At 38.6% G+C, this 59,100-nt stretch overlaps 3 protein-coding genes and 1 pseudogene across 5 annotated transcripts; all 4 read right to left on the reverse strand.

The window, feature by feature from the left end:
• Positions 1-10,519: 10,519 nt before the first annotated feature.
• Positions 10,520-23,507, reverse strand: LOC131298989 (receptor like protein 21-like). 2 transcript variants are annotated; one of them, XR_009190585.1, is made up of 2 exons: positions 10,829-11,970; positions 10,520-10,640 (listed from the first exon to the last, which is right to left on the reverse strand). XR_009190585.1 is itself a non-coding variant. In XM_058324518.1 (2 exons), exons 1-2 carry the CDS (start codon positions 23,470-23,472, stop codon positions 10,633-10,635), a joined length of 384 nt encoding a protein of 127 aa, XP_058180501.1. In that variant the 5' UTR covers positions 23,473-23,507; the 3' UTR covers positions 10,559-10,632. The 2 variants fall into 2 exon arrangements, 1 of the variants encoding a protein (XP_058180501.1); XM_058324518.1 differs by lacking the exon at positions 10,829-11,970 and adding an exon at positions 23,097-23,507 and having other exon boundaries at positions 10,559-10,640.
• On the reverse strand, positions 18,896-22,045 carry LOC131298938 (cuscuta receptor 1-like). Of its 2 annotated transcripts, XR_009190576.1 has the most exons (4): positions 21,729-22,045; positions 21,486-21,629; positions 19,033-21,356; positions 18,896-18,965 (listed from the first exon to the last, which is right to left on the reverse strand). XR_009190576.1 is itself a non-coding variant. In XM_058324446.1 (3 exons), the coding sequence occupies exons 1-3, from the start codon at positions 21,949-21,951 to the stop codon at positions 19,123-19,125; spliced, it is 2,601 nt and encodes an 866-aa protein (XP_058180429.1). In that variant the 5' UTR covers positions 21,952-22,045; the 3' UTR covers positions 19,004-19,122. The 2 variants fall into 2 exon arrangements, 1 of the variants encoding a protein (XP_058180429.1); XM_058324446.1 differs by lacking the exon at positions 18,896-18,965 and having other exon boundaries at positions 19,004-21,356.
• A 4,490-nt stretch (positions 23,508-27,997) lies between the features above and the next one.
• On the reverse strand, positions 27,998-47,277 carry LOC131298981 (calcium uptake protein, mitochondrial-like; annotated as a pseudogene).
• A 5-nt stretch (positions 47,278-47,282) lies between these two features.
• On the reverse strand, positions 47,283-58,641 carry LOC131326750 (ankyrin repeat-containing protein ITN1-like). Its single transcript, XM_058359620.1, has 6 exons — positions 58,539-58,641; positions 58,284-58,450; positions 53,418-53,459; positions 53,167-53,262; positions 48,951-49,105; positions 47,283-47,565 (listed from the first exon to the last, which is right to left on the reverse strand). Exons 1-6 carry the CDS (start codon positions 58,639-58,641, stop codon positions 47,283-47,285), a joined length of 846 nt encoding a protein of 281 aa, XP_058215603.1.
• Positions 58,642-59,100: the final 459 nt, after the last annotated feature.

Here is a 59,100-nt window from a genome sequence, read left to right on the forward strand (position 1 = left end):
TGGCAAAACAACAATGAGCTCTAAGATTGTTGTCAAAGATGGAAGAAATCCTATCGTGTTGAAATACCTTAAGTATGGGTACGCTTTGGGGCGGATTGGTATAAGCAATTATGCCTTTCTCGACTTTGTGTTTTGGTGAACAGTCAACCCAAACACCACCTGAAGGTTGACCCCGACTTGGAATTCCATACCCATGCATAAAGTCAATTTGTTAAATTCACGACACAATTGTATCTTAAATTTGTAGCATAACCACACAGTACAAACATAACGAGGACACGCAAAAAGAAAATGTCCTATAGCACTTTCCTAGCTGGCATACAAAAACTTAGGGCATGGCATGATTGAAGAACAATTGCTGGGTGCTCTCGAAGCACCGACACATGATGACTTTAAACCGTTTAATATACATATTTCTACCCAGGATGAAATGTATGGATCCCACATGAATGTGTGGTGATGAAGGGTGTTGAGTCACGAATGTGACACTGCCAAAGACCATTGAATAATTACTCCTCGATTGAAACACTCGTCGAGTCGTTCTGGCCAACTGCTGTTGGATTTGGTGGTGAGGTCGTATCTCCAGTCGACTGGACAGTACTTTCAATGGGCTTAGTTTCACATTGTGCCTTTCGAACCTAAATTCTTAAACCTGCAATTAAACACAGAAGCAAAATTGCAAAAGGTAGTAGCCTCAAAGCTGTCACTTGTAGTAGTGGAAATACATCAAGCCAAGTAGTATCAATTGAACCCGGTATGGTAGCACCCGGCCGGAGAAATGATATCACAATGGCCCACACTATAACAGTAACCAAAATGACATGGTTTACAGACTTATACAACGCGGTGGGGGAAGATGACGATGACGGAAAATGTATAAGCGAACGCCATGATCATGATCGCCAACCACAACATCCCAGCTCGAATAAACCCGAAAGCCCTTTTTCGCATTGGCAAAACAACAATGACTCTAAGATTGTAGTCAAAGACGAAAGACATCCTACCATGTTGAAATACATGAAGTACAGATCGCTTTGGGATTGGTATAAGCAAGTATAGCTTTCCCGGCCTGGTGTTTTGGTGATGTGTCTTGCCAAACACCGCCGGGAGGGTTGATCCCGACTTGGAATGACATCATCGCCATCAGCGATGATACTATCATTAATGTATCCTTTTTCTTCTTCTGCCAATAAGGATCAAATGGGAAAAAAAGTTTGCCAGATCTTTTAACCACAAATTCACATAGGACGTCTTTGATATACTCATCACTATTCTTATCTTCACTCTCTGTAACTCAGGAATGGAATGAATATCCAATGTCGTCCACCCACTCCCATTTCTTGCATTCACATGAATCACATCTATTAATTGAACAAGCTCACCGTCATCTTTTCTTTCTTTTATCCGCTCAAGTAGCAGGTGTTTGATAATCTGATAGTGTTGTTCTTCTTCCCTTCATCCAAGGGTTTTGTCTTTTTACCAAAAAAAAAATGCCAAAAATTTAACAATAAAAAGTTTGAATATGGACATACCTCACATCGTTTACCAAAAACAGCGTGATGCAATATGTTGTTGCCATTGATATCAGTACGATTTGGTTGATTTCCTTGTCGATCAACCACATTTGATTGGACATTGATAAAAACGAATGCATCATACTATGTCATAGCAATAGCAAGCCATATAGTAGTATCAATAAACCCCGCCATTGAAGATGGATATGTAGCATTTTGAAGACAGCATTTTGAAAAAATTTGGTTGCTGTGGGGAACAAGTTTGGGAATATTGGATTTTGGAATGTTGATGCGGAAAAGGAGGATGGAGATGGGATTTACTTGTCCCAAACCCGATTCGGGGCCAGTCTCGGGGATTCTCTTTCAACCATGTTCATTGTCAAAGGTATTGCTTTTGTAATTTACTTAATTGAAGTTCACGTTTCTAGTCCTCTAATTAAATAACTAAATGACTCTTCGATCGATTCAATGACTCTTTAATTGACGAAATGACTCGAAGACTTTGACCAAAAATAACGTAGACAGACTAAAACTGAAATCGATTTGGACTTGAATAGAATCGATACGTGTTAAAATGTTAGGCCGCGCCACCATAATTTTCCCCACTCAAACCGGTCCCAAGTACCTGTTGGCTATGATGTCTGCGTCATTATGCTCATGCGATAACTGATGGTGCATAGACTCTTCTGAACTTGTGTCGCTAATACTTAGGTGGGTGTTGTTGTAACGAACGCTATGAATGTAAGTTAAGAATGAGAAATTGAAAAATTAAACAAGAAATCACAAAGACACAAGATATACGTGGTTCCTTAAGTTGGGTACGTCCACGAGCAAGGAGAGAGAGGATTCACTAACCAACGTGAAGAAGAGATACAAAGAGCTGGCTATAATCCGTAACTCTATAAAGGTCACAATGTGAGAGCCCAAAAAATACTTTGGAAGTTCCCCAAAAGCCCTATTTATAATAGCCTACAAAAACGGGAACAACATAATTAATCAATGTGGGACTAAAGAGAATACAAGGCATTTCCAACAATTCTTCACCTTGACTTGAATTCCACTGAACTAAATCACCAAATATAGTTCTCCCCTTTTAACCTCTCACTCGCTAATGCCCCCAAGGGGCGATCAACTGCAAATACCAAGCAAGCCCAAGCAATACTTAAACTTGGCAACCAGAATTGGTTTAGTCAACATATCTGTTGGGTTATCTGCCGTACGCACTTTCTTCACCTCAACTTGCTTCTGTGAGATGATATCCTGATTGAAGTGATACCTGACATGGATATGCTTAGTCCTCTCATGATGCATTAGATTTTTAGTCAAATGTATAGCACTCTGTGTATCACAAAAATACTAAACTCACATTCTGTGCAAGACCAAGCTCACAAAACAAACCTCTCATCCACACTGTCTCCTTCACAGCTTCAGCAATAGTCATATACTCCGCTTCTGTTGTAGACAGCACGACTATAGCCTATAAAGTAGCTTTCCAACTAATGACACTTTCGGACAGAGTAAAGACATAATCTGTCAGAGACCTCCTCTTATCGTGGTCACCGAAGAAATCCGAATCAACATAACCAACAGCATGATCACCAGAATTGGCAACCCCAAATAATAGACCAACACCTGCAGTTCCACAGAAATACCGTAGTATCCATTTCACAGCCTCCCAATGTGCCTTTTCTGGATGCCCCATATAATGACTAATGACACTGACTCCATGTGAAATATCAGGACAAGTACATACCATGGCGTATATAAGGCTCCCAAATGCGCACGAATATGAAACCTGAGACGTATACTTCTCCTCATCCTCCGACTGTGGCGACAACTCAGCTGAAAGTCATAAGTGTGCTGCCAAAGGAGTACTGACTGGCTTCAAGTTCTGCATGGCAAAGCACTCAAGTACTTTAAGAACATAAGACTTCTAATTCAAAAATAATTTGCCAACTACTTGATCTCTACAAATCTCTATACCCAAAATACGTTTTACCACACCCAAATCTTTCATCTCAAATTCACCACCTAACAGTTGTTTCAACCTGTTGATTTCTGATACACCTTTGGCAGCAATAAGCATATCATCAACATACAACAGTAGATAAACAAATGAACCGTCTTGAAGTTTTCGAAAATACACACAACTGTCATAGTCACTTCTTGAATATGATTGGTTTATCATAAAAGTATTAAACCACTTATACCACTGCTTAGGGGATTGTTTGAGGCCATACAAAGACTTACGAAGTAAACAAACATGATCCTCTTTACCAGAAACAACAAATCCCTCAGGCTGACGCATATAAATTTGTTCCTCAAGCTCGCCATGCAAAAACGCAGTTTTGACATCAAGTTGTTATAACTGATCAAGATCATAACATGTAACAATAGCAAGTAAAGTGCGAATGGAACTATATTTTACAACTGGTGAAAATACCTCATTGTAGTCAATACCCTCCTTCTGGCTGTATCCTTTCACCACTAGCCAAGTTTTGAACAAAGCATCTTCTACCCTTGGAATACCTGGTTTGCGCTTGAAGACCCACTTGCATCCAACAATCATCTTCTCTTTTAGCGGTTCTACTAATTCTCATGTCTGATTCTTCTGAAAAAACTCAATCTCCTCATTTATAGCAACAAACCACTGTGTAGACTCAGCGCTCAAAACAGCTTTGTATAGCTTGAAGGCTCCTCATACTCAACTGTCTCAGCAACTGATAAAGCATAGGCCACAATCTCAAAATAAGCCGAATATTTTTCAGGAGGCCGAATCTCGCTCCTTGGCCTATCTTTAGCAATAGTGCGTGGTTGCTCAACTAACTCATTAACCCCTGTGTCTGAACTCTTGAACTCTTCTTCAATTGGCTTATCAATGTGCTTCTTCCCAGAGTTGGAAGATTCACTCAAAAACTCCACCTGCTTTGGAACACTTTGTTCCTGAACTGTATCATCAATCTGCTTAGACCCCTTAATCAGATAATTTTCATCAAAAGTCACATCCCTATTGATCAAAAACTTCAAATCATCAGAGCACCATAACCTATACCCTTTAACACTTGCTGCATAACCCAAGAAAATATACTTCTTGGCCCGTGGCTCCAATTTACCCTCATTCACATGAGCGTAAGCTGGACACTCAAAAACACGCAACACAAAATAATCAGCTGAATGATCTGACCATACCTCAAATGGAGTCTTACACTCAATAGCAGTCGACGGAGACCTGTTTACCAAATAGCATGTTATGAAAATGGCTTCAGCCCAAAATTCTTTGCCCAATCCGGAATTGGACAACATACAATGTATCTTTTCCAAAAGAGTCATGTTCATACGTTCAGCCGCACCATTCTGCTGAGGATTTTTTCTCACTGTGTGATGCCTCACAATGCCCTCATCACTGTAGAATCTATCAAACTCACCAAGACAAAACTTCATACCATTGTCAGTTCTCAAACGTTTTATTTTCTTACCAATCTGATTCTCAATCAAAGTTTTAAACTGTTTGAATGTATTAAAGGCGTCACTCTTATGTTTCAACATATACACCCAAACCTTATGAGAGAAATCATCGATAATACTCATAAAATAGCGAAAATCACATTTAGAAGTTACCTCTGCGGGACCCCAAAGACCCGAGTGAAAATAATCCACTGTGCCTTTGGTGCGATGAGCAGCTGTACTGAATTTTACCCTATACTGTTTGCCGTAGACACAATGCTCACAGAAATTCAGCTTCTCAGTTTTCTGGCCACAGAGCAAACCCTGTTTGCTCAAAACTGTCATCCCCCTCTCGCTTATATACCCAAGGCGCATATGCCACAAACGAGTCAAGTCTGAATCTGAAATCTTGGATGAAGCAACTGTTGCTGCAGCACCTATAACTGTACTGTCCTGGAGTGTATAGAGGTTACCACACTTCTGACCCTTCATTAGTACTAATACACCCCTTGAGACTTTCAAAACTTCACCTTCACTCAAAACTTCACCTTCACCGAGGAATTTGCAACCATGAGAATCAAGAGCACCACGGGAGATAAGATTTTTCTTCAAATCCAGAACATGTCGAACCTCAGATAAAGTAGTAGCAATACAGTCATGCATTCTAAGCTGAATCATTCCTGAACTAACAGTCTTACATGCCATGTTGTTGTCCATCAAAACTGTACCACCATTGACTGCCTCATAAGTAGAAAACCACTCTCTATGCGGACACATGTGATATGAACATCCAAAATCTAGAACTCACTCGGTCTTAGAGCGAGAATCGCACTCTGTAACTGATAACACATTATCTGACTCATCTGAACTTTCAGCAATTCCAGTAATTATTTTACCCCATTTTTGGTTTTCTTTTTCCTTCTCTTTGAGTTTTAAATAGTCACTTTTCCAGTGCCTGGGTTTCTTGCAATAATTGTACTTTCCCTTCTTTTTACCTGATGACCTGGATCTTCTCCTATTACTCGACTCCTCCCTTTCTATTGTTCTTCCCCTAACAAACAAATCCTCCACATGTGCATCACCCTCACCTGACACTTTTTTTCTCAATTCTTTCGAATATAGGCTGGCCTTAACATCCTCCATGGATATCATGTCTTTGCCATACAATAGGGTTGTAACAAAGTGCTCATACGAAAGTGGTAAAGAACATAGCAAAATTAGGGTTTGGTCCTCATCCTCAATTTTACTATCAATATTTTTCAGATCCATAATAATACGATTGAACTCATCTAAATGATCCTCAACAGGTATACATTCTCGCATACGAAACGTATAAAGACGTTGTTTGAGATATAATTTGTTGGTGAGCGACTTCGTCATATATATGCCTTCCAACTTCCGCCAAATTCCTGCTGCTGAAGTTTCTTCTTTCACCTTGCGAAGAACGTCATCTGTCAAACTCAACTGAATAGAACTCAGCGCTTTGGCATCCGTATCATCCCAATCTTCTTCTTTGATTCTAGAACTAGTCTTGCCTAACAAAGCCTTGTGTAATCTTTGTTGGGTTAACAGAGCTTTCATTTTTACTTTCCAAAGACTGAAACTGCTACTCTGTCCATCAAACTTCGCAATCTCGAATTTAGTCGCCATAGTCACAATCGGAAACGAAACCCTAGTTTTTTACAACCTAAGGCTCTGATATCAGTTTGTTGTAACGAATGCTATGAATGCAAACAAAAAACGAGAAATTAAAAACTAAACAAGAAATCACAAAGACATAAGATATACGTGGTTAGATAGGTACGTTCACGGGAGAGGAGAGAGAGGATTCACCAACCAACATGAAGAAAAGATACAAAAAGCCGACTATAATCCTTAACTCTAGAAAGGCTACAATGTGATAGCCCAAAAGATACTTTAGAAGTTCCCCAAAAGCCCTATTTATAATAGGCTACAAAAACGGGAACAACATGATTAGCCAATGTGGAACTAGGGAATATAAGGCATTCCCAACAGGTATGATATATGTGTTGGGCCGCTCGGCAATAAAAAGAATGTTCTTTTTTCTCAGTCGCATTTGAATTTTGAGTACATCTCTGAATAATATTTTGGATTTCATGTACGTAAACAAGATAAATAGACGAGCGCGCACACAATGCATGTGCAAATAGTATATCATGTATCATCCAGAATAGCGAAAGAGGAAAATATTGATTTAAGATTAATCTCTAATCAAATCTGAAATATGAAAGTGGGAAAGAAGGAAGAAAATATTACGGTGACAACATTTTTTTTCCTTCTTAGAAGTTTCTTTAGGATGTTAAAAAGCAGTAGTTTAAGAAATTGATATGTGAGCTAGCCTCAAAATTGACGTTCACTCTTAAAGGAATATTCCCTTTATAACAGTAATAGATATACAACAACAACAATAACAGAATCCATCTCTTCCCCAATCATTAAGGGTATGAACAGTAATAGATATACAATAAGAACAATCTTCTAGACGTGTCCCTGTACACAAACTTGAGCACCCAAGTCTACAATATTCTAACACATTTGTGCGAAGTGACATGACTCAACTTGGCTTTTGCTTTCTTCAACTTAATTTATTCCTTTTGCGCTATGGCTTAGGACATGGAGTTATTGCTCACCACTAATCTGTAAAGGCTGGTTTTCCTATTTTGTCTGCGCATATGCAGGTATATAGCAGCTGCTTTGATGGATTTCTTTGGTTGCATGGGTATCGAGGAGTAGTAGTTCGACTTGTTATATTCCAGCGATGATGCCATATTTTCCATTTCTCAGCGACCAGATGATGTCAAGTCCTTATATTTTGCTGCGGGTCAAGGTATTGTCAATATGTGGGCTTCTGATGAATCTGGTTCACTCCTTTCTGGACCATGGTTCCATTGTGAGTGGCTCCTGGTTTCCGCCTAGCTTGCACAAGGAAGCACAACTAAAAGACCACACCGGAGGATCTCCGGGATGGATGGTCCTCTGGTGCGAGAATGAGTACAATGTTCAGAGATGAAAGTCAAGAACTAGGGTTTGAGTATGGAAGAGCATGTACCTCTTTAGGGTTGGCATAATGGAAAATTTATAGGGCACACCTTAGCTTGGCCTCCAAGACTGCGCATGCGCTTGTCACGAGTCAGTTGACGTCACCTTATTGTCACGTTAGGGTTTTGTAACCGCTCACGGGGTGAGCTGGCACCTTCACGTGCCCTCGTCCTTATCCAAGTGTGTAACCGTTCGGATGATGTGAGAGTTGTCGTCGTGGCTGAGGCGGTTGTTCCCATGTGGGTGAGCTGAAGGCATGGTCCCCACGTCCGTTCAAGGCCGAATGTGGAGTCCGACCGTCAGAGGGTCGGCATGCTCAGCTGATGGTTCCTTCAAACTTCGGGAGAGATCCGGCCGAACATCGGAACAAGCCGAGCCAAACCATCGACAAGGTTAGGACCGGCATGGATCTTTCACTACAAGAAAAATGAAAATTAGTGACGAAAAAGTGGCGACGAAATTTAATTTTGTCACTAAATGAGTATATTTGGCGACGAAAAAATAAATTCGTCACTATTTTGATAACTTTCGTGACGAAATAATTTCGTCACCAATTATGCCTATTTAGTGACGAAAAAAATATTTTCGTCACTAAAGGTACCCCATTTGGCGACAAAATACATTTTTCGTCGCCGAAAGCTTAAAAAAGGTGACAAAATTATTTTTCGTCGCCAAAGATAATCATTTGGTGACAAAAAATATATTTCGTCGCCAAATGTGAGCAATTTAGTAACAAAATATTTTTTTCATCACCAAATGCTTAACTTTGGTGACGAAAAATAATTTCGTCACCATTTTAACGCTTTCAGCGACAAAAAAAATATTTCGTTGTCAAATGGGTACTTTTCGTGACGAAATTTATGAATTGCGCTTTGTCACTAAATGTATTTCGGACATAACTCTTTACTAAAATCTCCGATTGAGATAATTCAAATTGGGTTTGAACAATAACTCAATTGCCTACAACTTTCATGTTTATCAAAATTGCTAATTCTAATGTTTAAAGGTCCAAGATTACATTCGAAATATATTTTCTTGTTAAACATATGTGTTATATATTAGATATTTCAAATATTTACTGAAAAGTATGTGTAGTGCAGTTGGTTGGAGCTTGCGCGAAAAACTCAAGGGACTCGGGTTCGAAACCTAGCAGGAGCAAGAAAGATGGATTTCTTTTCCCATATGAAAACATCTTTCGCAACGAAAAATTTCGTCACCGATTTCTTATATTAGTGACAAAAAATTTCGTCACCAATGTGACCCATCGGTGACGAATTTTTTCGTCGTCAAAAAACACAATAAGTGAGGAAAAAAATTTCGTCACCAATTATTCACTTTTTGGTGACGAAATATATCGTCATCAAAAGGCACTATAGGTGACGAAAAATAAATTTCGTCACCAGGTAGGAATCCTCGACAACCTTTAGTCGACAAATTTTTTTTCGTCACCTATATTATTTGTGACGAAAAACATGCAATTTGTGACGATTTTCATTCGTCACCCAATTGAATTTTTCTTGTAGTGTTTCACGGAGGGTTCGATATTCGCTCGGAATGGACACGAGCCATTATTTCGGCCTGCTACACAATACATGGGATGAGAGGACTGAAAAATCTTTAACCCCATGGATTTTGCATAAACATAGAGAATCAACTTAATAGATTTCAGCTCGGAAAACACTAAAATCATGGTAACAAGTTCCACAGATGGGAGTTGGGACTGCTTGCATCTGGGATGAGAGATATGTTGATACAGTTAAATAAAGCCAAAGTGGTGGAAGATAGTATAAGATATGGATAGCCATGAACCAAACTGAGAACAGATCAATTGTAAACTGGTCACATGTACTCTCGAAAGCTGCTTATTATTAGAAAATGGAATTGGACCTGTAGATAGTTCTCCTAGAATGTAACTTGACACGAAGTGTTGAGAGAGATTGAAGTTATTGAACGTTATTCAACAGTCAATTCAAATAATTTTCAGAAGTTAAAAGTAATTAATTTGGTGTCTTTTCTAGAATTTAATTAGGAACATTTTTCCTGGTATATGGGCCATTAGTTTCAATTTGTAGCATTTTCCTTTAAAAGTGGGCTAATATATGTATGTGTTAAATAATGATGTCTTCTTGAAATCTCCTTATTTTTCATACATGGAGATTGATTTTTACAGACATTTTTTGAAGTAAAGTACACTCAATTTCATGCCTATGAGACATATAACACATCGTTATACATTACATTCCTTTTCCTACTACATGTGCTACAGTACACTTATGCAACATGAGGGGTGTGTATTGTAACATCTTCCGGGGAAAACTCACAGCACGAGCATGATCAAAAGATCAAATGTTGGGCGTGTTCCCGCTAACTGAGTATGGAAGTGATGTCGGGCTACCTTTGACGACCTTGAAAAGCTTATCCCTGCACTTCATTAGACACCTTTGTTGCTCTTTCAGAATCCCAATTTTCAATGCTGCTGCGTGAAAACCATAATTATATATCACTCAAATCCAGTGTCTTGATTGATGAAAGCTCTCCCAGACCAAATAGTGTCATCAAATAAATTATAACTTAGATAAAGGACCTCTAACTTGTTCAATATTCCTGATTCTTCTTATGAACCTATAGAATAGTAGAGAAAAGTAGATAATAGATAGGAGTAGTATGGATTGTGCCAAATTGCTCAACTACGTCGACGGGTCACTCTACATTCTATTTCATGCACAAACATTAAGATCATACTGTTATTCGTGATGGCTATCAAAATAAAGATAGAGAAAAGTAGTCTTGTTAACATTTCTGTTCAATACCGTCGATCGTTGTGATACTGACAACCCGGTTTGAGCTCAAGTCCAGCTCCTTCAAGTTGTTCAAGCTACCAAATTCTGTGGTAAAGAAATGTGAAACAAACCACGGAACACGTGAAAATGGACAACATGCAAAAAATTACTATGAATGAAGAAAAAAAGAGCCGTGGTACAACGGACAAATTAATATGTTTGGATGCATATCCAGATACATGTGTGTTTTGAGCAATTTGATGCATGGGAGACAAGTATCGGACAGCTGCAATTACATTTGTGTCTGAATTTCTGTGCCAAGCATTTTTCAGGGAAAAAAAGAAAAAAGAGATTATGTTCTGACTTATGGTTTTCCGTTTGACAAAATTGATATATATATTTCAAACTTGCCTTTAGCAGAAATTGACCCATTCAATACGTTCGAGGCCAAATTTAGAATCTTCAGGTTTGAAAGCTTATTCAAAGACGGTAGAATGCTATTTATGAAGATAATTATCACCAAGCTCAAGCTCTTCCAAATTACCCAAATTCACCAATATTCCAATACCTGCAAGAGAAACAAATTGGTATAGGGAAATTTATTTCTGAATTGAGATTCCACTTATTTTTCTTGTTTTGGCCTCCGCATGGGAGGTCATTTATTGGTTTAACTCTAACAGCTAGTTTGTTAGTGGTCAAAAAATTTGGAGGGAATATTGGTGAGGGGATAAGGTAAAACGACGGATTATTCTAACAATGACGGATAATCTTTTGTTCATTCATGTTCTAACAACTTAAAATAAGTACATAAAAAAAGCTTCAAATTGGAGTTTGAAATAATCAATTTTTATTTATTTTTGGATCAAATAAGCTAGTAAAGCCAAATAAGTGATTATTCATAATTGGATAAAACACCCTTAAATAACTTTTTTTAGGTAAATAAGCAAAATAAGTTAGATTGTAAGTGCAAGCAAATATGGCCATAGTAGGACATCATAAGGTCTGGTTTCTTGGAATTCGTGAACCGAATCGTTACTCGTGGTTCTTAAAATGTCGGAACCGTGTCGAAAACCCAAAATCCTACCGAGCGAACCGAATTAATTATACTTGTGTTTAGAATGAAAAATGTTACACAACGCAACTTGATTTTACTTCTCTACTAGACAAACACAAACACAAGCACATATTTTATTCCATAGCTTCAATTCTGTGAATTTGCGCTGGATAGAATTTTATTGTGAAAATTATCACAAACTTCACAACCGATTATTGATGTGTAGAATATATGCTAATCCATTTTGGCATTGACTGAAGAAAAAATGAAAAATATGAATTTTGAGGTTAGGTTTCATTTCATGATTTCATCATGTAAATTAAAGACGTCAGAAGCCATACCTTCGTTTCCAATGAAACCAAGCCATCCGCTTCCGGACAAGCCTAGGCTTCGGAGTAATTCAAAGGGGAGAAGAATAGAGGCATTTAGATGCCAATAAACATCTGTCTAATATTCTCTTAATGTATTATAGAGTGAGAGTTTGATAACTCGACGTGTAGTGGAATTACGCTCAACACCTTCCCATTGGCAACAGTCCATGTTATCGTCTTCCTCTCAAGATGGCAACAAAAAAATGTTGATTGGCAAATTGATGGAATCTTTGAGTTGCAAAAGAGCAACTCTTTCTTTTTCCAAACACCTATTGCTTCCATTTTCTAGTACAGCAAACATGATCACCAATGCCCATAGTGACCTCATCAATATATGTTGAAAGTACTCCATCGATCCCACCTACACTTCAAAAATACTACTCCTATGACATGGCCTTAACTTGCTTTGTTTAAATAAGCTAGCTATAGCTAGGTTAGTTACACAGCTTACCGCAAGATCATAATACTGACATATTTTTCTTTCCCAAGAACTGCAAACGACAAGGAAAACCAAATTGCGACTCGTCACGCCATCTTTTTACAATCATTTTTCAAAACTAGGCTTCATATTATTAAAAACTTCACTATTGCCACCGCCATAGACGGAACTAAGCTTCCGCGTATGGGAGCCGCGTAGGCGCGTAGTTTCAGAGTGTTCTTTTTTATTCAAATTTTAATATTAATGTTAGTTATTTTTTTTTTTTTTTAGTTTGTTAAGAACACCAAGAACGTGTCCGTTTCTATCTTTCTGCACTCATTACTCAAAAAATCTCACTCAAAACCCAAACCAAACAAACGATTACATTAATCCTGAACTTTCAAAATCTTATTATTCATAGTTCGGCCATCGCGTTACGAAATCCGGGTTCCGTCTCTGGCCACCGCATTTGTTTGGCTTTTAAAACTTGGATTACACCTATCTTATGTAGATAGATAGGGGTTCTTTCCAGCTGGTCCTACATGAGAGGATTGTGTCCCATTAGGTCCATGTCCTTGAGCACAAATGTGCACAATCAATTTCCCATAAGGTCTTGTCCCCCATGAGCGCATCCCCCCGCGCCTAAGTTACAATTAGTAGCTTACATGGTTCCTAATATATTCAAGATCATCCATGTAGACTTCTGATGTATGACGTGTTCTCCACCATCTTTGTGGCCTCACGTGAGGTTGGGCACTAGAGTTCTAAGGTATTTCATAAGTCGTTTTCCTAGAGGTCATAGTCACCATGATATTTCATGGGTCTTTTTTCTGGTAAACACATGCTCCCCACGCCTAGAGTTACCATAGTATTCCACATGTTTTTCAATAGCCCGAGCCCACAAGGTTATGTACATGGGTTGCTCTACAGAGGCGGAGCTGTGTTGGGGCCCGGGGGGCCCTGGGCTCCCCTGCTCCGGCTCCCTGAGCATCCGAGTTTTAAAATTTTTATTTTGTATATACCTGATTTTGAATATTATTGATAATTATTTATGTATAACTACTTATAATCTTAATAATTTTTGTTTAATTTGATAAAAAAAATCAGTTATTTTACCATCTCATTACTCAATTTCTTTCATAAATAATAAAAAATACGCACATGAGAGTTGAATTAGCCTAAAGAATCATTTTAATGTACAAATGTAATGAATTGGAAAGCAAAAATCTTATAATATACTCCCTCCGTCCCGAATTGCTCGTCCCTTTTGGGAATCCAACTTATTAAGGGATGCGAAAACTTTGTATTGTCTTTTTTGTATTGCCCCTGAGTCCTAGTCGATATTACCGAGGTCAATTTTATGGGTCTAACTTTTTATATGTAACTCAAAATATATGTAATATGGATCTTGTTTGATAAATATTAATTAGTTTTATTAAACAAAATTTTCAAATCATGAAAACCATTATAAAATAAAAGATAATGGACATGCCAATTGAGATGGAAAAATATTTTTCAAGGGTAAAACTGGAAAGTGACCCTGTTTTGATGGATGTTTTTAGAAAGTGGACAATTCTTTTGGACATCCAAAAATGGAAAGAGGAACGAGCAATTTGGGATGGAGAGAGTAATAAGTATACGTTCTAATAAAATATATGTCTTCCAAACTGGCCTCCCTGGAGTCAAAATCCTAGCTCTGCCACTGTTGCTCTGATACCACTTGAAACTCGTCACTTAGACCACTAGCCGAGTAACTTGTTGGAACCCAACCAGATAATATATCCAAAATGCTTAATGCTTGACCGATTCCTAGACCTAAAATAATGGGTTGTCCCAAGCGTAGGGCTAAGACCAATGTAGCATAATACGCGGTAAGACCGGAGTTGAATACACTAAGGACGGTGAGTGTGTGCTGACTAAAAACTCGGGTTGTTATAATTTAAATGAGCTCTTAGGTAGCCACCCCTTGTCGTTTTGATTGAGATTAAATTAAAACCTAGAAATTGATTGTACTTTTCAAATAATTAAAAAGAAGGTACAGTCGTAGGGTTCATAACACTCGTAACCAGTCCGGATTAACCTGCTCTGTTTGGAGTTCTTAAAAACGTTTAATTTTAGATTGAGAAAGATATCCCGCAAGATGCAAAATCCTATGGTCGCCATTTACTCATGCGCAGCGAAAAATGGGTTTTAGACCCCCATTCCCCCGTTCACATGTGCTCCGACAATGCCCGGATTTGTCTACGGAAAGTATTTTTCAATCTAAAATTGTTCTTTTCATCATTTGAAAATAGGAACAATGCCCGAACTGATCACGGCGTGCTAATCAATCCGTGACCCTACCTAAACGACTACTTACTATGCATTGAACAAGAAACACAAGAAACCCTAATTTGCATCATGCTTCTATAATTCCAGAATGAAAATCAAGCAAAAGATAACAACCAAATGAATTTCAACGAACAATTTTAATTAAGAACAGAAATTAAAACTAGTTATCGAAGTACAAGTAATTAAATAAAATATCAAAAACTTAAAAGAAATAATACTCGAAAGAAAACTAAACTTCGGAACAAAAAGTTTTGCAGCCCCGTTCTTTGTTTTTTCATCCGTGGGAAGAATTTTCTTTTCCAAAAGCTGCCGTAGTCGTACGAATCAGTTCTTCCGTTTTTTCTTTTTTTCCAAAGCTGCTCCAGAAGTCTTGTTAGTTCCTATCAAACCTAATGAAAAAAATAATAATAAATCCTCTCTTGCGGCAGCCATTCTTCTCCCTTTTATAAAGTACTAATAAGTACTGTAGCTGACCTCCCTTGTAAAAGCCTTGGCCTACTATTTAACTATTTGGTCCACTTAATAGTAAAATAAATTCAAGCCCAATTTTTTATTTCCGGTGAACATTAATTCTGCCAATTTAACTTGCGAACCATTACTTCAATTGCAGTCCAGACCTTCCACTTGATTGAATTCAAACAGCCCAAGTTTTAGCACCATTCAAAATTCTAACTTCGTACGTTTTGTATCAAACTCTTCAAATATCTACAACACAAAAATAAACCATAAAACTTCAAATAATTATATAAATAGACTTAACAAAGATAAATTAGAGGGCGCGTATGTGAACATTTACGCAGCTATTACTTAAGTCCAAGTTAGTAGTAGTAGTTTACATATACCAATACTGTGACACCACAAAATCGAGAAGAGTACTGACGGGCCATGAACCATGTGATAATAATGGAACACGGAAGAGAGGAAAAGGAAATTAAGTAGTGCTCGTCATTAATCACTCACTCAATGTGGATTCACACGCAATATTCGGAAAATTGAAAACGACAAGGAAAATGGTGCTAGCTTCTCGCTCAATGTGTCCGTCTCCGTCGAGTCGTCGTCTTCGTCAAAGAAGTATGACTTCAAAAAATGTGCAAAATGCCTATGGATAAGCAATTTGCTTGGCCTTTGCGCCGTTTAAATAGGGTTGCAACAATTTCAGAAAAGAATGATGTGATCTCACTTTCCGGGAAACAAAGGGAAAAGTAAAGGGAAATGAAAAGAGAAAATAGTGCCTGTCAATTTAATCCATACACATCAACACAACAATGACAATATCAATGTAATTCCCAAATGGTTATCTTGACGGCTTGAGAAAGGTGAAGGTGTAGTCGTTTTGGAAGGGGATTTGCAGTCCAATTTTCTGTTGGACAGCTTTTGTTTAATTTTCTCTTGTCTTTGGTGTTATGTTCCCTCGTTTATAAGTGTATGCGCTTAGCGAGTTTCTCTCTCGATGTACCCTCTTCGAGCTAATAATATTTTCGTTTTGCTGAGCAAAAAAAAAAAAAAAAAATGTAATTCCCAAATGGTGGATGGTTAGATACAGACCTGACATTTGACTATATATGTACAAAGTGATTGCTCACCAATAGTTTTACCACATAAATAGCGGCCCTCCTATATTGCCAAAAGTTCAAGAGACCTTATGCCGTGGAACCATGACCCCCAAATCAAAACCTGATGGCATCAAAGAAGGCAGGCCTACAGATCTGATTCATTTGTGCTCATTATCTTACTTACCTCGTTCAAAATTCAGAACATCCGTAATGCACATAATCTATACACATTAATCCATACATATAAGCAACTTTTAATAAAGAAAGGTGAAATTTAAAAGAGCAAGCTTGGTGGCTGTTCAATCACTCGGGGGTATTTTCACTAACAAAATATACTAAGAACTTAACGCATTTTATCAATTCATTTCCATTAATAGAAAAGTTTTAGTATTTTACTATCTCGTTTTCACTAACAAAAAATTGTTAGCAAAAACTTTTTTTTTCTATAGTAAATCTACTCACAAACCCATCAACAACTTATTCACTATCGGAAATAACTTGATATTTCTCAACTTATTCACACCAAAAATACCTAACATTTCTCAACCGCAAATAAAAATTCTCAACCACAAATAAAAATTTTAAAAATTTTCACTACCGAAAACAAAGGTGAAATGGTGCGTCTCGGTCAATGTTTCCGCCTCCTTCTTCGTCTTCGTCAAAGTAATTGGCAAAGCCAGATTTCAATCGTGGTTCAAAACTAGCCATGAAGTTACTAGAAATCTCAATATTGCCATAGCATTTGTTTGGCTTTCCTAAAGCTTGGATTAAAAAAAAAAAGGGCCAAATAAATGTAAGGAGGTTTAATAATAAGAGGCCCCGATTTTTAGGATTCTTTTCACAAGCCTGAAGCTACGTTTTTCTGGGTTTCCACCCGAAGCCGACTCTGGGTGGGTGCACTACATGTTGCAGTGCTCGTGGAGCACAGATCTTGAGTACCCTGCTCCTTTCGTCACACAAGTGGAAGAAAGTTTGGGTGAGAAGGTTTCTGACTTTCTGTCATCGCGTTTGATCAGAACCCTAGCCCATAGAGTATTTCTATTCCGGTCTCCATACCCGGAGCCTACCGTGGCAGTGGGGGCTTGCTGGAGTTTATCTCCATCTTTTTGGTTTGTGGATCTGCCTGCGCCTTAGGCGATGACGCTCTTTCGTCGGCCGGAGCAGGCCGGCGTGCTTATTGGAGCAGTCCAAGGTGATGGTTTCCCTTTAATTCTCAGCTTATGTTTATGTCTCTTTCCATCGGTGCTATTTCCGCAGTCCCTGTTTTGGAATCTGTGTCATACCGAGACGGCTGAATGGATAGATTGCTAGCTCCACGTGTCCTGACCCTTAGCGGCAGTGTGTGGTGATCAGCCTTCAGCTCGGCTTAGGATATAGACATTACGTCGTCTCTTTGTCCCTGATTTTCTTGTGTATTTCTCTGTGATAGGTTGGCTATAGTTTTCCTTTTCATTTTATTCGGATGGATTTGTTGTAAGTGTCATTTGACATTTTAATGAAATGTGATTCAGATCCCAAAAAAAAAAAAAACTACTATTTTTTCCAAGTGCAAGGAGGAGGGGAGAAAGCCAAAGGATTAAGTTACATCATTCAAGTTTGGTGGGAAAGTTCCGCAATCAATTAAGGCCCTTTTAAGTTTTTGGGACCATTATGAGAGTGGCCGAAGTACGGAAAACAGTATTGTCATTACTCATTAAACTCCTATAAACAACATTGATCCTACTTTTCTTTATGAAGTACAACTTACCAGGGTACGTATTTGCTCTCACCAACTTCTTCATTCGCGTAGAAATGTAATTTAGCTTAAAGGCACGCCTCGAATGCTTCGGTAGTCAAGGACTTCAAGTGTCCCTAGCAAGGTGTGAGGGGAAAAAAATCGAATTGAGGCTACAAAAAATGCACAAATGTCACAGACGAGTGGTTTAGCCTGTGCTTTCCGTATCTAAATGGCACAAAAAAGGCATCATCTATATAACAATAGGCATTTTACGATGAATAAATTGCATTCTAAGATAAAATGTTGGGCCACGCACTCACAAGCAAGTGAATGTCGTATGTGCCCTGATTAACTGACAATAATATTTCTCTAATTCCATTGTTGTTAAAACTCTTCAAAATGGCTACAAAAGAACAGTTTTGTCAAAAACAGGCGGTGTTCATTCAAATGATAAAGCTTTGATATCCAAATTTGTTGATCCCATTCTTTTAATTTTTTTAATTTTTACATCAACTGTTCCACTGAGGCCTTTCGCCAAAAACAGGTGGTGTTCATTCAAATTGCAAGGAGACATTTAGGAAGAAAAAATTCCTAACATAGAGTACAAGTCCTGTATGATTTTCGTAGGATTTCGAAAAGAAAAAAAAAATCCAACTTTTGCACCTTGAACAACCCGTCAAATTGAAAACTCGAGAACAACACGAAGTTGAATACATCACAAAGCTAGAATGATAGTTACAAGGCATTCCGTCTTAGATATAAAATTGACCCTTAACAAAACACGTGCTACTGAAAGAGATTTATTCCGTACAAACCACAATCCAAATGAAACTGCGTAGAATAGATTAACCACACCACATGCTGAGAGAGAGATGGCTGCTTATTTCCAAAGAAAACAAAGCCTGCGCCCGACGAGATTGTCCACAACAAAATAGTAGCAGGAGGTGATTGAAACCTCGACAAGATGAAACCATGCCCTTCGCCAATACGGATTTATCAAGAAAATCACCACAATTGCCAATACCACAGTTACGTAAGACCCTGCAAAGCTCATGTAGAATATATTCATGTCCATGAAACCACAATCTTCTTCTGTATCATTCACAGCGGCTCTTGGCGTCGATGGAGGTGAATCAGTTGCATTACACTTTGGCAGTGGTTCTCCGCAAAGAAGTGGATTTCCAACGTAGCTACTCGATTCAAAATTTGCAAATTGGAATCTTCTCTGAGGTGTCCTTCCACTTAAGTTATTGTAAGACAGATTGAAAACAACCAAGAAAGTAAGCTCTGTAAGCTGAGAGGGGATTTTCCCATGCAGGCAGTTGTAGGAAAGATCCAAGCTCTCTATGTTTTTCAAGTTTGAAAATGTCACAGGGATTGGACCGGTGAAGTTATTGTGGGATAAGTTCAACGCTTTGAGATCGGTAATGTTTCCAATTTCAGGTGGTATGGCGCCAGTCAATCTGTTGTGGGAGAGATTGATTCCTGAGAAAAGATGTAGAATGATTCCCCTGTAGGTTAAGGACATTCCCTTTGTTGTAAACTTTGCCTCTTGTCCTGTAGCCTCTATATCAAAATACTCTTCTTGATCTCTTTCACTCTTGGCTAACACCATCCCCAGATCATGCAACAATAATGTGAATGTTTGTGGTGAACCATAACGGTAGAATGAGTAACTTGATCCCCCGACTTTTATTCCGTTGAATTTAATGTTACTAAAACAAGGGGGAACGCTGCCAAAGAGATTATTGAAAGAAAGATCAATCATGGTTAAGCGGGGAATGTTGCATAACTCCTTTGGAATGTTGCCTTCAAAACTATTGTTTTGCAAGAGAAGAACCGTAAGCCAGAAAAGGCTGCCTATCCAAGTTGGAATATTACCACTGAACTGGTTATAAGAGAGATCAAGCTCCCTTAAATTGGGACCGTAATTTTTGAAGGCCATTGGAAAAGGTCCATCAAGCCTATTTTTGGACAACCGAATATTGTTGATATATATAAGTGATGTACTGAAGCAAGATGGTACAGCCCCGGTGATATTATTTTCTGAAAGATCTAACAACGTGAGCTTTCTCAATTGACAAAATTCAATTGGAATAGGACCTTCAAGATGATTACCGGCCATGGCTAGAAACTGTAATGATAAATTCCCAATGAACCCTGGAATCTTTCCTACCAGTTGATTAGCACTAACATCCAAATAGATCAAATTGCTCCGAGACAAGTTAGGCGGAATTTCTGTGAAGGAATTGTTGGCGGAATAGAAGACTTTCAATAGGGTCAAATTGTTTTGATGGGGTAGTACTGGGCCTTTCAAGAAGTTGTTTGATAGTCTCAAGAAATTCAAGAGGCGGCAACCTTTGGCCAAATGAACCGGTATTTTTCCAGATAGATTGTTATTGGATAAATCTAGCGTTTCCAGAGCAGTCATATCCCCGAATGAAGAGGGAATGTTGCCTTCAAAGTTGTTCGTAGACATGTTGAGGAATTCTAAACTCCGGAAAGAACTGGCTAATTTGTAAGGAATGAAGCCTTCAAGATGATTGTTAGAGATATCCAGTGTAATAAGATTTCTCATTTGACGCAAAGGCAACAATAATGGTCCACCAAATGAATTGTATGATAGGATAAGTGTCTCCATTCTTGTATTGTTGTCCAACAACCAATATGGAAACTTACTTGTAAAATCAGTTCTAGACAGCTCAATCAATATAAGGTCATGTTGATGGTAGAGAAAGCGAGGAAATGATCGGGTAATATGACCATGTTTAGAATTTGATAAACAGAGTCCGATTAGTTGGAAACTTGGGGATGTGGCAGGAAAGTCCTCCTCTTCCAACAACATGTTGTTCAGGCTCTCTATGAACTCGAGTTTGGAATGGTTAAAAAATGACATGAATGAGATTGGAACTTCAAAGTCATTATCTGAAATTGCAAGGTATTCGAGGGATGTCAGATAGATAAGAGGAGACCGTGCAATGTTTCCAGTAAAATGATTGGAAGTTAAATCCAGTAGTCGAAGGGATGTCAAGTTCGCCAAGCACGATGGTAAGGTTCCCCCAAAATCACTCCATGTGACATCAAGCTCTCGGAGCTTCTTCAACTCACACAGCCCTTAAAACACATGGAACGAAACACATTGAAAATCTTAGATTGATATATATTTGATAGACGAAACAGATAATGACCAGTAATATCCTTCAATTTGTGGGTGGGGAGTAGAAGAACAATTCAGAGTTATACCTTCAATTGAAGGAATACGCTTGCTGTCACAATATGTTAAGGACAATACTTGAATTGAAGTAATGACTCTAATGTATGGAAGAACGTCGTCGAGCATAACACCTTCCATGAACAAAGTTTCAATGTTGCTGATGTTTCTCAAGTCTGTATTAAGTGGTTGAACCATGGAAGAAATCTGTAAGTATCTTGAGAGAGGAAGGTGCTAATAATGTTAATTAAGAGGAAATTTCATATAAGAGGTACCCTTATTGTGAACAGCTCCGTGCAAGCCTCTATTGTAACTCAAATCCAATGTCTTGATTGATGAAAGCCCTCTCAAAAATGACCAAACACTATTATCGAGGGCTTCATTATGACTCAGATCAAGAACCTCTAACTGTTTCAATATTTCTGATTCTTCTTGCGAACCTGTGCAAAATAGTAGTAGTAGATTTATTTGGAAATATTTTTCTAGAAAAGAAAACATTTCCTGTTGTTAATTGGCTTGTGATATGAAAACATTTTCCGTTCTTTGGTTGACAAGGAAAATCTCGCTAAGGGTTCTTAAAAAAAAGTATTTATTAGTAATTTTTAAAGTTAAAAAATAATATTTTGATTTTTTTTGCACCATTCAAAAGGTCTCATCGAGATCTATCAAACAAAATCTATATTACACAAAAAAATTATTTCAGTAAGTCCATTATATTTAAACTTGAAAATTACAAATAAGTTTAAAGACCCTTAGCAGAAATGTCCAAATTATATAGTTTTCCAATAAACTATATAGTTCTTCAACATTCACAAATCGAATTCCATCAAAACACTTGTCACATTAAAGAAAGTCTAAATTGTTAAATTTGAATAATATTTTGACTTTGGATAACGATACCGTTTTCTTCGAAAAAAAGTTCTTCTCATCCAAAACTAGATTAACGCCCCTTCTTTCTGTAAAAAATTCAGAAAGAAACCAAACACACATACATGACACAACCACAGGAGATATACGTGATTCCTCAAACTCAAGTACTCCACGGAGGTAAACCAGAACAATTAATCAGATGCCGGAGCTTTACACGGTGTTCTTCACAACACCCAGCACTCGGACTCACTACAGGCCTCACATCTCTGTCAATCTCTCTGATACAAATTACAGAGACAGAGGCCTCCACTTATAGGCGAAAACAAACCAACTGTGCAATTCACGGGAACCTCAGTGGGAAATCATTGAGTGGAAACCTCAGTGGGATTGCCCTGCTACCACGTGCTCTCTCACTGGATTTGAGGAGTACTGGAGCCAAGAAAGGCCCCGAAAGTCAAAAATAGAAACTATATGCACCTTAAGATTAGTCGAGACAAAGTTCCAAATAGCTACAAGAACTTGAAGTTTAGGACTTACGAGTTTGGTCCCTCCTAGGTATCTGGTTAAAAACGCTGTGCTGCGAACTCTTACATGACCAATCCATACGGGTCTTAAATGGGTCTCACTAGTGGACGATGGGATTAGTTATGCTTGAATTAGTCGTGGTTCACATAAACTGATCCGAACACCGAGTTATCAAGAAGGAAAAAAGAAAGAATTGAATTTTGAAGTTAGGTTTCATTTCATCATTTAAAAGATGTCAGAAGCCATACCTTCATTCCTGATGAAACTACCCAATTGGTTTCGAGACAAGTTTAGGCTTCGGAGTGATTCAAAAGGGAGAAGAATAGAGGCATTTAGATGCCAATATTCCCATGGTCTCAAATCTCTTGTGTCACCAAGTTCAAGTTTGATAACTCGAAGCGTAGTGGAATTACACTCAACACATTCCCAATGGCAACAGTCCATGCTATCGTCTTCCTCCCAAGATGGCAAAGAAGTGCCACCTGGGAAGTTGATGGAATGTTTGAGTTGTAAGAGAGCGATTCTTTCTTTTTCCAAACACCCATTGCATCCATTTTCTAGTACAGCTAACATGATCAGCGCTACCCATAGTGAGCTCATGAGTAAATGTTGAAAGTAGTTCATCCCTACGTACCCAGAGAAATATGACTTGACAAATTAAAGTGCTTATAGAACATATAGCAATTGTATGGAGCGCTTGCTTTTGTTTAAATAGGGGTTGCAGCTTACCGCCACAACATCATACTCAATAGTCAAAAATTTGATGTTAATTGTTCAATGGGTCAGAGACTCCGTAGTCTTCGTCTTCGTCAAAGTAGTTGATATTAGTTGTTCCTTCCCAAAACCAAATTGACAACACGGCAACGCCATCTCTTTAAATCATGTTTCGATACTAGGCGTCAAATTATTTGTAATTTCACTTCTGCCACCGTATTTGTTCGGACTCTGGGTGCAGTACCTGTACTGTTGCAGATCCTCGAGCTTAGAGCATCTCCATTTGAGTGTTTTTAGATATCTTTCGTGTAAGACTTATTAATTAAGTCAGTTAAAAAGAAATTTCATTATTTTTAGGCTTCATTTGACATTGTTAGAACCATTTCATAGAAAATTCTAAGTACCCCGAATAATTACCAGCTTACTCTTCAAAAATACTTGCTATGACATGGCCTCTGCTTTGCTTTGTTTAAATAAAAAGCTAGGTTACTTAAGCTTACCACAACATCATACAAACAGATAGCCTTTCAAAAATCAATTTGGGAAACTCGGCTAAGGTTCTGACTTCGTAGTCTTCGTATTCGTCAAAGTCGTTGAATTTTTACCGTTTCTTACTCAGTTCCTAATTTCCATCTCGGTCTCCCTCATAAGGATCACATCATCAAGAAAATCAAATTGAACGACACGGCACACCATCTCTTTTCAATCATATTTCTCAAAATTAGCCCTCAAATTATTAAATATTTCGCCATTGCCACGACATTTGTTTGGCTCCTAATACTTGGATTGGGCCTATCTTATGTAATGTAGATGGGCAGCCTTAAACTAAAAAGTAATGAAGCATTGCCCTAACAGGGCTTGATATTTTCGAATCCACCTATCACTTTGTAACCTAGATTTATTTCAATTAAAGGATTTTTTATTCGGATTTACCGGATACCGTTATGGTTCACGGGCCCTCGCGATTTCTCCTAAGAATTTTCAAATATCATGTAGCGGGATAGATATTTCCACCTAGCACGAATCATCTTACTAGTAAGATCTGTCTATCACATTCAATTACCACAATTTCAATTAATAATTGCTGCATGAAAAGTATTTGAAACTGCAGATAACAAACGAACAATTATATGGAAAAAAAATAAAATCAATTTCATAAACATGAAATTATCTAATTCGATCATTCAACCAAATCCGAATATTAAATCCAACACAAGCTATAAAATCTAACAAACTTCCTCTACACCCTATACACCCTAGAAGACGGGTTTAGCCCGCCATGAGGAGTTGGTCTCCTCTCCCCTTCTGCAAAACCCTCATTTTCCTTTATGTAAGAAGACAATTTTTTCCTTCTCGAACTCCTTTCCCTTTTTTTCTTCTTTCACATTACTCCTATTAGGGTAATGGCCCACCACTTGAATTGCAAACCATGATATTGACAACACAAATAATCGACCGCCAATGCTAAAGAAACCGACCGTGGCCACCAATCACGGCCATAGACGGCACGCGGAGCCCACTCTAGGTACGGATGATTCGAGCCGTTCAAAAAATTTCAAAACAATTCCGAGTGGGCCCGTGAGTGCTCAACTCCATCCGATATGTGTAAGTGCCCGATCCAATCATCCCATTTTTTGGTGCTCATTCTTTTTTTGAAAAATGAGATAATTGAATCGAGCATCTACACATATCGGATGGAATTGAGCTCTTGTACACCCACTTGGATTTTTTTTTTTTATAATTTTTGAATGATTCAGATCATCATTCAAGCCCAGAATTGACCCCATGTGCCGTCCCTGTGTATGGTCGGTATGTGTAGCAGACTCCATTCTTTCAAAATGCCAAGGGGACCGACAATCCCCATCCCTAATGAGGGACGGACGGACACACCGGGTCACTGGGAGCACGAGCTCCACTACTGCAATTTTTTTCCTTCCTTGAATCAAATTAGCTATTAGTACTTTTTATATAGTTCAATCAACTCACCTAAATACGTACAAATAAAGGATACGCTTTAACAACTCAAAAACAGGGTGAACATGATAGCATTATCTACTCTATTGAGGATTCGCAATAGGTGTGTGAACAAAATATTGCTTCAAAATAAGAAAGCCCCCATTTGTTTCTCGTGATGTAACACGCAAGCTATCGTCGTATTGTCAAAAAACATCAAGTTGTGGGTCGATAGGCACAGACAGGCACTCTCAAATTAACACATAACTGTGCACAACAGTCAACGAGATATATATAAGAAGCTTACATATTTACGGTCCCCCCATTAGAAACATTTTTCCCGGGCCTGAAGCTGCGTCCGCCAAGAGCTGCCTCTGGGTGCAGTACTTAGCATTTAGGAGCCATCAGAAATCTTTGTTTGGCGTTCAAGTTTTGTCTCTCATTCTCAATATTCTCAATTTCTATCGATTCCTGCATGTGTTAGGCAATCTACACGGGAATTTATTGTAGTATAGTTGGGCCTCCCTTGTGGATGGTGAGATTAATTAAGTGATCTATCAGGTAGATCGTTGTAGACTAAGTGTTCCCAACTGGAATCGTTCAATAATTTAGTTTGACCTTAATTTTAGTTTAATATATTATGACAGGTTCCCCTCAAAATACGTTTGCATGTTCTACTCAAAATCATTTGTAGCACCCAACGTTGTCTACCTTTTTAAAGATACTTCACAAAAGGCTCCTTTTACAAATACAGAAAAAACCTATTCACAATTTCTTGTGGGAATGTCAACTGTTCCAAGATAAAATGTTAGGCCACACACTCGTAAGCAAGGGATCAGAATGTCATGTGTAGCCTTATTCACAAGTTTTTTTTTTTTCCCTTCTTTCCATTGGTGCTAAAACTTTTAGAAATCGCCACAATAAACGATTTTTTCAAAGGGTGGGTGCTCATTCAAGCGAGAAAGCTTTGAGACAATGAGATCTGAAAATTTGTTGCTCCCATTCTTTTTTTCCACATCAATTGTTCCATCGAGGCGTAATGTCAAACATGTAGTGTTTATTCAAATTGCAAGGAGACATTCACGAAGAAAAAATCCCCAATGAAGTGTATAATAAGTAGTGTATGATTTTCAGATGATTTCTATAACCATAAAATTAGACTTTTCTGCACCTTTTGCCTTAATAAAGACGATAGATCCCTCCAAGATTCTCCCAAAAAGTAAAGAAAAGAGAGGATAAATGATAAAATCTCAACTCAATGTGTCATGTCCACCCTCCATTTTAGAGAAATAGAGGTGGATTGGAGATTCTCTTACCACAAGATTGTATTGCTATTTCTCAAAAAAAACAAAACAAAACAAAAAAACATTGAAGTGCTCTCACTTTCTAGGAAAGAAAGGAAAAAGAAATTAAATAGTGCTTCGGCAATCGGTTAATGTGAATTCTCATTCAGAAAATTGAAAACGACAAGGAAAATGTTGCTAGCTTCTCGATCAATGTGTCCGTCTCCGTCGACCCAATCATCGTCGTCGCCTTCGTCAAAGAAAGATGGCTTCAAAAAGTCTTTGAGATGCTTTATGGATTAGCAATTTGCTTGACCTTTGCTTCGTTTAAAGAGGGTTACAACTTTTTCAAAAAAGAATGATGTGATCTCACTTTCCACCGACGAAAGGAAAATCAAAAGCAAAAATAGTGATTGTCAATGTAATCCACAATACACATCAATACAACAATGACGATATCAATGTAGTTCCCAATTGGCGGAGGGTTGAATACAGACCTGACATTTGATTATATGTGCGTAAAATGGCTGTTCAAAGATAGTAATTTTAACGACCCTCCTATACTGCCAAAAGTCGAGGATTTCAAAGGACCTTATGCCGTGGAAGCTAGCATGACCCCAAATTAAAACTTGAAGGCATTAGAGAGTAGGTCATCTACAGATCCGATTCAATTGTGCTCATGATTGTCTTACTTTATTCAAAATCCAAAGCATGGATAATGCACATAATACTCATCAATCCATACATTATAAACAACTTTGAAAAGAGAAAGATGAAATTTAAAAGAGCTTGGTGGCTGGTACTTAATTCATATGGTGTCATGTCTTCAATTCGCACACAATCACACAATAATGTTCTGATATCAAGAACGATAGATACACATTTTTCATATACTATACACATGAAGCGACACAGAATAGCCCGAGGAATGGAAAACTGTTATTGTTCAACAGAAGTTACCGAACAAGCTACTAAAAGAAATACAGAATATGTACATACCTAAAGCAGTAACCAACTGTACAATCTCATTTTTGCAGAGAAGATCTAACGTAACACATACAAGTCAACACCTTTTGCCTACCAATCTGCACATAATTAAACATCTGACATAAATGACAACCATAACCAGGAAACGAAAATTGCAGCTCATAAGTGATTAACTAGCCTGCTTCGTTATTTATACCTTCATCGTGAACTAGCTACAATCACAAGCAGTTCCGCGGCACTTCCGCCGACTGCCTCCTAGTAGAAAACAGTCTAGATATTCTTCTCTACAAATGTTGTCGAGCCTTCAAAGTACAAAGCCAGGTACATCCTTTTGTCTGCTTAATGTATCATCATCCACCAGTGAAAAAGAAAATCTAATGTAGCATCTTTGAATAAGAGCATTTATTTGTGCAGTCCATCAAACAAGACATAAAACCCATGAAGCCTGTCGTCTCCCTTGGTAGTGACATGCCCCTTTCTCGTCTTTGTAATACTCTTAGGAACTCATCGGTACTCAAACTCCCATCACAATTCGTGTCAAACATGTAAAATATCATATCAACCACAATATCTGTGAGAGAGATGCCACAAACCTTTTGCCGAAGAAGATTACTTGATTAGTATGAAAAGCTCAATTGTTGGAAGAAAAGAAAAAAAAAACTTCAGATAAAGAAATCCCTTTGTCCTCATTTGTTTGTGTTTTCACTATTCCGGACATCTAAATTAATCATTCAAATTTTTCATTTCATAATTTTATGCTTTTAATCAATTTTTCCCTCGAGAACTAATTGATATCTTTTGATTGGAATCTTGAATTATTTGACGATACATTATATGTTGACCTGATTAGAGAGCATGACTGTCCAAACCGAACAAAACAAATAGGGATGGAGGGAGTACTAGGAGTCCAAGGATAGAAAAAATACTTGGTATGCAGCTCTTTGGAAATCTGGTTTTGTCAGTTGCCCAGTCACTTTTTCATGACTGAGATAAGGTTCTTTGGAAATCTGCCTCAGCTCGGCGAAATTCTTGAATTCTTCAAATGTAATGCATACCTCTCTGAGATAAGGTTAGGTTCATTGTTTAATTCTTCTACACGATCAAGAAACTTGTTTATATGGCTCATGTCAGCAGATGCAACCATGGACAACGCAAAATCTTTGGCAGATATGGTTCCTTGTGACTTGTAGTCATAATGGGCAAACATGGTTCCTTGTGACTTGTATAATGGGCAAACTCTAGCCGCAATATCTACATAATTGGAAAAAAATTACGATTACTCTGCTAGATTGGGTACCACAATAAATCGAGTTAAGTAAAACATTCCAATTCATCATGTAGTATTGAACTAGAATTTCAAGCACAATTGAACTAGGGGAAGTTCATTCCTCTCTAGAAGCATTCTCCATCTTTAATGCATTCCTAAAGGATAAAATGCAAATCATGGAAGAGTTCCAAGAACAAAGATGGCGTATATGTATTTCTATTTTCCTGATTTCTAATACGGAAACTCTGCTAAAACTACCACGACAGAACCACACACCATGTTACTTCGGAAGTTAGTTCCTAACACCAAATTTGAAGGCTATAATGTGATGACAAAAGCAATATCGTCAGGAAGTGTAACAAATAAGGGGTCTAGGAAAGTGCAAAAACACGGTTATGAGTGCGGCTTACTGATCTTGCAACTTGAAATTTAAGTTTTAAGTAAAGCATGTGATAGAGCTATTTCAAACCAGTTCAAGATGGATGCTAAACCCACAGTATTGCACTATAAAAGACACCTTGACTTGCACTTGTTATGCACACTAAAAATGACCCGCAATGGAATGCAATGCAAATAGACTTTTTATGCATAAAAAGCCAGAAAGCACAAAATACAACCACCAAAAAACATAATGTTTCCTGGTTAGAAGAGATCATAACACAAACTATAGTCACTTCAAAAAATTTAGAGAGAGAGAGAGATAGTGAGAGTGACCAACTAACTTCATCATGCAAGTCTCTGAGAAACTGCACAAATTTCTCATGCTCAAGGCATTCGATGCCGTCTTTCCCAAAGAAGTACTCTAGGAGACCACCATTTTCTACAGAACCAGTAACATTTATAATTGTTTTTGGATAAAATTTACAAAATATCTTTTGCCATATTTTGGATAAAATTTACAGAAAGCTATGTCATCTTGTGGTTGCTGTTATAGTTGGGAAATGTTATGCATCATTGTGGTAAATTTTGTACCATTTGTGAAGAAAATATGGTGGTACGAACTATGCGGTGAATGTTATTTTTATAATTGTTTTTTCAAGCTTACGCCATTTTTGTTGTGAATGTTATCCTTGGAACACCATAGAAGCTCCTCTTGAAGAATCCTCAAACATCTAGAAAGCAAGACGAAATATCATGAAATGTGTGTAACAAACTCACATGGTAGACATACCCATTGTTATCAAGGTCAAACATTTTAAATGCTATTGAAAAGCTTGACTCCGGTACGCTGAGAATTGTTACAAAGAATATATACCTGTTACAGCAACAAAAAAAGAAAAAAAAAACAAAAGACATGACTTTAGACACACTGCCTTTTTATAACTTAAGAGGTTTGGATAATGTATTGAACCCCAATTGTAGACATTTCGTACAAGTTGCCACTCACTCTGCAAATGATATAAGTCCATCGCCATTTGTATCAAATAGCATAAAAAAATCCTAAGGAGCACAATGCAACTCACCAGGGACCAACTCTCCTTTTAGAAATCCCTCTCTAACACAATTGGATTCAGATGGAGAAAAAACGGGGACAACTGCCCGCATCAAATCAGTTGGTGTCATAAGTACCTCTCCATTTGGTGTTCGGATCGACACTACAAGAAAAATTCAATTGGATGACGAATGAAAATCGTCACAAATTGCATATTTTTCGTCACAAATAATATAGGTGACGAAAAAAAATTTGTCGACTAAAGGTTGTCGAGGATTCCTACCTAGTGACGAAATCTATTTTTCGTCACCTATAGTGCCTTTTGATGACGAAATATTTTGTCACCAAAAAGTGAATAATTGGTGACAAAATTTTTTCCCTCACTTATTGTGCTTTTTGATGACGAAATTTTTTGTCATCAATTATTCCTTTTAGCGACGAAAAAATTCGTCACCAATGTGACACTTCGGTGACGAAATTTTTCGTTGCAAAAAATGTTTTCATATGGGAAAAAAAATCATTCTTTCTTGCTCCTGCTGGGTTTCGAACCTGAGTCCATTGAGTTTTTCGCGCAAGTTCCAACCAACTGCACCACACACACTTTTCAGTAAACATTTGAAATATCTAATATATAAAACATGTTTAACATGAAAATATATTTCGAATGTAATTTGGAACCTTTAAACATTAAAATTAGCAAATTTGATAAACATGAAAGTTGTAGGCAATTGAGTTATTGTTCAAACCCAATTTGAATTATCTCAATCGGAGTTTTTAGTAAAGAGTTACGTCCGAAATACATTTAGTGACAAAGCGCAATTCATAAATTTCGTCACGAAAGGTGCCCATTTGACGACGAAATATATTTTTCGTCGCTGAAAGTGTTAAAATGGTGACGAAAAATAATTTCATCACCAAAGTTAAGCATTTGGTGACGAAATATATTTTTTGTCACCAAATGATTATCTTTGGCGACGAAAAATAATTTCGTCACCTTTTTTAAGCTTTCGGCAACAAAAAAATGTATTTCGTCACCAAATAGGTACCTTTGGTGACGAAAATATTTTTTTCGTGACTAAACAGGTATAATTGGTGACGAAATTATTTCGTCACAGAAGTTATCAAAATAGTGACGAATTTATTTTTTCGTCGCCAAATATACTCATTTAGTGACGAAATTAAATTCCGTCGCCACTTTTTCGTCACCAATTTTAATTTTTCTTGTAGTGCGATGCAAAGCACTCAAAAACCTAAAACAACAAAACCACAAAATATATCGAACACGAAATAAATATTTGGTCATGGAAACAAAACCTGCTTTTCGAATTAACTCTCTGTGACTTACAATCTTGTGTAAGTTGAGGCTTTTGGATTGTGACGATGGATTCAAATGCAGAGCTCAGGTCCAGTGTAATCTTAATTAGTTAGGAATCTAAAGAATGCAGTCATCAACTAGACAACCACATGTACAATATCTAGAGACAATAACACAGGCATTATAGAGTCTCAATGCACACTTAAATGGTGATTAAATCATCCCTTTCCTAGATTAAAGGCACCAAAGCGACACATTCTTAAGAACCAAAAAAGCATTTCGTACACTATGTTTTCAATACATTATTGGAGAGGTAAGAAATCTAAAAGTGATTTTACTTGTTCTAATATCCAACATATTCAGGCGGTCATCATAATATATCTCTTGATGACATACAAACTTTGGTTAGTATTAAAGAAGAGATAGTAACGTGAATATAGATAAACTAAATTCTTTTACTGTAGGATTTGCATTGGTTTATCATCTGACATCTCACAACATCCAATTTAAAGTGACCGATATAGCTCCACCAAGTAACTGACAATATATAGCTATAATATTTATATTTGTCAGATCAAGATTTCAACCGAATTACGTACAACAACAATGGCAACCATATGCCCTACTTGGGTTGATAGTTGTAATAATAGAATATCCTCAGTGAAGTTGCATACCTTTTCTGAAGGACTTTGCATCCTCATGCATTTTTCATACTTAAAGAAAACCTTTCTCCTGTATGCATCTGAAAATACAAATATGACAGTATACCGAAGAGCTACCTGTTGTAAATAGAAAGCATGATAGATTGGATAACTATTAGCTAAACAAAATGAACAATGTCCAGATAAGTGAGTGACCACTTTTTCCAACTGTAGACATGAACACCAAACCCTTTGAAACTACAATGAAACTTCTAAGTCAAAATAAAGGTAAATAAATCATAAATGGGATGTCATCCTACCAATTGCCATCGACACTCCATTCGAAAAGCATATATGGTCTTTCACAAGTAAATGACTTAACTTTTAAAGCTCACACTGAATCTACTATCAATGCAACTTAGGTCACCCAACCATGATTGCAAACCCTAACAATTTAACCTGCGAAGAGAATCAACAACTTAACAAGGTATCAAAGCTCAGGTTGAAAGCGGTCTTGGGTTCAAGCTTCATTTGTTCCTCACTTGCATTCTGCCTCTTCACTTCATACTTTCTATCGATCTACCAACGAATATTTGTATCTCCATGTGCAAGACGAGGTTGCAAGTGAAGAAAAGCGATGAATGACGTGATATACATACTTCGGCTCATTTCCTACCTGGTTAAGTTTTCAGGACAATTAGAACTTAATATGTGCCACCAAGGCATTTCACATAATGATGCTTTTACTTTTCTGACCAATTTAGCCTAGTTATACACTATAATGATAGGGAAACTCCTGTGTCGCTGGTTTGCATTCTTCCTTCATCATAGCGAAAGAACTTCAACGAGAAAAAAATTGCACTAACCTCGGGATGTTCACATCTGTAGGCATGTAAAAATTCTAGCCTATCATAAATCGCCACGTGTTGCTAGGGCATACAAATTGGCCAATCAAATGCTGCCAAGTGTCTGTAAGTCAAAGTCAAAATTTCATGGATGGGCCAATCAAGTGATGCCAAGTGTCCGTGGTCAAAAGTCAGAGACATGTAAATGGACCAATCAAATGGTGCCACGTGTTAAAATGACACAGTTATTATTTTATCAAGTTCGGCCAATCAAATTAGGCTAATTGATGAATAATAATATATCTCTTTATATATAATTACCTTTTCTAAAATAAAAAGAAAGGAAAGGTAATTATCAAATTATTATTATTCCTTTTTCAATAAATGAAATAATTAAAGAGATCAATATGGAAGGTTAGGGTTGGAGTCTCCACCCAAATCCTTATAAATAGAGGTGCTCCCTCTCATATTTTTCCCCATCTGCACATTGAAGCATACAAGCTCCAGAGCTCTGAAGATCAAAGTCCTCAAGCCCTTCAGAATCCTTCAAGTGTGCATCCATCAAGAAGTTCTTCGAATCGAAGCTTCAAAGCCTCGAAGAACTTTCAACCAAAGTCATCAACTTCTCCACAAATCTCGGAGGAGATTCCGCAGTTCGATTCGAGATCAAGCATCAAACCCTCGTTTCAACAATCGAAGAGAAGAATCAGAAGACTTTATTTTCTTTGATTAGAAAATAGATCAGAGATTGTAAACCCTAATATCATACATCGACTCTTGTTCAACAATTTTTCGTCTTTTTCGCAGACTCAAAATTTGTGTTCAACAGATTTTGGCACGCCCGGTGGGACTCTTTTTTACTTCTCATCTCTTCTCTTCAACAAATCAAGCAAACTCTCAATGGCTCCTAAGAACAACAGTTCAAAGGCCCTTCAAGCTAAGGTTGTACGTTTCAAGTCTTCAACCATTGCAAATCCTAGCTCTGGATCGTATGCTAGAAGTGGTGGTCCAATAACTCGAAGCAAGTCAAAGGCTGCAGCTCAAGCATATGCACAAGCCTCGCTTCTACCTAAACCAAACTCTGTCGTTGGTGCTGATCTACCGAAAGCATCGCTAACCTTCACAAGCTCACCAAAAGGGAAGGAAGGCGTCTCTACCATGGAGGCAGCAAAAGACATGGCAACCATCATTAAGAATCCCTTTGTTTATCCTCCCATGCTTCATGAGTTTGCTTCAGAAATTCAGAAGAACACGGAAGAAGGCTATTCATGCAGTTCTGACTCCACCTCTTCTCGAAGCACTCTTCTGTCAAACCTCAATGCCTTCACCAAGTCTGGTAGTTCTTCAATCATGGATGTTATGACGATAAATGCGGTCAATCTAGAAGAGCAGGTTGCTTCCTTGGCTAAAGCAATTGAGGGCTTGTCAAAAACCGTAGAAGAGCGCGATTCAGAAATTGCCTTCCTCAAGAACAAAATAGAAACTATGGGGGATTCAAGTCATATTGGGTCTTCAAACAAACATAAGGAGGTACCAAAAGAATTCTCGCTTTCTGGTGATGGTTCAATTCCCATGGACCAGCTGAAGGATTTCATTTTAGGCACTATCAAGCAAAAGTACGAGGAGGCACCGAAGTCTTCTTCTACTTATGCTAAGCCTTATACTCGAAGGATCGACCTTTTGAGGATGCATGTTGGCTACCAGCCACCAAAGTTTCAACAATTCGAGGGCAAAGGCAACCCAAAGCAGCACATTGCTCACTTTGTGGAAACATGCAACAATGCTGGAACTGATGGTGATCTTCTCGTCAAGCAGTTTGTTCGAACGCTCAAGGGCAATGCTTTCGACTGGTATTGCGACCTTGAACCCGGCACGATTGACAATTGGGAGCAGCTGGAACAAGAATTTCTTAACCGTTTCTACAGCACTCGCCGTATTGTTAGTATGTTCGAGCTTACGAATGCTCGCCAATGGAAGGATGAGCCTGTCATTGATTACATCAATAGATGGCGACACTTGAGTCTAAACTGCAAGGATAGGCTGTCTGAAACTTCTGGAATCGAGATGTGCATCAAAGGCATGCAGTGGGATCTACAATACATTCTTCAAGGAATCCTACCTAAAACCTTCGAAGAATTGGCTACTAGAGCTCATGACATGGAGCTCACCATCACGGCAAATGGAAGGCAAGGGCTACTAGTGCAAGACTCTCGCAGAGCGCAAGATTCTCGCACCGTAGGAAGCAAGCCAGATATTCGCAAAGGGGGCAAATTTCTAGTCAAAAAACGAAAAAAAGAATCCATGGTTGTGAATGCTGCACCATTCAAGATCTCTACTAAACCCAAAGAAAAGCAAGTAGAAAGGTCCACTCCGCCGCAAATGAAGGAGAGGAAAAGACTCACATTGAAGGAGATGCAAGAAAAGGTGTATCCTTTCCCCGATTCAGAGGTCCCTTCAATGTTTGATCAACTGTTAGATCTGAAACTCATTGAGCTCCCGGAGATGAAGCGACCCGAGGAAGCTAACAAAGTTAATGATCCAAACTACTGCAAATACCATCGTTTGGTTAGTCACCCAACCCAACGATGCTTTGTCTTCAAAGAAAAGGTAGTGGAGCTCGCTAGCCAAGGAAAGATCGTCTTGGAGGAAGAAAAAGAAACCGTAGCTACAAATCAAATTGTGGCTGTTCTACAAGATGAAACTCAACAGCTTGAAGCGCCACAGAGTGTGAAGATTCAATTTGGGTCGTCCGATCCAATTGAGGTAGTGCGATGTCATTCTGTTCAATAGCTTGAGGGCAGCATCTGTGCCAAGGCAAAAGTAGATGACAAGGATGGCGAAGGATGGACCCTTGTTACTCGCAGAAAGAAGAAGTACGAGCTAAAAGTGAAGCATCCTCAATCCGTGGCCCCAAAGCCTAGTCTCAGAAGGAGGCATACAAGAAGGCAACAAAGAAGGAAGAAGCTGAAGAAAATAGCTTCAAACTTGCAAGAAGACATCCCTGTCCAAAGACTACACACTCCGTTTACTTTATGGGACTTCTTACCCGAATCAATTCGCAACACCAGTCTTTTTGAAGCTTCATGCAATACTGTGAGTTGTGAAGAAACTGAAGAGACGGAACTAGAGTCGCCTCTTGCATATAAGCACTCTCCAATCCATCTTGGCTCTACCATCTGTGCCAAAGATTGCTCTGCTTGCGTTGGAGCCATTACACTCTCCGACGAAGATTTATTGCTTGGCGCAACTCCACATAATCGTCCGCTTTTTGTCTCTGGATACCTATGCGAACAAAGAGTCAATAGGATGCTCCTGGATGGTGGATCTGCGGTCAACATCTTGCCTCTTCATACTCTGAAGGAACTCAATATCTCTATGGAAGATCTAGCACCTAGTCGTCTCATGATCCAAGGATTCAATCAAGGGGGGCAAAGAGCTGTTGGCGTCATTCGTCTGGATCTAGTCATCGATGATATGACTTCAAGCGCATGCTCTATGTCATTGATGCCAAAACCTCTTACAATGTATTGCTAGGGCGGCCGTGGCTCCATGAGAATGGCGTTGTCCCATCAACCCTCCATCAATGCTTCAAGTACTGCAAAGATGGTGTGACAAAGAAGGTGGTAGCCGATGACAAACCCTTTAGCGAGACTGAATCCCATTTTGCTGATGCTAAATTTTATTTGGCAAACATGGTGTTGACAGAATTAGTGCCAGCTGCCTCTTCATCAAGTTACAAACCCTCTGAAGTTAATGACCTTCAAATTGGTAAAACCAACATTCTTACTAAGGCAAAGAAGGAAACTGGTCAAGGTGGCAAGCATCACGTGGAAGATCCATCAAAGAAGAAAGGCACGCCAACACTTCGATATGTACCAAAGTTGCAAAAAAATGAAGAGTCGGCCTTGAAAGGATTAACACTCCCAGCCACTGACCTTGACGAAGCAAAGGTTGCTCCACCCCTAAAAGGATTCATTCATGCCACACATGGCCCTCAAATGGAGCATGAATACCTGCCTTCACAGAGGACAAATGGCTTCGATCCTAATGCCTACAAGCTGTTCGCAAAGGCTGGACATAATCCAAAAGGTTCAACCACTCTAGGGAGACTTTTGCCTGAAGTGACTGGCGAAAAGATACATGGCTTGAACCCGACTCAGAAAATGCTCAAGCAAAAGGGATATTCTATCAAGGAGTCCCAAGCAGGCCTTGGATACACTGCACCTGCTCCTGCTCGCATCTTCATAAAGAAGTCGAGCAACAACCACATTATGGCAGAAGAATGTACTTCAACACCAAAGGCATCGGTCTTCGATCGCTTGAGTGCTCTGAAATCAAAAAGGTCAGTCTTTGACAGATTGACTCCTCAAGAAGAAGTTGTCTCACCAACCCCCACTAGAGGACCCATTCAAGACAGATTAGGGCCACAAAGCAAGAGCTCCACACATTCTATCTCGTGCAAGTCTATCCAAAGTAGATTCGGTTTACCAAATGAGATATCTTCAACAAATGCTCCACGAAAGTCTGTCCAAAGTCGATTGGGTGTTTCAAGCAGTGCCATCGAGAAGGCTTCAAAATGGAGGACTGCTCTTTTGTCAGAAGACGACAAGAAATTGAAGAGTAAAATACCCTCTCGCATGAAGCGCCAAACTACTCTCGTTGTGGCAACTGATGATGCATTGCTAAGAGTAAGGCGGCAAACTGTGGTGCTGACCAGAGTACTTTCTAAGGAATTGGATCGTTGTCTTGATGAAGAGTCTGCCATTTCCTCCTTCCATATCACGGCAACTTGTAATGAAATTCAAGTAGAAGAAGATGCTGAAGATGCTCCACCAGAGTTAGAAGAAGGAGTGAGGTCCACTATTGACGATCTAAAGGAGATCAATTTAGGGACTGAAGATGACCCGCGACCAACTTACATCAGCGCTTTGCTCACCCTTGAAGAAGAAATTGCCTACACCGAGCTTCTACGTGAGTATAGGGACGTCTTCGCTTGGAGTTATAAGGAGATGCCTGGATTAGACCCAAGAGTCGCAGTCCATCATCTAGCGGTAAAGCATGGCGTCCGACCTATCAAGCAATCTCAAAGACGCTTCCGACCAGATTTGGTCCCTAAAATCGAAGCAGAGATCAATAAACTCATCGAAGCTGGTTTCATTCGAGAAGTCAAATACCCTACTTGGATTTCAAGCATTGTCCCAGTGAAAAAGAAGAATGGGCAAATCCGAGTATGTGTGGACTTTCGTGATTTGAACAACGCATGTCCGAAAGATGACTTTCCACTCCCTATACCAGAGCTCATGGTTGATGCCACTACTGGACATGAGGTCTTATCATTCATGGATGGTTCATCTGGATATAATCAAATTCGCATGGCTCCGCAAGATGAAGAGCTCACAGCTTTTCGCACACCAAAAGGCATCTACTGTTACAAAGTTATGCCTTTTGGCTTGAAGAACGCAGGTGCCACATACCAAAGGGCAATGCAAAAGATCTTCGATGATGTGCTTCACAAAAATGTGGAGTGTTATGTCGATGATTTAGTCGTGAAGACCAAGAAACGGGCCGACCATCTTCATGATCTGAGGCAAGTGTTTGAGCGGCTGCGAAGGTACCAACTTAGGATGAATCCCTTGAAGTGTGCTTTTAGGGTTACGTCTGGAAAATTTCTTGGGTTCATTGTGCGCCATCGTGGCATAGAGATTGAACAAGCTAAAATTGACGCTATCTTGAAAATGCCTGAACCTCGAAATATTCACGAGTTGAAGAGTCTTCAAGGACGATTGGCTTACCTTCGTCGCTTCATATCAAACTTGGCTGGGCGATGTCAACCATTCAGTCGCCTCATGAAGAAAGGGACTCTTTTTGATTGGGATGAAGCATGCGATAATGCCTTCAAGAGCATTAAATCATATTTGACGAGACCACCTGTTCTCACTGCTCCTAAACCTGGACGACCTTTAATCTTGTATGTTGCAGCCCAAGAGCGTTCAGTGGGGGCCTTGCTTGCTCAAGAGAATGATGAAGGGAAAGAAGGCGCCTTGTACTACTTGAGTAGAATGATGCTGCCTCATGAATTGAACTATTCTACAATTGAGAAGATGTGCTTAGCTCTAGTGTTCGCGATTGAAAAGATGCGACACTATTTTCAAGCTCACACTGTGCATCTCATCTCCAAGGCTAACCCAATCAAATACGTCATGACAAAGCCGGTCCTCACCGATCGATTGGCAAGATGGTCTCTTCTCTTTCAACAATACGAGATCATCTATGTACCTCAAAAGGCTGTTAAAGGGCAGGCTCTAGCTGATTTCTTGGCGGATCATCCTATACCAGCCGAGTGGGAGTTGTCTGAAGAATTACCTGATGAAGACGTCATGGTGGTAGAAGTTCGTCCCCCATGGATAATGTACTTTGATGGCGCGTCACATCGAAATGGCGCAGGCGCTGGCGTAGTATTTGTTTCCCCAGAAGGAGATGTATTGCCTTATGCTTTCAACCTCACACAAAATTGTTCAAACAATGAGGCTGAGTACCAAGCTCTCATTCTTGGACTGGAGATGGCAGTTGAAGCAAAACATCTGCAACTCAAGGTATATGGAGACTCAATGTTGATCATCAACCAACTCCTCAACATCTATGAAGTGAGGAAGCCTGAACTCATGCCTTTCAATAACTACACACGTCACTTGATTGCATGGCTTGGTGGTGTCACTCTGGAACATGTACCTCGAGGCGAAAATAGGCAGGCTGGCGCACTTGCAAAGCTTGCTTCGACACTTGCTTTCCCTGACCAAGAGACGCACGTTCCAATATGCCGAAGTTGGGTTATACCTCCAATCTTTGACGATGAAAACAATGGTGAAAGAGAAGTGAATGTTGTCTCAGTGCTTGAAATTGAAACAGAGGATTGGCGCCAACCCCTTATCGATTATCTGCAACATGGGAAACTGCCTGATGATCCACATAGGAGAGCGGATGTGAAGCGTCGAGCCCCTCGATTCATTTACTATAAAGACACGCTTTACCGCCGATCTTTTGAAGGGTTATTCCTCCGTTGCCTTAAAGAAAATGAAGCCAAAAAAGCTCTGGAAGAAGCTCATTCTGGCATATGTGGTGCTCATCAATCTGGCCCAAAACTTCATTTTCGCATCAAAAGAATGGGCTACTATTGGCTAACCATGGTCAAGGATTGCATGGAGTACGCTAAGAGATGTCATGCTTGCCAAGTCCACGCCAATTTTATACATCAACCGCCAGAACTGCTCCATCCAACTGTCACTTCTTGGCCTTTTGATGCATGGGGGATGGATGTCGTGGGGCCCTTGCCGAAGTCCTCTGATGGTCACTTGTACATCTTGGCTGCGACTGACTACTTCTCCAAATGGGCGGAGGCAATCGCGCTGAAAGAGGTAAAGAAGGAAAATGTCGTCAACTTCATCCGTACTCACCTCATCTTTAGATATGGTGTACCGCGTTGCATCATCACGGACAACGGAAAGAATTTCTACAACAGTGCCATGACCAGACTTTGCCAAAAATTTGGCTTCAAGCAGCATACCTCTACTATGTACAACCCGACTGCAAATGGTCTTGCAGAAGCATTCAACAAGACTCTTGGAAACTTATTGAAGAAAGTAGTTGCCAAAGCAAATAGGGATTGGCCTGAGAGAATGGAAGAAGCTCTTTGGGCGTATCGAACCACATATCGAACACCTACACAAGCCACTCCATATGCGCTAGTGTACGGTGTGGAAGCTGTTTTGCCGCTCGAACGTCAAATCCCATCTTTAAGGATGGCTGTTCAAGAAGGTCTCACTCATGAAGACAATGCACGCTTACGCCTTGAAGAACTAGAAGCACTTGATGAAAAGAGACTTGAGGCACAACAACGTCTTGAGTGTTATCAAGCCCGCATGTCAAAATCATTCAACAAGAAGGTTCGTCTTCGTTCTTTTCAGAAAGGGGACTTGGTTCTTGCTGTAAGAAGGCCCATCAATACCACCCATAAAATCGGTGGCAAATTCATCTCCAAGTGGGATGGACCATATGTGGTGCAAGAAGTTTACTCAAGTGGCGCCTACAAAGTGGTTGCTGAAGATGGCTTAAGAGTTGGCCCCATAAATGGCAAATTCTTGAAGCGCTACTACCCTTGAAGGGCAAGCCATACTCCATAACGCATGAGTCTAAACTGCATGTTGCTCCTGGCCCGCATGAGCTAAAACTGTGCACGGCCCAAAAACAAATTCAAAAAATGAATTACGTTTGACTTGATCCCATTTTGGGTACGTAGGCAGCTTGAATTTTGAGCTCAGTCATTCAAAAAGAAAAAAAAAATCCTTTTGAACTACGTTTGGCTTGATCTCATTTTGGATACGTAGGCAACTTAAGAATTTTTCTTAAGTTCAGTCAATCCATCAAAAAAACAAAAACAAAAATTCTTTTGAACTATGTTTGGTTTGATCTCATTTGGCGTATGTAGCCAGCTTTGGAAAAAATTGTGTTTACTTTATTCTTCAAGGGATAAGTAGACTAAATATTGAAATTTATTCATCAAACCAAATCAAAGAAAGCAAGCAACATATGATGGATCGTGTGGACGGATTGTTCATTTGACTTCTCAAAAGAACTGGTATATCCTTCTCAAAGTTCAAATCGAGACCCCATGCTCCCCAACATATCTTCTATGCAAACGTAGACCTAAGGCACTCCAAGCATTGCCACGTCAGAGTACCCCCTTAAGCTTCATGGAGGATGGCAGGAGGAAAAGATGTTCTTTGCCTAAGCTTATTTTGGCATGAACTCTCTAACTTCGTTGGTGATGGCATAAGGTTGCTCTCTTACTTTCGCTTGCTTCTGCTACGATCTCTTCAACTTCATGAATGGCATAAGGTAAAGTCACTTCCTTGCCTTGGCTTGTTTTTGCATGATCCAACTTCATGGGTGGTGGCAAGAGGTAGAGTTACTCCCTTGTGTAAGCTTGCTTTGCATGAATCCTCATGTTGCACAGATGATTGTGGAAGGTAGAATCACTCCATGGGTCTGACTGGCTTTTGCACTAAGCTGTCCAACTTCATAGATGACTGCAGAAGGAAGGGTAGGTGGCTTGCCTTGGCCTACTTTTGGCATGAATCCATCAAAACTCCAAGAACGATGGTAGAAAGTAGAGTCGCTCTCTCTCTCTTGTTTGCTTTTGCCGTGGTCACTCCCACTTCATGGTAAAACCTTCCTAGCAAGATTGGCTTCAACATCATGGCAGGCTTCAAGAACCTCCTAGCATGGCATCAACTGGCTTCAACATTGCGGAAAGCTTCAAGAATCATCCTATCATGGCAGGCACCTTTCGAGCAAAGCATTGGCTTCGATGTTATGGCAGGCTTCAAGAACCTCCTAGCATGGCATCAACTGGCTTCAACATTGCGGAAAGCTTCAAGAATCATTCTATCATGGCAGGCACCTTTTGAGCAAAGCATTGGCTTCGATGTTATGGCAGGCTTCAAGGACCTTTTTTTTTAGCATGGTATAGGCTAGCTTCAATACCGCGGTGACCTTTGATGAGTTCTTCCCTGGAATAGGCACAAGGAATTCGCAAAGTAGCAAAAGCCACCGAGCTTTAGCCCGAAGAAACAGCAACAGCGGAGCCTTAAAACTCGAAGAGGCAGTGGCTGCGAAGCAGAGCTCGAAGAAGCCCGCAGAGCAGAGCTCGAAGAAACCGCGGAGCAGTGCTCGAAAAAACGGCAAAGCACTGCTCGAAGAAACGGCGGAGCAGTGCTCGAAGAAACGGCGGAGCAATGCTCGAAGAAACGGCGGAGCAGAGCTCGAAGAAGCCGCGGAGCAGTGCTCGAAGAAGCCGCGGAGCAGTGCTCGAAGAAACCGCGGAGCAGAGCTCGAAGAAGCCGCGGAGCAGAGCTCGAAGATGCTGCGGAGCAGAGCTCGAAGAAATAACAGCAACGGAGCCTTAAAGCTCGATAAAACGGCGGAGCAGAGCAGCAACGGAGCCTTAAAGCTCGATAAAACGGCGGAGCAGAGCTCGAAGAAATAACAGCAGCGGAACCTTAAAACTCGAAGAGGCAGTGGCTGTGGAGCAGAGCTCGAAGAAGCTACAAAGCTCAAGTAAGCTGTGAAGCACCAAATCTGTAAAAGAAAGCAATAACGCATCATCAGTAGAAAATTCATAGTACTGATATGAAAAAGAAAGGTTAGTGGCGTGGTTAAAAGCATAAACCAAACTCTGTCCAACAATCAGTATTGGGATTCAAAGACTTAAAAGCTGTTGCCTGCAAGACGAAAAAGGGAAGTTATTATTTTGCTTTCGGAAAATAAGAAGGGCGAACGTGCCTGTTTTGTTTTTACAAGGCCATCGTTTGATGATCAAACTATAAACTGTAAAGAGTAAAAAAACAGCATGCATGAAGCAATGTGGCCAATATTCCAGTAATTTCTTGGAGTCAAAGTCTGGGATTTCAAAGCATAGCATGCAGAATAAAGACACTTAAAGCGAAAGGGAATTTTGGGGTGCCACTCAGAAGATTTTCGCATGCGTATGCACGGAAAATTATTGGCTACACAAAGACTAGAAGACAAAATAGTTACCAATTACCCTACTGCTCTTGCAAAATTATAGGTTACACAAGCTCTCAGAGTGTTCTGACTATACACGATCAGAAGCTCAAAGGGAAAGTTTTGCTGCTATTACATGGACGTGGGCACCACATGGATAATTTTTGTTTTCCCGAAACAACTATTTGGTGCGGAAAATTGCGGTATCATGAAAGAATTCTGATTTGTCGGCCGTTCTTTTCTCAATGCAGAAGCAGAATAATTTGAAGACAAGGGCGCTGAATTGAGACCTGCAAGCAATTAAAACGGAACAACGATTCATGTGTTTGATATTCTGTTTTCTCCAAAAAAAGAAAAAGAAAGGAGACTGTTAGCATTGGTAAAAAAATAAAAAATAAAAAATAAATAAATAATAACAAATAACAGCATACACCCTTGGTAAAAAAAAAAAAAAGGGAAGGAAGGTTTTCCAAGGCTCACCAAAAGTGCTGTACGGGAAGTGAAATTTCGGAACGATCGAAGACCATATGCGTTTAATGGAAAGCATTCAGATGTTTCGTTAAAAATTAATAATACAGTGGTATTATAATTTACAACAAGTCAAAGAGTGCAATTGCTTGTGTGCTCTGAAAAATTATTGTGTGTTCGGTGTGAAAACAGAAGCAAAAGGAAAAGATCAAAGAAGGAGGCCGCGTTGAGCGCGAAGCAACAGAGGAAATAAAAAAAGGACTTTGAAGAATCCAACAAAAACAAGAAGCTACAAGACGAAAGAAGAAGACTTATTACTTCGTGTCTTCGTTGTTCACAAGGTTTTTCCGAACTAAGCACTCATTTGTGAGAATTGACTTCTATTGCTCTTAATATTAAGAGCAAGGAGACAACTTTTAAGGAAAAAGAATCTGCAATATTGCTCTCCTAATTCATGCGTTCCCTAAATCTACATTAATTGTTCTCCAAGCAAAAGAATTAGGGCAGCAGGCAGAAGCATGGATGGGCCCTAAATCCGTTATACGTTTTGGGCAATCAAGCATACAGTTGTGAGACGGGTTCGTGCTTAAGTTAATCGGGCTATCAAACTTCAATTTGATAGGCTAAAATATTCCGTGATGGATCAAACCTTAACTTGCACATAAGTTGGGTTTATTGCCTCTGAATATGTAAAAACAAATTCAGTGTGTGAGTTGATAAATTTTAGCTCGGTCAACGAGTGAAAATTTTGAAAAATTAACTTGACACCAAATGTCAAGCAAAAAAAAAAAAACCCTCTATCGCTGCGTACACAAATTTTCAGCATCAAATCAAGTCAAGTCAACATTTCGAGACCTACTCACTTTCATACATGAGCAAGTCTCGAGGGGGCATCTGTAGGCATGTAAAAATTCTAGCCTATCATAAATCGCCACGTGTTGCTAGGGCATACAAATTGGCCAATCAAATGCTGCCAAGTGTCTGTAAGTCAAAGTCAAAATTTCATGGATGGGCCAATCAAGTGATGCCAAGTGTCCGTGGTCAAAAGTCAGAGACATGTAAATGGACCAATCAAATGGTGCCACGTGTTAAAATGACACAGTTATTATTTTATCAAGTTCGGCCAATCAAATTAGGCTAATTGATGAATAATAATATATCTCTTTATATATAATTACCTTTTCTAAAATAAAAAGAAAGGAAAGGTAATTATCAAATTATTATTATTCCTTTTTCAATAAATGAAATAATTAAAGAGATCAATATGGAAGGTTAGGGTTGGAGTCTCCACCCAAATCCTTATAAATAGAGGTGCTCCCTCTCATATTTTTCCCCATCTGCACATTGAAGCATACAAGCTCCAGAGCTCTGAAGATCAAAGTCCTCAAGCCCTTCAGAATCCTTCAAGTGTGCATCCATCAAGAAGTTCTTCGAATCGAAGCTTCAAAGCCTCGAAGAACTTTCAACCAAAGTCATCAACTTCTCCACAAATCTCGGAGGAGATTCCGCAGTTCGATTCGAGATCAAGCATCAAACCCTCGTTTCAACAATCGAAGAGAAGAATCAGAAGACTTTATTTTCTTTGATTAGAAAATAGATCAGAGATTGTAAACCCTAATATCATACATCGACTCTTGTTCAACAATTTTCCGTCTTTTTCGCAGACTCGAAATTTGTGTTCAACAACATCGATCTGTGATGTTCCCCCCTATGTCTAACATTCGGTTGGACTCCTAAAATAATTGTTCTAGCTTTGTCCTATCTTTTGTTTCATTTCTCCAGCTGAGCGATCCCAAATAGTGATTACGGATCTACTACCATAAATTCGATGCATAATCTCAGGATTCAAAAGTGTGTTCCTAAACAGTCTCATTCTTATCAATAATGCAACCATTTCATTTACCATGTTCCATGTTAGCCACATTAGTCATCATTTGTATTCTTCGATGTAAAAACAAGATTTTACTTGTAACAATTAGCCACATTTTGATTACAGACAACGTTAGGGTACACACCCCTAAAATATGGTGTACGGTATTCACTTTTGTATTTGGGGCCAAAAAAGTCGTATCCGACAACAAAATCTCATAATTGTGCAATAACAGATTTGTATCTTGGGCCACAAAAATTAATGAACAACACCACAAAAATTTCATAATTTTGCATTGTATTTTTGGACATTGCCCATCTTTTAATTCATGGATTGGACTTGGACCACAATAATTCGTAAAAGTAACAACAAAAACTTATGAAATAAATCACAAAATTCATATCTTGGCTACAAAAATTCAAAAGGCGTGCACCGTATATCCAAAAAGGAGTGTGTACATAATACTTTTCTGAATACTCATGGTAAGTATGATGTTCTTGTCATCTTGTGCATATGTGCTTCTGATTTTCGCATTCAATTCTCATAATCGTATAATTCAATGTCATTGATTAGTACCTCCAAATAGGAACTTGGGTTTCTTCTCAGGCTCCATGCTCTCCCCCCCTGAATCCGCCAAAGCCCAAAACGAACTCGAATCAGAAACAGAGGAGGACCAATAACAGAGCCCTAAGCCCGGCCACGACAACACCGATTTGAGAACCGACTCCAAATTTGTGCAGACACTGCTCTTGTTCTCACCATAGCTGGTGGACCCACAAGACGATCTGGGTGACGATGATGGGCCGTGCGATTGGGTGGAGATCGGGCGGCGGATGGGGCGTTGAGCTGATACGCCACCGCGGATCAACAGCCAGGATGGTCTCAGCAGTGCCCGAGAATAATGCATAGTAGTATGTGTTTCGATCTTTTGATTCTTTGAAGTTTAGCTACAGGGACAAGCAAAGTGATGTGGGTTTGTGGAGAAAGGGGTGTTTGCATGTGAATGGATGGATATATACACATTTTAGAGAGAGAGAGAGAGAGCGCGGAGGCGGAGGGGTAGGATTGGCTGAGATTTGTTCTCGAAACGGGCATTTTTCTAGAAGTTGGTTTTGTTCGTTAATGGAAAAGACGAGGATGGGTTTTGTACTGATTCCGGCGCATTATGTTGCATGTTTGGAGCGGGCTTCGGGTTGGTGTTGTGCAGTGAAGTACCCAACACTGCTTTGCGCACCTCTGATCCGTCAGATCGTACATTCAATGGCTCGAATCTTATCTTGACAACCAACGATCGAGAGTTGTTCATTATCGAGATGAGATCCGAACCGTCGGATGCACGATCCGACGGTTCGGAGGTGCACACCTTGGTGTTGCGTACACCACTGCACAACACCATCCCCAATTCGTTTGGAGCGTAGAATTAGAAATGCTTTTTTTTTTTTTCCCTTTATTCTAGTCTTTGATATAATAAACAAATAGAAAAACTAGAGACAATTACGCCAATTAACCGATGCCTCTATTTTACACAATATCCTTAAAATATAATTGCAGGCTTATCGTAAAGTGTTGGAGGATTCTGCTGACGTCTGTCTCCGAAAAATGAAAGATTTCAGACCGTCGCAACGTTGAATTCTTTCGGCTAAGAGAATTATGTTTTGTAACATTTCACCACAAAAATTAAGGTATTTTACGATATTGTGGAAATTTTTTTGGATCAACTACTGTACTGATTGGGGAAAAAATTATAAATAAGTTTTTAGTGCTCATAGTCATAGCCATAGTGAAATGTTGACCAAAAACTTGAAGGGCTGAAAATTAAGAAAAAAGCATATTTGCCTTGAGGAAATACGTGTTAGTTTGCAAGGTGTGTGCACGTGAAAGAGATATACGCTGGTGTGGTGTGGTGTGTGCATGACTCATGACTGCATGGGCAAGTATATGAGTGTGTTGTGGAATAATAGCAAAAAAATGGAAAGAAAGGAAAGCACGACATGATTCAGAGGTTGGACAAGTGTCCTATTTTTTGACAACAAATTGGGCAGTTGCAGAGCCAGAAATTTTATATAATGGGGCACCTTGTCACCATAAATTAAAAAAAAATCACCATAAAATAAAATTTCGAAAATACTAAAATCAAAATTTCAAACATTCTTCACGAGGCACAAAAGTTGTAGAATAATATATTCCAAAAGCTTCTAATCATAAGCACAAAACTCTAAATATTCGCTGCTGATCAAATTTTGTATGATTGATCACTACGAGTGTTAATCGTTTAAAAGTTCTGCATGATTACACCGTTATTAATTCCATCAAAAATATCTCACTATATACATTATAATGGGAGAATTTTTCATAAGTCCATTATAGCACTTTCCAAACCCATCTAGTCCACTTCTAAATTCTGTAACCTCCTAAGTCCACTAACCTATTAGTAAAGATATAATAACCCTGATTAGTCTAATATACCCCTCCTTTCAAAAAAAAAAATTGCCCCGTTTTTTTCTCAATCTCCGTATTTTCCTCCATGTCAAATATATCCATTTACTCCCATTACAAAATCCGTCCACCCTCCCCCCCCCCCCCCCCCTCCCCCCATTTCCAAAATGAACCAGAGAGAGGAAAAAAAAAAGCCATTGACCCAACGAACCAGACTGAGAGTCCTTCATCGTCGTCGGGCTTCTTCGTCGCCGGTCCTTCTTCGTCATCATCAGCCCTCCTTCATCGTCGCCCTCCTTCGTCAATCGCGATCGCACACCAATGATCGCACCTGTTCACCCACGTTCGTCTCCGTTGCGCTAGTCGCCTTTGATTCGCCCTCGTTTCAGTCGGACGCCGTTCTTCGCCTTCGTCAGATCCAGTCGCCTTCATTTCAGTGATAGTCGCCGTTCTTCGCTTTCGTTTCTCCATCGCCTTCGTCAGATCCTACAACGCAATCGATACACCAGGTATGTTTCTCTTCGTATATATGGTTATAAACCTAAGTTATTTGCCCTGTGATTGAGGGTTTTGTACACAGCATCCTGGGGAAAATTTATGATTGGTATTCGTCGACTCTGAGACCCTGTTCTGAGTAGATTATGTTTCTCATCGTATATATGGTTATATAAATGGTTTGGCTCAATTAAATTAGGGTTTTGATTGCGAGTAGATATAGTTATATCAAACTCTAATCGGTTAGGTATTGGTTAAGTTAAGATAGGGTGTTGATTGTGAGTATATATGGTTATATCAATCTTTGATCTGGTATGGTATAGTTGAATTAAGTTAGGGATTCGATTGATAGTATATATGGTTATATAAAAGTTGGTAACTGAGTACAGTTCAAGGTATATATAGGAACTCATTAGTAAAGCACAATTGGACAGTTAATAATATATAACATTATATGTGACTATTTTATAAGTTTATATATGGTTATATATTCAGGTCTATAAACCGCTGCGCGGACCAATTCAATAACGTAAATATATATGGTTATATATGATATACCGTATCATTTTCATTGTATTGCAACAACATACAAATATTACATGTTCCATATTAGTTTTGATAAAATATTATATACGATCAGTAGACTTGCGGAAGGTTATATATCATGTTTTCACCTTAAATATAAATGGTTATATATATGACATAATGTTACGTGTTTTATTAATGTCTTGCTGGCTTTGGATTGTTTTTGTTCTGAATCTACTTTATTACCATGCTAGTGTTTAGGTTATATATATTTGCATATGTTTAACTCTGTGTATTTTTGCAGGAATGAGAAAACCAAATCAGAAAGATAAAAAGTTGGTACCTGTGAAACGAACATATAATGTCCCGCCAATAGCAAGGATAGATCCTCCAGCACGGATGAACTGATGAGATGGTGATAGAGAATGACTGAAATGGTGTCATTGGGACAATTTTTATTTTTATTTTTTATTTTTTGTGGGGGTTTGAACAAACTTTGTCTTCGATGGTTCGAACATTAATGATGTTTCATTTTGAACAAGTTTTGACTTGCCCACTGACTTAGGTCGTACATTTTGGATAAATTGAAATTGATGGCATGTTAAGGTTTGATTCTGCATTGTATATAATGTTAAAATGCGAGCTGATGAATGAGTATATAACGTAAAATGTAAGTATCTCACAATAACTGTGAACTGATGAACGAGTATATAATGTTATATAACGTTATATATGTACAATAACATTATATTGACATTATATAAGGTTAAACCTAAACAACCAAAAATCATTTTAGGTTTGCATCATTAATATTGTTATATGTGGTTTTCTGTCATGAGTGAATGAGTACATAACGTTAAATGCAAGCTGATGAATGAGTATATAACGTAAAATGTAAGTATCTCATGTTAAATGTGAACTGACAAACAAGTATATTACGTTCAGATGTAAACGTAAGTATCTCATGTTATATGTTCTTGTAAGGCATAAAGTCCACTACGTTATATATAGTGTATCAGAAAAAAAAGAATCTTCGATTGTTATATAACGTTATATAAGTACAACAACGTTACATACGAATCTATATCAAGATCAGTATATCCGTGATTGGCGTGATCAACATTCCAAATAGAGAGAGACGAGAGAGAGAGATACCCGTGATTGGCATGATTTGCAAAACTAGAAGGGATAATGAGAGGATAATGGGCTAAATTGATGGGATTTTGATTTCAAAACTAAAAGAGATAAAGGGAGGATAATGGGCTAAATTGATGGGATTTGAATGGAAGGGTAATTCTGTCAGGCAATAATTCTCTTTTTAAATGTAGTAGACTTTATGCCTTACCAAATGCATATTAGTGGACTTAGTGGGTTAGAAACTTGATCAGTGGACTAAGTGGATTAGAAACATGCTATAGTGGACCCTAGGCTAATTTTTTATACATTATACCACCAAGCCATTTGTTCAATCATTGATCATTCATTCGGTTCTGCAATCGATTTTTTAAAATAATTTGAGCATCAATCCCCAATTCCTTCAATGATTTGATAGGTTTACCAAAAAAAATAAGTGTTGAGCTGATAAAATTTCGGGGGCACGTGACCCCCTGCATATTCCCTTTCACTCCTGCCAGGGGCTAGCTAGTTTGATTGGTCAAGAGTTTAAATTTTTTCATCTGCGCGTAGATGTTCTTCCCTTAGATGGGGTTTTCCTTTCTTAATTTCTTTGTTTATTTCCTATGATGGACTTATTTCTTGTATTGGTTGAGTTTGTTGAGCTCGGTTGCCTCATGGTCTCTCACATGTGTTGTGTTTTATAGGGTACAAATATATATATTCATAAATTTCTTTTTAGTTCGACGGTTAGGAGTGTCTAGGTTAGCTTAAGCGCACTTTGACTATTTCTCTTCCTGATCCGGTCAAAGACATGCCGTTAACCCCGAAACTAGGGTTTAAGAAGAGTTTCTCTCTTGCGGCCTAGCCCCAAAGTTATACATGTCTACCTTCTTGTATTTCTGAACTAATATCTTTGATTCACATAAGTTTTGTATTTCCTATATATCAATTAGGAAAAATTTTAAAATGATACCTGAACTTTGTACCAAATGTTACATAGATACTTAAAGTTAAGTTTATTTCAATTAAACACCTATACTAACAAAATCATTAAATTTAGACACATGAACTTAAGTTTATTTCAATTAAACACCTGTATAACAAAATTCCCAAATTTAGACCACCGCCGTTATACTCCGTCCCAAAAATTACTGACATGGCATCTCAAATAGGTTAAGGTTATTTTCCCTCCAAACCATGTTTTTTTGCCCAAACCCAGTTCTTCTTTCTGCTTGACATACTTCTAATGATGGGTTTCGCTTGGGTGCATCGCCCCTTATTGGAAACACGTGTAATGGGGCAATTTAAACGGGTTGGAGATGCCATATCAACAATTTTTGCGACGGAGTATAACAACGGGAGTCTAAATTTGGAGATTTTGTAAGTACAAGTGTTTAATTGAAATAAACATAAGTTCAGGTATCTAAATTTGGGGATTTTGTTAGTACATGTGTTTAATTAAAATAAATTTAAGTTCAGGTGTCTTTGTGATATTTGGTACAAAGTTCAGATGCCATTTTGAAATTTTCTCTATCAATTAATTATTGAGATGGCTTTGAAACCAACATTTTATTTGTTGACTAATTGAAGTTCTGAATACCAACTTTTGCATTCAAGAATCATAAACTTGGGGTAAGGTTTAACCTTCAAAAAAAATTTTTAAATAAAACGTTAACTATAAGAACTAACAAATATTGATCGCAAAGCTATTATGGGGACGAAACTGCACCCAATTTTATTTCATTTGGAGTAGTAAATGATATTGTGCGGTAATGATATTGCGCATAGTTAAATGATATAATAGCAACAATACTTGAGATTAATTGTTCAATTTATCAAAACCATTTTGTAAAAATTTGAATGGCTGAATTTTGTCTTGAAAAACATGAGACCAAAATTTCTTTCATTGTTCGCCCCCTCCAACTTTTTTCCCTTGGCTCCGCTGGCTCCGCCACTATATGTAACCCCCCAATTAATTATCATCCATCTGCTGAGTTCCAATACAACTAGGAATAGAAATGATCGTAAATCATAGAATCCGGTCTAGTAAGCCTATGGCGTACAATTACTCCTTCTGTCCCAATTTGTTTGTCTAATTAATCTCGGGTTTCCAACTTATTAAGAAAACCAAATCGGATCAATTGATTTGAAAATTTACTTAATCTGATCTATGGATTTTGAAATTGAACAGTTAATTTAAAACATGTATAAGTTAAAAAGGGACAAACAAATCGGAACAGAGAGAGTAGTTAGGTATGCACGTCTATTGTTCTCCCGCATGATTTTCTTCATTGGGGGATTCCAGGTGTTCTGTTAGTTAGCGTTGCTGGGCTTTATAAATGGAATTATTTTACATTGACCCACAAAAATTGCCAAAAATTTAACAAAAAAAAGTTTGAATATCGACATACCTCACATCGTTTACCAAAAACAGCGAGATGCAATATGTTGTTGCCTTTGATATCGGTAGAATTGACAAATTCTTTGTCTCCCTTGTTTAGCAGTAGCTTCAGAATCTCGAGTTTATTATAGTTTACACACGAGTGCAAAATATTGTCACCTCGATCAACCATAAGTCGAGCTGGGCTGGGGTTGGTTCAAAGCAACACCTTAAATACTTTATCATTACCTTTCATGACAGCGATATGAAGAGGGTTATTACCTTCTCGGTCACGAGCCACGCACATCTCATGGCTAACTTCCACTAAATGTTCCACAATCTCAGTTCTAGAACAAATTCTTTTTGCCCTGTTGATGTAGCCATGTGAAGAGGATTTTTCCCTTTGAAACTTCCCACCAAAACTTTATCCAGAATGTATTCATCTACTGTCAATATTTCCTTTTAGTGATTTTACATCCCCTTAGTGATTCTACATCCCCTCTCATTGCTGCATCTCAGAGCCATTCCTCTGTTTTGTCCTTCCATGTCTCTCTCTTGTGCCTTATCCTCTGTTCTTCACTCTCTCCGTTCCTCGCCTCTCTCTCTTGCACTGTCTTGATGAATAGTTCGCCTGTTTCTCTCTCTCCCCCTCCCTTCTCCTCCTTTTCTCATTAATCTAGAAAAGATTGAGCATAATATGACTAGAGCAATTATGTTAATTTGCACAAGTGCATCACTGGCCGATTACGTATGTATGCATATATATTGGTAGATGGATACAGTTGAATGCTTTACATATATACACAAGAGTGCAATCATACGTACGGTGCATGCATCTACCAAATTCGATTGAAATATGAGGCCCAGTTACGGAGGAATGTTAGTCAACTTAATGCCAGTGAGCATATGATGATCATAGGATTCCTTTCTAGATCGATCTCTCTCTCACACACACTAAATGCCAGTCATGAGGATAGGATGATCTTGGGTTTTAAGGGAGATTTTTGGGATAATAAGTGAAGAGAGATAGATAGAAAAAAAAAAATAATAATAATAATAATAATTAGGAAGAAAACTTGAATATCTAGACCCAAACCGAATACAGTCACATTTCCGGTTTCTCAGTACTATTGGACCCATGGGCCTGCTGTCCAGAAACAGCTGCGCCCAAATGCGCCACCACTAGGAGGTTGAATGGCAGGACACCATAATCCTTGGTCGGCTGGCCCTTTCTATCACCTCGTCACATGATGCCTTTATTAAATAGAAACAAAACCTGATATATGTTTCATGTGGAAGCGGCGGCCTGTTGTGCCCATCTCACTGCAGCGTGCAACGATACTAAATCTCACCGTTCAAAACTGTTTTACTCCAGTTCGTTTGGATGGTCGTACTATTTATTACCGCTAATATATATTCTATTTCCGGTTATAGAATAACTTTATAAGATTGATGAATGGCTAGCTTTTCAGCAAGTTCTTTATAAGATTGATGAATACCTCCAAATTGATCATGCTTTTTAGGGGAGGAGCCAATGATATTAACAACAAGAGTTAGAGAAGAGAATAATTGACCCACTGATATAACCTCTTTGGATGCCACTACCAAGTCTAATTGGAGCCATTGAGCAAAGCAGTGAATATAATATATATGCAAATAGACACTTATTAAAAAATAGAGTCTGCAAATCATTCCATATTCTATGCATGTTACTAGCACCATTGTATCCTTGGTCACAAATATTTTGATCATTAAAGTTGAACGAGAAATTTGGAAAGTGGTGCTCTCTGCTATGAATATTCCATCTGAATTGTTTTATTATTATTATTATTGTTATTATTGGATAATTAGTTCATTGGTAGAGGGATTCGAATTGTTTGGCGACCACATGCCACAAAGTTGAACGAGAAATTCTATCATACTGTTATATGTGAAAATTTTACATGCAATCTTGTCTAGTAGTAATTGTAGACACTGAAGCTGATAATACTTGACGCATAAATGCTTGAGCTATTCAAGGACTGGTACGAACCAACTCTTCTAAGACTTGGACATGACCTTCCATCGCAGCAATGTGAACAGAGTTATTACTGTCTCAATCGCAAGCCAAACACAGGCTCATTTCATAATAGCTAGATAGAGAGAGATATTCAACAAACTGTTGAATGCTTTACGATACGAGGATGCTATGATGCGGTGAAGGCATCTTCTTAATTGGATTTAATAAATAATGAGGTCAGCCCAATCAACGAGCAATTTGAGTCAACTTAATGCATGACGTTCAGCCATAAGAGGTGAGGATGATGCAAGTGATGATTCAGATAATCTCAGATGCAAGCTAGGGCAAGTGGGCATGATGCAAGTACTAGCATGTGGTATGCCTATTTCTACCCCATCCAATGTGGCGTACGTATCTTTACAAAGTAATATCAGCAGTTTAATTATTGTCAAGACGGAGAGATTAAGAATTTTTTGTTATTTTTTTTCAAAACGATAATATACTATTATTGATAACAACTCATCCGAAGATCAAAGAAGATGGTTATCTCACCCTAGAGAGCTCAATAACCAAACGGGAGGTCTGGCAATCCCATGTCTTACAACCAAAACTGTGTTAGGATATCAGCTTTCACATTCAGAGCTATGCTCGAATATTGATATAAACGCACGCCTAAAAGAGCCTTAGTCATGGCAAACCCCTTGAAAGTTGCGCATTACCGTTTCTTATAGCTTTCTTCCATTTGTTTGAAAATAACCTTTGTTGTTTATCCGGGGACAACACAAAGTTTGTACAGTAGTAGTACTATTTTCAATAACATGACTTGATCAAATTTTTGATAGCATAAATACATGGAAAAATTATATGATGATTTATTTGTGTTGCAAACATGACTTCACTGTTGAAAAAAAAAAAAAAACAGACATGACTTCACAGAATCACACACACACGATTAGGCATTTATATATAGTAAGTATTAGTGGGCAATTTTTTATTCCAATTCTTCCAAATGCAAGTAGAACAAATTAGGCATTTTTATCTCGTTGAAATCCTTCTCAAGTGAGGCAAGTGGTGAGAGTGACAGGAGCCACGGGCTGCACCACATCCTTGCACTTCTTCTGCCGGCCAACATACATGGAAAAATTCTCGCATGCATCTTTCCGTTATACGTAGTAAGTAGCTTAATTGTTTAACTCCATATCTCCGTAGATCATTGCTTGCGACCTAACTTTGCGTTGTAGAAGTGATTGTGGTGTGGTTGGAAGATAGTGGTGATGGTGATCACCGTGGCAAGTGGACGATGGATGGCAATGGTGGTGATGGACCGAACCGAAAGTTTCTTGATGTCATGTTCACTTCATTACTCTACTCAAAAAATATTTTTCAACTCAATCATTAATTACTCTCATTTCTCTCTCTAATTTTTTGTTAGGATCGTCACACACACACACGATTTACGAGTATAAACCGTAAAGAAAACAACACAGAGATATACGTAGTTCCCCAAATCCGAGTACTTCCACGGGACCGAGAGTGGCTGCTGTTCTTTTTTATCACAGTATAAATTAGGGTTTACAACGTAGAGTATTTATATTGACTCTATTCTAACCCTAACCTGGTATTTGGTCTGTATCCCAAAAATACAATTGTACGATACCGTACCGTAACATGGGGGGCACCCCCCAATTACGGAATGTCTGGGCCTTCAGCCCAATCTACTTTCACTGGATCATCGATGATGAGCCAGATTCCTTCGCTCCACTACGTTCCACGCGTTCCGCTCCGCTTTGACATTCTGGCCTTCTTTCTAAAACTCCTTAATATTTCTTCATATTTAACATATGAGCCACGTTTCTAACATTTTTCAATTATTACTCTCATTTCTCACTTTATCTCTCTCTACTTTTTATCTCTCTCTCTCTCTCTCTCTCCAATCATTACTCTCATTTCTCTCTACACTCATTATCTAAAAATACTACTCAAATTATAAACCAAACAAAGCATCAGTTTTTGAAAATCTGAATCTAAACCAAAACGTTCAACTTTGGTTTGGACCGGTTCGGATTCATTCGGTGTTGGTTTCGTCAGTCAGTGTCTTCGGTTTGGACTGAAAATGATAATCGGGCCTGGTTGGGCACAAAAAGTCACAACCTTGGATAAAAAATCCATCATATGGGCCACAACATACCTAATTGCAAGCACTAGTGGGCTTGAAAATATCATTTACAGCAAAGGCCTAAAAACAGAGTCCAAACTATTATAAAGAAAAAAGAAAAAAGAAAAAAGAAAAAAGAAAAAAAAAGAAGAAGAAGAAGAAGAAGGAGAAGATTTCCAGAACAATTGCAAAGCCCAAACAATAGATAATTTCTATCACCAAATTGGAAAGACTAATTTCCTGCATGGTGATAATTTGAAATTTCTATCAACAAATAGATACTATAATTTGCTATATGCAAGCATTGTTGACTATTTGACATTTTTTGGAGGATTTTATGGAATTTATACATGGTACACTTTTTAGTCTTCATTGTTTTAGTCTCTATTATTTGAAGCATTTGTGGTTTTTTCTGGCCTGAGGGGTGTGACAAATTGATGTGTCCTCTTTAAAGTTTGGGTTAGAGTAGGAGTAATTATCATCAGCTTCTTTTCTTAGTTATAATTGTTTTTCCTTGCAATATCATGGGTTCTTCAATTAGCCGATTAAGGTTAACAACGCCCCGGCTTTTGGTCAATCATAACATCAAGTGAATCAATCTGGCGAAAATATCCCAGTATTGGGGGTGGAAAAATGGCCGGAAAATGGAAAGAATGTTGCCTATGTACTTTTTTTACTTCATTAGCATTACTATTAATAACTTTCCCTTAGTTCCAAACACAGCTTATGGCTCAGGTCGACTATTGAATCGTATTAATGTTCTCTACTGTTTGTGTTGGGTATTGACATTTTTTAAAACAGCTAGATGCAATATGGTGTTGCCACCGGCATCAACATCATTGACAAAATCTGGATATGGAATCATGTCTAGTAGTAGTTGCAGACATTCCAATTAGTAATACTTTACACATAAGTGCAAGATGGTGTCGCCTCAATCCACCTTAACTTGAGCTCTGTGGGGGCTGGTTCGAAACAACTCTTGTAAGACTTGTACCTGACCGTTAATTGCAGCGATGTGAAGAGGGTTATTACCATCTCGATCATGAGCTAGGCACATCTCTGGGCTAACCTTCACTAAAGCTTTCACAATCTCTATGTGCCCCTTAGCGGATGCTACGTGAAGGGCTGCCCCTAGTTCCATATCTAAAACTCCAGCTAGGTCTGGTTTAATTTTCAGAAGTTGTAGAACAAACTCTGTTTTCCCAATTGATATAGCCACTTGAAGAGGATGTACTCTTCCCCTTCAAACTTCCCACCAAAACTCTATCGAGAATGTAAACATCTCTTGCAATTATATCGTATAGTAATGCTAGATCCCCTCTCATTGCTGCATCACAGAGCAATTCTTCCATTCTCTCCCCCTCTCTATCGCTCAAGTTATAATAGATTGAGTATATGTTTCTCAAAAATTAAGTTCGCAACACAACACAAGCTCGTTTCATATGTGCATACATAGATAGATATATACACTCAACTGTTGGATGCTTTACAATACGAGGATACTATGATGTGGTGACGACGTCTTCTTAATTGGATTTAAATATGAAGCCCACCCAATTATCGAGTAATGTGAGTCAACTTAATGCAGGTCAGCCTAAGATGATCTTAGGAAGGCAATTAGTAAATCTATTTCTGACATTCGCAATTAACTTAATACTCCTCCCGTCCCAAAATCTTTGATCTTTTTCGATATTCGCATTATTCTTTAAATTCTTATATCTCCCAATTTACTATATTTTTCATAATTTTAAAATTTTTATATTATAGATTTAATTAAGAACTATCAAACAAGATCTATATTGTATATCATT

Source organism: Rhododendron vialii, chromosome 1a (genome assembly GCF_030253575.1).
Source record: "Rhododendron vialii isolate Sample 1 chromosome 1a, ASM3025357v1".
Taxonomy (NCBI): Eukaryota; Viridiplantae; Streptophyta; class Magnoliopsida; order Ericales; family Ericaceae; genus Rhododendron; species Rhododendron vialii.

Coding starts and splice junctions, on each gene's coding strand:
- LOC131298938 (XM_058324446.1), bottom strand. CDS start 21,951: ATGTTTTCTTTTCTAGAAAAATATTTCCAAATAAATCTACTACTACTA. Junction 21,630..21,728: donor CGGAGCTGTTCACAATAAGG/GTACCTCTTATA, acceptor CACTTAATACAG/ACTTGAGAAACATCAGCAAC. Junction 21,357..21,485: donor GCGTATTCCTTCAATTGAAG/GTATAACTCTGA, acceptor ATGTGTTTTAAG/GGCTGTGTGAGTTGAAGAAG.
- LOC131298989 (XM_058324518.1), bottom strand. CDS start 23,472: ATGAACTACTTTCAACATTTACTCATGAGCTCACTATGGGTAGCGCTG.
- LOC131326750 (XM_058359620.1), bottom strand. CDS start 58,641: ATGGAAGAATTGCTCTGTGATGCAGCAATGAGAGGGGATCTAGCATTA. Junction 49,106..53,166: donor TTTTTGGTAAACGATGTGAG/GTATGTCGATAT, acceptor ATTGCGTTGTAG/GATCTGACGAAGGCGATGGA. Junction 47,566..48,950: donor AGACGAACGTGGGTGAACAG/GTGCGATCATTG, acceptor GGTGTTGTGCAG/TGGTGTACGCAACACCAAGG.